Genomic DNA, 72,089 nt, shown 5'->3' with positions numbered 1-72,089 from the left:
TTTTAATTGGGTTATTTGTTTTGTTTTATTATTATTGAGTTGTGGGAGTTCCTTATATATCTTGGACATTAACCTTTTATCATATGGTTTGCAGGTATTTTCTCTTATTCTGTAGGTTGCCTTTCATTCTGTTGATTGTTCTTTCCTCTATGAAAGCTTTTTAGTTTTGTGTATAGTCCCACTTGTCAGTTTTTGCTCTTGTTGACTGCGCTATTGATGTCATATCCAAAAATCATTGCCAAGACCAGTGTCAAGAAGCTTTTCCTGTTTTCTTCTAGGAGTTTTACAGTTTAAGGTCTTACATTTAAGTCTTTATTCCATTTTCAGTTGATTTTTGCATGTGGTTTAACATAAGTGTCCAATTTCATTCTTTTGCATGTGGATATTCAGTTTTCCCTACATAATTTGTTGACGGGGTTAATCTTCCCCATTGTGTATTATTGGCACCTTTGCTGAAAAGTAATTGTATTTGCATGGGTTTATTTCTGGGCTTTCTACTCTGTTCCATTGATTTATATGTCTGTCTTTATACCAATATCATACTGGTTTAATTACTGTAGCTTTGTAATATATTTTGAAATCAGGAAGTATGATGGCTCCATCTTTGTTCTTTCTCAAGATTGCTTTGGGTCTTTGGGGACTTTTATGGTTCCAAGTGAATTTTAAGACTTTTTTTCTATTACTGTAAAAAATGTCATTGAGATTTTAATATGGATAACATTGAATCTACAGATCACTTTGGGTAGTGTGGACATTAAACAATATTAAGTCTTCCAGTCCATGAAAATAGAATGCCTTTCATTTATTCATGTCTTCTTTTTTTTTTTTTAACCAATATTCTGTAGTTTTCAGTCTGCAAGTCTTTCACCTCTGTGGTTAAGTTCATTCCTAAGTATTTAATTTTTTTGACACTATTGTAAATGGGATTGTTGTCTTAATTTCTTTTTCAAATATCTCATTGATAGTGTATAGAAATGGAACTGATTTTTGTATGCTGATTTTGTATCCTGCAACTTTCCTAAATTTATTCTAACAGTTATTTTGTGGAGTGTTTAGGATTTTCTACATATTATGTCATCTGCAAAGAGAGATAATGCTACTTCTTCATTTTCTACTTATATACTTTTTATTTCTTTTTCTTGCCTAATTGCTCTGGTTGGAACTTTCAGTACTATGTTGAATAGAAGTGGCAAGAGTTGGCATCCTTGTCTTGTTAGTGATCTTAGAGGAGAAGATTTCAATTTTTCACTGTTGAGTATGATATTAGCCATGGGTTTATCATACATGGCCTTTACTATGTTGAGGTAAGTTCCTTCATTGTTTCTTTAAATAAGCTTTCTGTCCCTTTTTTTCTCCTCTCCTTCCTATACTCTATAATGTGCATATTGGTTCATTTGATGATGTCCTGTAAGTTCCTTAGGCTTTCTTAACTCATTTTTTCTGTGTGTTTCTCTGAGTAACTTCAAATAACTTGTCTTCAAGTTCACTGATTCTTCTGCTTGATCAAGTCTGATATTGAAGTTCTCTATGGAATTTTTCAGTGTAGTTATGAAATTCTTGAGCTCCAGAATTTCTGTTTGGTTCTTTTTTATGTGTTTTTTTGCTTTGTTTTTACTGTTGTTGATATTTTCACTTTTTCATGTATTGTTTTCCTGGTTTCATTCACAGTAAGTCGCCATACAAATGAGTTCCATTCCGAGAGCAAGTTCATAAGTCCAATTTGTTTCTAAGTCCAACAAAGTTAGCCTATATACCCAATTAATACAATCAGATATATACCATTGTTTTTATGCTTTCTTCCAGACATCCTGAGCTTGAAATAAAGATACTGTACTACTGTACTCTATATAGTACTGTACAGTAAAGTACCCAAAAGTACAACCACTTGTGGAGGATGCATGCACGTGACAATGTATGCCAGACACGTGAACTAACTTATATGATTGGACATATGAATGCATGTTTCACATCTTTGAAAGTTTGTGACTTGAAGGTTCACATTTCAGGGACTTACTGTAGTTGTCTATCTGCATTATTTTGTAACTCGCTGAACTTCTTTAAGATGATTATTTTGAATTATTTGTTAAGAAATACATAGATATCCATTTCTTTAGGGTTCGTTACTGGAGATATATTTTGTTCCTTTGGTTGTGTCATATTTCCCTAAATCTTTGTGTCTCCTATATCTTTGCATTGGTATCTGCACATTTGAAGAAACAGCCACCTCTCCCAGTCTTTCAGATTGGCTTCAATAAGGAAATATCTTCACCAGTCATTCTGCCTAGAGTTTCTGGGAGATTCTCAAACCTTTTCTATGAATGTGCATACTCTACTCTTCTCCTTCCTTCCTGGGGGAAACATCTTTGGTGTTGTTTTGGTTTGTCTGTTTTCAACCTGCAAAGCTCAAAATTATTGGACTCTCAACAAACTTAGATTATAGGTTATAGACAGATAAGGCCTCTCTTGTGTTCTTCTTTCTCTGCTGTCAGATGGGCCACCTTTAGTCCCTACTTCTCTTTCTTGTATGGTTTTACCAAGGCAGCAAGAAGCAGCTGGTCCATTCTAAAATTCCTAATTTTTCCTATCATTTCCCTGGATACTATAGTTTTACTAGGCATATCTGCTCCCAAGGTAAAAGTTTTACCAACTTTTTCCCAAGCAAGGTTCTAGAACCTCTCAATGAGGAGCAATAATATCAGGGTGCTCATTGCCATTAGTCCCCTTTCTCTACTCAACAAATTCCACATCACATTTTAGAGGCTGAGACTTGTACATTTTAGTATCATGTATGAAATTCTGTATCAGATAGGATACCTCCAGCTTTAAGTAACACAAGCCCTACTTCAAATTGGCCTAAATACCAATGCCATGTATTTTATGTATTAGGAGGTCTAAAAGTAGAGTAGACTCCAGAGCCAATTGATTTGGCACCTTAGAGAGGTCATCAAGGATCCATAGTCTCTGCTGCCACAGTGTTGGCTTCCTCCTAGGACTAGTTACTCTCGTGAACATAATATGGCTGTCAGCAGCAACTAGAATAATGTACAAGTACTTCCTTGTTTATATCCAGCAAGAGAGTGAAACTAGCTCCATTTCCCAGAAACTCAAGTAGGTCCTTGAACTAAATTGTCTTAGGTCTGCCCATCTCCCAGTTAACCAGTTCCAAGGGCGATAGTCTTATCATGATTGATTTTCACTGACCTTCTGAGACAGAACATCCTCTATAGCCAAGCCTTTTTCCAGTGTGCATTCACAAGTAAATGAATGTCTTGCCTTCCAAATACCTCTTCTCTCAATGCTAGCCAAGTTTCTCCCTGTGCTCTTCTACACCAAAGATCTTGGAGTGAAGACTCTATTGCATGTATGAGTAGATACTGGCAGAAAAGTTGATTGACAAATCTTATGTATTTGTCACCTCTCTTTTGGCTTAAGTTATTGTCGACAACCAATACTTTAATAATTCATTAAAGCTAGCTAGACTTCTTGTATCATTTAGGAAAGCTTCAAGGTTGAAAGTAGCATAACCCCAATATAGTGGCTTAAAAAAGGAAGGTATTATTTGTGTCATATAAGAAATCTGGTCATATGTCCTTGCTGTATTGGCTCAGTAGCTTGACAATGTCAAGGTTAATGTCTGATTCTCAGCCTTTTTTATATACATCTGTCAACTCATGGTGACAAAGTGGTTGCTGCATTCCAGATACCAAGTTTATATTTTAAGCAGGAAGAAGAAGGAAGGGTGATCTTACTTACATATTATCAGCCAGAACTAATGACCCATGGTCCCCCCCTAACTGGTAGGTGACTGTGGAGAAGGGGTCTGGGTAAGCCAAACACAATGTCTGCTGCACACTGACCACTGGATAAAGTAAGTAAGCATATACAATTTCGTATAGAGTAATTCACTTTCTTCCAGAACCTAGAAATGAGTTTATATCTGGTGATAGGCGTAAGGATCTAGATATGCCCAATTCAGCTGCCGCATCCTATCAGAATGCTTCAGGCAGTCTACCTGTGATGGCTCTCCTGGACTTGGGAGAATGTATGCTATCCATGCCCCCCTGCTACCATGTGGTTTTTAGCTCAGCTTCTGAATTCCCATCCACAGGAGTCCAATTGGGAAATTGAATCACAATTGATACTGCAGGAAACTGTGGTGGACCTTGCTTCTTGTTACCCCATAAATAGCCTACATGATCTATTCTCATAACTCCTCCCAGTGTCCATGTGAGGAATAAGGGATTCCTTAAGCCTCCATTTCCTCCTCTGCCCTACAAAGTGGCCTTTGTTCTTTTAGGATTGGCAAGCTCTGACGGACTATGGAGAGGACTTTGCCTCCTTGCCTAAGCCTCAAGAGCTGTCCTCTTCTTAGCTTCAACTCTCTTGTTTTCTCTCATCTCTATATCTCACTGGACAGTGGGTGTGAAAAGGCTACAGTAGAGGGATCAAGGATTATAGCAGAGGGGACTTCATTTTGGCCTTCATTGAGTCCTGCTTTGTTCCCAGAGCATCTAAGAGCTGGATGCAGAATAGGGTGAGACTGGAAGGCCTACTTCCCACACCTCCACCATTCCCAAGCTAGCCTTACTCTGAACAGAGGAAAGACTGAAACCCTTCAAATGACTCAAATATAGTCAAGCCCCTTTGGACTCCTAGAGCTACTTGGAACCAAGGCAGCAAATAATAGGTAATTGTCTTCTGTTGCCTTCAGTTCTTATTCTCTTCTGTGTTAGAACAGAGCATCACTCTCTTTCATATGAACTTTCCTTCTGAGCCTGCTTCGTAAATCTTATGGAATTCCATCCCTGCCCGCCACCATCACATGAACACACTAGTGGTCCTGTTCTGAGGCAAAGAGAAGTAGAAAATTATTCTAGATTTCTGAGTCTAGGGAACTGGCTAATGGTTTTTCACAACTGGAGCTTGAGGGAAAATGGTATGTATTTTCATTTTTTGATGGAAACTGGACATTCGTACAAAGAAGTGATGTACAAGTAGAAAGTCAACATCAGAGATCCACACACAATTCTTATGAACAGATACAGCTTCCAAGGCAGTGAGAATTAAGTAGTAGGAAGTGTCTAGAACCAGAGAAGCTAAATGGTGACAGCCTTTTACATGTATCCAAGATTCCCTGTGCTCTTCTTCTCCAGACACTTCAGGTTTTGGCCAAGAGACGTAAGTTTAAAATATTCATGGATTGTTTGGAAGGGCAAAATTCTTATAAGGTTTTTTTTTTTCATCCCAGTGCTGGGCATATATCTGTTTCCTATACTCAGAAGCAACCGTGTATTTTCTGGATCCTTCAACAGCTGTTGGCATCCTAACAGTCTCTCAGTAGTGTCTAGGGTACAGGAGAGAAAATCAGGTGTCCTTAATTTTAAAACAGATTCATGATTCCCTGAGTAGGTTACTTCAGGAATGAATCTTAAAGATCCTACAAAGGGGAAAGGGAAGGAAATCTTGAAAGTCATTTGGTTTATCTTGCTATCTCTGGAAAGAGTCCAACCCAGATCTTTTCAGACAAATGCCCCCCCGAATCCCTTGTATCCAGCAGTGGAGTCTAGAGCTTTTGTTTTTAAAGTGATGGTTTTTTCCTCCTGATTAAAAAATACTGCAGGTTCATGGTAGAAATTTTGAAAAATACGAAAAGTACAGAGAAGATAAAAATTATCTGTAGTCCCATATGTCAAGAAACTATTAGTCCTAGCAATTTGATGTGTTTTTTTTTTTAATCTATTTATTGGCTGTGTTGGGTCTTTGTTGCTATGTGCAGGCTTTCTCTAGCTGCGGTGAGTGGGGGCTACTCTTCGTTGTGCTGCTTAGGCTTCTCATTGCAGAACACAGGCTCTAGGCACTCAGGCTTCAGTACTTGTGGCACGTGGGTTCAGTAGTTGTGGTGCACGGGCTTAGTTGCTCCGCGGCATGTGGGATCTTCCTGGCCCAGGGGTTGAGCCTGTGTTCCCTGCATTGGCAGGCAGATTCTTAACCACTGCACCACCAGGGAAGCCCCCTGATGCATTCTTCCAGTCTCCCATCTCTTTCTCTGTCTCTCTCAATTTATGTGTGTTCATGCCCCTTACAAAGTTGAGATGATAACCATGTACATGATTTTGTATTCTGCTTTTTTCACCCAAATATTATATGACAACTATTTTCTCAGGCAAATAAATATTTAAAACATCTTTAAAAATGATTTTAATATCAAATATTTAATATCAAATGACTATCAAATTTAATTATTTTCTTGATAATATTCCATATCTTTTCTGAACAAATTTTAATAGTATTTATAGCATTTAAATAGCAGGTATATTAAAATAAAATAAAGCATATGAAATGTTCAGTGTCCTCTGCCAAATTCTATAAAGCATATAAAGAATTATGGGGCCAGTTCTCTGATCTCAATGAGACTTTAGTTTATTATGGTGTGATTTTTAAAAATTGATTGTACCATATAGCTTAGTACTTAAACATAGAGTTTACAATTTAAAATAATTAGTACTTTTAATTAAAATACTATTTATTTTACATTCACTCTACCTTCCAAAACTCTGAGGCAACTTACCATAAAAGAATAGCTAAAATAAAAGTGAAGATCATCCTAAGTAGGTGAAAAAGATAGGAACCAAGATGTGCAGGAAGGAAGGAGAAAGAGACCAATGAAATCAGAAAACCTAATCTAAGAAAAATTACTACATGGGCTGAGAGGCACCCAGCTTTTGTTATCTAACGTTCACTCCTTCAATTATTAGTTTGTTCTTTCAGCTCACAAATATTTATTGAGCATTTCCCATGTGCCAGGCACTGAGTTAGGGGCTGGGAACAGTGATGAACAAAATAGACTTGTTCTCATAGAACCTGTATTTCACAGAGAGAGACAAATTTTGTCCTAGCTCCTAATGACAGTATCCTCGATGGAAAATTCAGATCTTCCACACTTCTTCATCTCTAATAGGTCCTCAGCAGAAGCAATGGACATTCAGTTAAGTTAAAATATTCAAGTTATATTTGCCAAGTTATAGAGCTTGGGCTTTTGGTAAAAGGAAGTCACTGAAATGCTTTAAGTGGGGAAATATAATAGCTTTTTCTAGTTCAAGTATAAAATTTAGGTTTAAAAGAGCAGAACTAGCAGCATATTAACTGGTTAGGAAGCTATCAAAATAGCCATGCAAGAGACAATGAGGGCAGTGATAGTACAGATGGGGAACAGGGTACAGATTTAAGGAATGTTTGGAAGATATAACTGGCAAAACTTGTTAACTGAAATGATATAGAGACTGAATGTCTGGAATGAATTCAGAATGACTCCAAGGTTTCTGTCCTGGGCAACCTATGAGTGGTGTCTCTTTAATTAAAGTATAAGGACTTAGGACAAAAACAGGTTTGGGGGAGGAGATGAAAGGTACATACTAAGTTCAGTTTTGGACCTTTTGAGTTTTGAGTACCCTAAGTACACACATATGGATATATGCATCCAAGTTAAAGTGTCATTTCTTCAGAGAAAGCTTCTCTGACTAGGTGTAGGGTACAGGTCTCCATCTCATAACATCCTCTGCTTTTCTGTTGTGCTAATCACAATTTAAGATAAGTAACTAATTGTGCGCTTAACCATTAATGTAATCTTCAGGAGGACAGGCTTTATTTCCCTGGCCTAGGCCAGCACCCTCTCCACAGTAGGCAGTCAGTAAATTATCTGTCTGTCTGTCTATCTATTTATTGGCTGAGTTGGGTCTTCATTGCTGCATGTGGGCTTTCTCTAGTTGCAGCAAGCGGGGGTACTCTTCATTGCAGTGTGAAGGCTTCTCATTGTGATGGTGTCTCTTGTTGTGGAGCAAGGGCTCTAGGCTCACAGACTTCAGTAGTTGTGGCATGTGGGCTCAATAGTTGTGGCTCATGGGCTCTAGAGCGCAGGCTCAATAGTTGTGTCTCATGGGCTTAGTTGCTCTGTGGCATGTGGGATGTTCCCAGACCAGGGCTCGAACCCATGTCCCCTGCTTTGGCAGGTGGATTCTTAACCACTGCGCCACCAGGGAAGTCCCAGTAAATATCTGTTGAGTGAATGCTAGGTGCATCTCAATCACCTAGGAGTTAGTTATTGTTTTCCTGCACCTTACATACACAGAGCTTGAGATTCTGAGAAAGAAAGTAGCTTGTGCATTGACACACATTGAGTTGAGTGTAGGGTAGCCAGATTTAACAAATAAAAATACAGGGTAACCAGTTAAAATTGTATTTCAGATAAACAAGTACTTATTAGTCCCAAATATTGAATCAGATAGACTTATATGGCTCAAAGTGAGTGGCATTTGACTTCGAATTATGTGACCCCAAAGTCCAACTCTTTCTACTCCACCACTGAGTGAACACCACTCCTATACTGAAACCTTTGTTGGGGATTACGCCAGCACCAGTCCTCTTCTCATGTTAATAAAAGTTTTTGTATTATTTTATGCTGTTTTGTTTTAAAATTCCTGCTTTGATGGAAAGTCAGTCAGTTTGTCCTGGATGAAAACCAGCAACCAGTGGATTCCATAAGTTTTATTAGAGTGTTTTTGGGATTTCCTCTCCAAATATAAAAGTAAACTAAAACAACTTGGACCTTCTACAGTATCAGGTGCAGGGAAATGAGTTAAAGGACTCTCCTGAGTAGAACTGCTCCCACCCACTTCTGTGGTATTTTGAGCCACTCAGGAGCTGTGGTCCCTATCAGATGATTACGTACGTCAAAGACACTGCTTTATAGTTTATGAGTTTCCTCATAGATGTTCTGAATTGTTCTGGAAACAAGATAACAGTGTGGTTCTGGCAATTTTCCTGAGCGATCTTTAGGGCTGTCCTGTGTGGTTAATTTGATCTGTGGAGCTGCTGCGTTATGGGTAATTTTGAAACACGGGGTTTGCTTATCTTTCTATCTATCCTAGGTGACAACGTTTAGGCACTGGTTCAAGGGGCAGTACCGGGCTTTTCTTGAAGGAACTAGAAAGGCTCTTGTGCGCTATCTCACCTTCTCTGTCTGTCTGTCTGTCTGTCTGTCTGTATGATTCTACATAGAGATACACATGTAAGTCATTTACTAGAACATTAATAGTGATTATCTTCTGAATAGTAAATTTTTACTTTTCCTTTACATCTATTTTTTTAATTTTTGACATAAGCAGTATTACCTATATAATAACAATAGCAATAAAGAGTATTCTCTTTTGTGAAGAAAAACAGTTTCAGCCTTCCCTTTACAGACCATTGATTAGTCCTCATATCAGATACTCTTCTGTTTCTTCTTCCTCTCCTCCACTTACAATAGAAAGATAAAAGAGAAATAAGATAAAGAAAAGGTAGGGAATCTTCTAAAAGGTTAGTCAATAAAAAGCCAAAAAAAAAAAAAAAAAACACCACCCAAGAAACCCAAACAAACAACTCTTAAAAAAGAAAAATATAATATTGGTCAAAATCATCACAAAGAGATAGTTAAATTCTTTGGTTTAATATATGCAATGAAAACATGTAAACTCAGGATTTGACGTGCAGTTCTTTTCAAGAGACATTTTCAAGCATATATTCCCAGAAGTTGACATTTCCACGTGGTAGAAAAATCTTGGAGCAGAGAGCACCTGTTAGAACCTTGAGCCTCAAGCATAAATACATATCACCATGGACCAGACAAAATGATTGTCATATTTCCATTGCTAATGGTTGGTTTTTACTCGACAATATAGGCCCATTTTCCAGATTGATTTATCCTCCCTGCAGCCCCCAAGCAGCTACTATCATTTATAAGGATTACTGTCAAATTATTTTTGAAACATTTTTATCTATAGAAAGCAAATGGAATGCAGAAGACCTGACAGGTTTCCATGGAACAAACTTTCATGCTTCAACTATATTTTAAGCTTTGTGTCCCCAGCCCAGACTGGGGTACAAGCAGAGTCATAGGAACAGTCACAAAACAGTATCTCTCTTGCTGCAGTTCTACCTACTACAAAGAAATTTCTCCCAGCAGATTCTGAAAAGCCAGGAGGGAGTTACTAGTGTTTACTCACTCTCTGCTCACATGTACCACTTTTCCATTCCTCCCCTCTTCTCCGGCTCACCATAATGGTATCATGAACCTGCCAATATTTTCAAGATCCTATTGGCTTCGACCAAAACTCTTATTTGTCCGATGATGGACAAAACTATCTTGTCTCCTGAATTTCCTCTGGAAAGCACTGCCTTGAGTATCTTAAGGTTTACAGAGTTTAGTGAAATAGCTCTTTTAGTTTTTATTCACACTTCATTGTAGCCCTTTCCACCTTGGACACAGAATTACGTCCATGGGAGCTGAATTGAAAGACAATCTAAGTAGTAAACATCTTGGTCTACTCCCTCTCTTGACTTTCTTTCCTCCTCATCGCCCACTGTGATCCATTGTTCCTGGACCAAACTTGAGGATGTGGACTCTTGTGTATGTTTGGATGAGTTCTTTCTTTCCCAGAAGGCTCCTCAGTCCTTTAGGCAAATAGAACCGTTGTGGGCCGCCCTGCCAGCCTTCTAGACATACATGCTCAAGACATACCTGAATTCCAAGATAAATGTAGCATAAGGTACCAAATCCCCTCTGCTTCCCATGAATTTAGATTTTGGATTCCAGGTGTAACAAAGTGCTTACTGGGATGGAAATGTAAGGACTCCATCCAGTACTTAAAGCTGACAGCACTTCCCTGGTGTAGGCGGGCACAGTGGGTCTTCTTTTTCAGGATAGTCATTTAAGTGATCCCAAATGGTTAGGCAAACAAAAGGTACACAGGCACTCATTGCCCCAGGAGTAGGGTGAATAGAATCTTAATATATGACCTCTCTCAAGACCCCTTGGTATGCATGGCTGGTTGCTGGAGAAAAGGTAGGTAAATGTCCATAGATGCCAGGCAACCTCCTGGGAGAAAACGAGAAAGAAAGCTTTCTAAATATCAGTTCATTAGAAATTTTCTGATGGATTGGAATGGTTCTGACAGATTTTCCTGCAGATTGAAAGGATAATTGCCTAGAAGAGAGCACAGTGTAAGGGATGAGGAGCCTGGTCGGATGGATTTACGGGGCAAGGGCGAGATCTGTACAACATAGCTAAGGCTGGAAGGCCTCTCCGAGATCCCCTCTGGCCTAGGAACACAGCCTTTGGAACAAAGGCTGTGAACATGTGGGCTGGCTGGCTCTCTCCTTAAAGCCCAATGTGGCAGTACGTCAGCCTGGGTATGGTCTGGGATAGCAAGAGCATCAGTTCACCAGGAGACAGCGTCCTTTGGCCTGTGTGGGACCCATGGCAGCAACAGAGTCTCTTCTACCTAGTGCTTGGAATCAAGACTGACTTTTTTGAACTAAGTAGGCACCTGGCTTTTTGGCAATTCATGTCAGTTGCGGGTTGAAAAAGTGGGAAGAGCTCAAGTTTGAGGTACTCAACTTGTTAGTAACTTGCAGGGGGGGGACTAAAACAGTTAACTGCTAAAATTAGCACTATGACCGCTTTTGTGCCTCTAAACTGATAAAGCCAGTCATATGGGTTATATGAGCAGAAAGGGCTCATTCACCTTCTGTTAGGTTTAAGGTCATTGTCCACTGTAATTTAGGGCTCAAATGAGGCTGCAGATTTGTACTTTTTGAAAGTAGAAGTTAATATGATTGTTTGCCCTATCCTGGTGTCTTTAATAAGCTAGATTCATTCACACAGGTCTTTGGCATTAATCCCGGTCGTCTCCTCTTTGTCTGGTTCCACTCTCTGGTTCTTGCCCTGTGATTCCTGGTTCTTGGATTTGAGTCCATCTTTAGACCTCAGCTCTCCCTCTCTGCCTGGCCCTCTTGGACTGTTCTGGGCTAGATTTTCTAGTATGGCAGAGGTACTCTTTTTCCAGCCAAGCCTTCAGCAAAGGCCTTTCTCCTGCCCTTGGTTCCCGCTACCAAGCTGCCTCCTTGTTAGTGGAGGAGGATAAGCCGCAGCACTCGGGAAACAGGCCAAAGAGTTCACTCCAATGCCCTGTCTCTCTGTGCTGTGCACTAGTCTTTTTGAGCTATTTCACACACTGCTGCTTCACCTGTGGAATGTGGGGATTAAACTAGATGGTCCCACTATGCAATATGTATTAAAAAACAAACATTATTTTTTGTGCTGGTGGTGTTTGTAATAATTTTGAGATACACATACAGAAAACAAACAAAAAAAGTTTACTTCAAATCAAATGTGAATTTTTGCCCTGGAGTATTCATGGTGCATTCATAGCTCTCAGTTTTTGACAGGATCATGATGATATGGAGTTTTTAGAAGTTAAACCCTTGAAAAAAATGAATTTTTTTTTCCAAAAGAATGTATTTCCCCTTCTGAGGAGGGAAAGATGGAGGTTGATTAGAGAGTTGATACAATGGAAAGAAATGCTGAAATCCTAGTATTAATTTTACCTTAAAAATCTGGAGTTTTTATTCACATCAGCTTGATAATTAAGCAAAAGCAATGGAGAAATTTGCCCAAGACTTGGTCATCCCACCTTTATTCAAATTACTGTCTATATTACTTTCCATATCTTAACAAGGGAAAAACTGAAAGTAAGGGAGGTGTGTGCACCACAGTGAATGCACTCATACCTTCCATCACTGAAAATGAGAATGAGCAAGCAATTTGTTTTTCCACATTCAGAATCATATTTAAAAAAAAAGAAACCTCAATTTTTAATGGCATTAAGATTAGAAGCAATCAACAAAGGCAAGGAAATTAGCTGTGGAGGAAATGAAATTCCAACTTAAATCACAAGCCCCAGAAAACATAGTTTGATTGATCATATCAGGAATCCCCTGCCCATGCTCAAAAACAATGTCTTTTCCCTGTAACAGATCTTTTTAGTCACGCAAGAAGGTGTGTCTCATGCACACAGTCATGAAGATATTTTTTAAATCAAATTCTTAATAGGCTTGTTAAGTTAGGACTGCTTGCATCTTTCTTTGAGATTCTTCTGACAAGAATTATCAACTACAAAAAACTTTCTAAGATTTCAGACCTGAAAAGATCGTGTTTAATTCTTTGGGCGGCAGGAGAGTTGGGGGAGGCTAGTCAGTAGAGACAGGTCTACTTTTTATCTTTAGTGAAATCACGATGAGTAAACTGAAAGGAAGATTGGGTTGGGGTTTATGCAAACTCAGTTTCTTCCTCTCCACCTCTCTGCTGCTCTGCCTGCAGAGAGATTTACCTTTGCCTCTCTGTATTCCAGCTCTTCACTCTCAGAGCACTGCTAGTCAGTCCTGGGCAATTCTTGCATTTCTGGCATGAAGTCTTAGATTAAATGAACAAGTTCAACATTTCTTAGGATCAGTCTGTAAAAGCAGAGTCTCCATCTGAAAAATATAACAAGACTCAGTATTCATTCAAACTGACATGAGCATGAATCATTTGGAGCTATGTGACCATAAATGTCAAGAAATATTTATTAGATGCCCATTTCTATATGAAACTGAATGAAATGAAAGGTACAGTGAATACCGTAGGCACAGTCCTAAAAGGAAGAGTTAACAACTGCGATGATAAGAGCATCTGTCACTTAGCAGATACTTATCATATGCCAGGCATTTATATTCTCATTTAATCCCTAAGCCACTCTAATAAGTAGATATTATTATGACTCTTTTACGGAGAAAGAAAATGAGGTTAGGAAACATTAAGCAATTTACCCAAGGTTGCATGACATATGCTGTTCTCGTCTCTGAAGAACACACTACTGGATCGCACTCCCCTTGAGCCTACGTGAAGGTTGAGCATGTAGGCCTGGAGATGGCCTCTTCCCCACCTGTTTGCTGGACTGTAAATATGTATGTGCAAGAGGTCCTAGGATGGAGAGGGAAATAGAGAAAAGAACAGAATTTCTTCTCAACATGGCCTGATACTGCTCTCCTGGAATGACTCTGTACAGAGAAATAAGGAGGAAGTGGATGCTAAAGGAACCATAAAATATCTATATAGGTTTTTTTGTGGGTGAGGAGGAAGTTTACAAAAGAAATATATCCTGGTTAAAAATTCAAACAATACAGAAATGTATAGAACAATCTCACCAGAAAGTATTGCTGTTAATGGTTTATGTATATTCTTCTGAATTTTTTCCCACATATAAATATATAATTATTTAAAGTAAGATTGCAGTATGCACACAAACATTTCATCTAATGATATGCTATATAATTCTTTTCATATCTTTATCTCCTTTTCCCCTAGAACTACTTACTATTTCTTTGTGTGGATATACCATAATTTCTTTATCTAATATTTGTATTTATTTGGACACTTTAAATTTGTTTACAAATATTCTACAATAAATATTTGTATGCACACATATTTGCAATGTGTGTAAAGTAAATCCCTGGAAGTAGAATTGTCAGGTCAAAGGAAAGGCATATTAAAAGTTTTAAGGACTACTGTCAAATGCCCTCCAATGAAATGGTACCATTCTATATTTCCACCATCAGCGTAGGAGAGTGCCTATTTTCCTACACTTTTGCCAGGACTGGATATTATTAATCTTTTTAACATGTGCCAGTGTGATGGGTGAAAACTGTATCTTGTTATTTTGATTTGAATTTCTTTCATTGTTAATTAAGTTTCAGCATCTTTTCATGTTTATCTACTTGTATTTTCCTTCTGTGAATTCCTAATTCTGTCTTCTTTTTCTATTGGAAATTTAATGACTTTCTCATTGATTTTGATGAGTTTCTTATACATAGGGATAGTTTAGCATTTGTCTGCTATACATATTGCAATTTTCCCCCCTATTTTGTCTTTTGTCCTCATTTTCTTCTTCTCCTTCTCTTCTTCCTTTCTCTTTCTCCCTCTCCCTACCTCTCCCCCCACCCCCCATATAGGTGTTTTAAATCTTTATGTCAAAAGTTTTTATGATCTTTGGATTTCATGTGTTTATTAGAAAGACCTTTCACAGTTCCAAGAGTATGCAGGTATCAATTTCTGTTTTCTTTTAGAACCTTAATTTTTTTCATAGTCAGATATTTGATCTAACTTTAATTCACTCAAATTTAGCTAAGAATCCAGGTTTTCAGGTAAAATAATCTGCTTTAAAATGTCTGCCTTTAAAGTGTGTATATTTTTAATATGTGAGCCAAAACAATTTCAGTGGCCAGATTTGGCTATGGACTGCCATTTTGTGACTTCTAGTTACAAAGATTTCACATAAGAAATTAAATAAGACCATAATGTTTCAGTTACATTGCTGATGGATAGAAGGAGTATATACAGCATGTAATTAAATACAGGGACGACTGTATAACTACCTGCTTGAAGGTAATGACCTTCAAGCTCTATCTCCTAAAAAAGACTACTTAACTGAGATTCTAAGTTTCTGCATCTGCAAAATGGAGATAGTAATAGATTTCAGGGAGCATTAATTGTGTTCTGGCCTTGTATGGGGTCTGGCACATGGGATAAGTCATTAAGTAGTAGTTATTATGAGGGGTTTTAGTGAATTACAAACATGGTCTCTACCACTCCCATAGCCATCTTTGTGGCATGTTCTAAGCTTGTTTCAGAAAAAACTTACTCAAGTGGAGATTCAGTTAAATTCAAGTAGTGTTTATGGTTTCCCAGGCAGTGTGTGATTTAGTGAGGACTCCATTGGATATATGGAAGAAGCATTAGACATAGTCTACTCTCAGGAAGTCTCCAGTTTGGTTAGGAAAATTAGATTTTCATTCAGAAAACAAATGAAAACACAAATAAGGATGCTATAAATAGTACCAAATTGACAGATATGTGTTACCTCAAGAAGATAAAGTTGTAGGGGCAATGGAATTGAAGGTCTTGTAGACTGCACAGTATTTGTGTGTACCAAGAAAAGGGCATTCCAGGCTTGGGAAACAGCATGAACAAAGACATAGGTATGGGATTGTATATGTCGTTGTGCTCTGCTGCAGATGTAGTGGGGAGAGAGAAAGGAGGTGTGAATGGGGACAGAGAGGAAGACTCCTGGCCAGGGCAGAATTATGGGAATATGCTGGGGCAGGCATAATGAACTTAATAAACAGAGAGGGTTACAACTGTGGACTGAGTATTTTGGATGGAGAAGCACAAGAGTCTGACAGTGCAAAGTTTGGTCACAAGGGCTGACCAGTCATTGGGAATTATGTGCGTTCACATGGAAGTTGAAGTTGTGGTTATGGATAAGAATGTAAAATTAATAATAGCATTTATTATCACTTATCTAACCAATAATATGTCACTAACATAAAACATAGTTTCAAGAATTTTTTATCATATCATTTAAGCTTATCACTTAAACATTATGACGGTAGTAAGTTGGGTGCTATTATTCTCATTTTACAGATGAAAACATGGAGATATAGAGAGGTTAAGAGACTTGCTCTGGAAGAGAGAGATGTGTTCAATAACACTAAAGGGTCTGCCTCTTTGGGATCTTCTTTAGAAAAGCCACTCATAAAATCAGTCCAGACAGAGGCCACATTTCAAAATATAGACACCAAGCTCTCACCCTCTTTGGAATGCACCATAGGTCAAGATAAGGATGGGGTCACAGTGTCTTGGCAACATCTGTAGCCTCACCATATGATGTATCCAACAACCTTTTAGAGGATTAGAAATGTGAATCAAGGGTCACAGAGCAGAAAAAAAGTCTATTCAGGTGAAAAATTGTTCATTTTTGACTCAGTGATTTCTCTGGTCATTGAGTCATGATTTCTTAATGCTGCCAGGTGCTTCAGTAATTCCCTCTTTCCTTTTTTGACTATTAGGTACTTTCTCTCACTTTTCCTTCTCAGTTTTGGGGATTTTTCAGATTGTAATTTACTACAGGGGAGAGAAAACCATTGATTTTTATAACTATATAACATTTCGGTAAATCAAGTCAAAGAATAACCAAGAATCTTGTCCAAGACAACAAAGTTAATCTCTCTTAGCTGTAGGACTAAAGTGTCTTAAAATTCCTCTTTGGATTTTTATTATCTGAGCACATTTAAAGCATCAGTTTCTGGGATATTGTGCTCACTTCCTTCCTGAGAACCAATAAATGCAACTTTTATATTCTCAAGTTCCTAAAAGCAAAGCAAGTCATTCTCTTGATATCCCTTCTCCAGTTAAATGGCCATTTGGTAAAAAAATTGAAAAGACAGGAAGTCTGACAGATAATTTGCCTGAAGTCACCTCCTCAAAAGGCAATTATGAGAAAGTTCTTTTCTAAAATGAGCAGAAATCTGTTTTCCTAGAATATTGACTCATGAATCTAAGGCTGAACCAAATCTAGAGTTTAATAATTCGAACCCAGAATGAGCCTGGGATCCACTGGTCTACTCCAAGGAGGAGAGGAGCATGACTGTTTTGGATTGCCCTTCTTTTCATTTGTGCTTTCAGAATAGATAGTGCTGGATGTTTCAAATCTGTAATGTGAATGGCCACTTTCTGCCAGTGTAAACAGAAAGCCTGCTACATATTGTTTGGTTTTGTTTTTTTTTCAAAGACAACCAAAAAATAAATTTACTTATTTATTTGATGTGCCCATGGTTTCATGAAAATACCTCTTTTGGATTTGTAAGAATTCATTTGCTGATGCATATTTTTGATAGGTAATATGTTAGCAAACTTTTGTTTGCACCCCCATAATATATATCAACTTGATCAACTTGTCTTCAACTCCACTATAGCTACCCAGGTCCAAGCCACTCACTATCATCTCTTGCCTGGACCACTATAATTGCCTCCTGGCTGAGTTTCTAGCAGCTCGAAGATTTTTTAAATCAAAAGCCACTTCTTAATTCTATCCTGCTCAAAACCCCTGATGACTTATAAGACCCTAAGTAACCTGGCCTTTGCCTACCTTTCCGGTCTTGTTTTGTTCTTCTCTTGCCCCTGCCCTCTGGCCTCTATTTGGTTTTAAAACTTAACCAAGGTCTTCCTCCCTAACACTGTTGCACAATTGGTTTCCTCTTCCTGGAAGACTGCCCCCTCACTTGGTAAGGCAGTCGCTTTCTCCTCTTTAGATCTCAACTTAACGTCATCGCCACAGAGAAACCTTCCCTCACTACCCTATCTAAGTGGGGCCCACCATTTTTACTCCATTTCTTTGTCCTGTTTGTTTCTTTTATACCAATTATATTAATTTGTCATTTGTTTTCTTTCTATTATTTTTTTTCTTTCTGAAAAAATTGAAAGCTCTTTGATCACAGGGGCTCTCTCTGCTAGTTCACTACCATCCACTTAGCACCTGGTACCATGCCAAGAACACAGTGGGTTCTTCTACATATTGATTTCCATGTGTTCCAAAAAAGGAACTAAAATGTATTTTTGCTAGTGATTTTTTTGAAAATAAAAAATAGTTTGAGATCTGATTGTCATCAACAAGCTTAGCTTTGAGAAGACAACTAAGTCTGGGTTGGTGATATAGGAAACTAAGACATGCCTATGTGTCATTTGAGACACAGGTCTCTAGGCTAAAGTGTTAAAGTGCCCTGATTACTCAGTAGATACTTGCATTGGTAATATTACAGTGATACTTCCATATTCAATTACCAACGGCTATGGCAAACTGAAGTGCATTGAGAAGAAAACAATTAAGATGAGGAAGGGTCTGGAAACCATACAGTTGTAGTAGAGGCTGTACAGAGAAGGAAGAACAGATGAGAATATTAATGTCAGTTGGGGAAAGAATTGTAAAAAAATGAAACGAGATGAACATCAGAGTGTTGTTATATGAAAAAGGTATTTGATTCATTCTAAATTGTTCCAGAAGGAGAATTAAGATCAGAAAAATGTATATCAGATCATCGTAAAGAAACACTTGCACAGTTGCCCAAAAGTAAAATAAACTTCCTTGTTAAGAACCAAGGTTTTTGTCATGACAAGTGTTCAGGCAAGACCAGTAACATCTTCAAATATATTAGTGTGAAAAGTCTTATGCATAGTGACTTGTACAAAATAAACATTCAATCCACGTTGGTAAATAGTTGCAACTATGTGAAGTGATGGACACGTTAATTAGCTTGATCATGGTCATTATGTCACAATTTACGCACATGTCAAGACATCACATCGTGTACCATAAACATACATGATTTTTATTTGCGAATTATAACTTCAGTAAAACTGGAAAAATTCATGTTTGATAGGGAAATGAGTGTAGTATTACTGTGCAAGCTTAGACCACGTGGCCACAGAGGTCTAGAAGAATGTTGATACTCCTTGGTGTGTCTAGTATACCCTCTGTACCCATGTGGGAGATACAGAGAGAGAAATCAGCCCTTGTTCTTTGCCTCAAGAGAGGATTTTAAAGGTAGTAAAAAGCCCTGAGCTGATGCACACGTTTTCTTAGAGGAGTTGCATGAGTTGGTCCTCAAAGGATAAAGAAAAACAGAGTAAAGAGGACGTGACGTTGTAGGGAATTAGTGCAAAGATCTAGGGGTGACACTGGGCGTGACATAAGGGACCGTGGGGCAAGCTGCCTAGAGTGGTGTGCATCCCACCACCCCCCCCCCCCCCCGGGGCAGGAAGCAAGGAGGCAGCCCACTCATAGGAGCCAGACTGGGGAGTGTGAGCTTGATGCAGGAAACACACGGCAGTTTTGCAAATTATTAAACAGAGGAGGGACATCATTAGAATGTGTATGAGAAGCACTTGCCTGATAGATGCTCACCAGACAAAATCAGAGCTGTGCCTTTTAAACTGGGGTGCACTCCCCTCACGTTCACACACCAAAATGTCCACTGACCATTCATTTTACGTGAAGATTTGGGGGAAAAAATAATTTAACTTGTAAGTGTTTGAAGACATTATTTTATATAAAACAATTATGATAAAATCTAAGACTTCAGAGAAATGACATTCTCTGCATGTTGCAGAATGGCTATAGGTTCTGCTCCAAGCGCCAGCTAGCTCTCTTGGGCTGTCCGTAGCAGCTGGTCCTTGGATGGGAAAGTGTGAACAGCCTACGAGAATAAGTGAAAGAGCAGAAGACAATGCCCAAATAACAAACACTGAAAATCTGCTGCTATGGGCACTATGCTAAGTGTTGAGGGTAGAGAGGTGAAGGTAGCGCTGCCCTGGAGTAACTGTTCATCTCCTAGGGGAGACAGGTACAGAAGCAGATAACTTCAATATATTTTGGAAATCAGTAAAAAAACAACTATGCACAGAATGGGGCCCTAGTTATGTTAGAGGAAACAACTAGAGAATATAGTGGCAAATGCAGAGGCTGAAAGGGGTGAAACAAAGACCAGACCAAGATTTCTGTCCTGGGAGGCCCAAAGAATGAAGCTGCTTCTAGCAGAAGAGGTAGAGATGTGATGATGTGCCCCACTGGTATCTGTTACTACACAGCTTCTGTATAGTACAATCGAGAACTTACGCCTGGGAAGAAAACAGCACATGAAAAAGACAAACACCCACTTAGAGAACTTGTTTGCACCCACACTGTCTGACCTCGCTCTGCAGCTCTCCCACCTACCTGTATTCATGAGCTCATTTCCATCAATGGTTCTAAGACCCAAGTTCTGACATTTTCCAATTTTTAACTTACGCTGCCTTTTGAGAAGAAAACCAGTTGAAAACTCCAGAGTGACCTTTTCAATAAAGAACCCAGAATCCTGCAGCTTCTGATAAGATTTAGAATAAAGATCTAATTCATAGAAATGGAATATATACATTGCCGAATATATCATATTTGAACTATATATGTGACTTAGATTTCCAGTGTTTTCAAAGAAAAAATTATAGTAAACTCAAAATACAGTTTCTACCTCTCTTATAGGGCAGTGGTTTACATTCATCGAATTGAATTGAATTGAATTGAATTGAATTGAATTGAATTGAATTGAATTGAATTGAATTGAATTGAATTGAAAACCAGTGACATACTGGTAAATGAAGTCATTTGTTATTAATAATGGTTTTCAAGTATTAATAATAATCACAAGTAACTAGCTATTGCTACTAGCTAATATTTATTGAATGTTTAGTACAAGCTAGGCACTCTTCTAAATCAGCAGGGTATAAGAGATTAATTCATTTAATTGTCACACAACCAAATTTGGTGGATATTATTATTATCTGTGTTTTATGGATGAGATAAATGAAGCAGGAGAGATGAAGATATTTGTCCAAAGTAACACAGAAAGTGGCAGAAGCTGAATTGTTTAAGAACTCCACGACTTAAATGCTGAAACACTGTACTTTACTCGCTAACAATACGAATAATCATTGCAAATGATTTATATATATTTTTTAAAAATGGTTATCCCTATGTGGCTCTCTCAGTAGACATTCCCTTGAGTAGGAGAGAGATAACAAGCAGGTTACATTGAGAAGACTAGGAGTTGCACACCATCTCAGGTAAACCCATAGGAGTATATGATGTCCAGGCACATCATCTGGGTGTACATCTCAGTAGAAAAAAACATTTCAGACTTCTGACATAGAAAACGAATTGATGCTATTAGACTCTGCTCCATGCAGCATTTGCAAAAACTCAGGGAGCAACTTTTTCTGTGTATTGCCAATAAATAGGAGCATGTGCCGCATTTTGGAGCAAATTTATCTCAAAAGATTTCAGAAACTGGGCCAACTTTAGATGGATATTTCAAGCTATGAGCAGATCACCCTCAGCAATCAGTCCTTTGGAGACTGCATCCCCTGGTTTATGTACCTGTTGTCACTGGTCTCGCTGCTTGGTCAGTGGAGTGCCCTGGCCACCACCATCACCTAATACCACCTACTGTCACTGCCTCCTCAGAGTGATTGCTGGACTATTTGTTGGACCTGTAGGGAATACAGACAGGATCTGATCAGACCTACAGAGGATCTGGTCCCTCCCATCACTCTGGTCTCAAATGAAGCATCTTACTATAAGGCATGGTATCCAGCTTCTCCAGCAGCTGCCTGGAGAAACCAGGGCTGTATAACCAAGAGCTGCAGGAGAGTTACTGTTCCATGTGGTAAACTTTGACCATTGAGGCATGGAAGATAGAAATGAGTCGACTGATAATTTCTCTTCTTGATGAACTGTTTTAAAGCACTGTGGTTCCAAAGAGCCTGTTTGAAATATATCCTATGCAACTGAGCAGTCAAAGTGTTTCCTTCGGAAACTGACCAGCTTCTTAATGCAACAACTTATATTTGCTTTCTCTCCTTTCCTGCCTCATGTTCCTTTCCCCCTCACTTTTGCTGCCCTAAGATTGTACCACCTAATAAAGCCCTTACACATAAACTTTGCCTCAGGTTTTGTTTTTTGGGGAACTTGGGCTAAGTCAAGCTAATTATCCACTATATACATTATCCACTATATGGCTGTTGATCTTATGTACACATGTGCCCTCAGATAATTCCTCTCTTCAAGAAACTTCCTGCTGCTGAAATTCTGCTGTTTCATTTTTCTATTTCAGCCATTCCCAAAGTATTGGTTGTATAGGATATACATTGTATATGTTATCATATCAGATTATCATATGATTTATTTCTTTGGTCTATGAATATGGTGACTAGTATTAATTTATTTTTTGAATGTTAAACCAACCTTGCATTCATAGGATAAATGTCACTTGGTCATGATGTATTATCATTTTTATATCTTGCTGGATTTGATTTGTAAATATTTTGTTCAGGTTTTTGCATTTATGTTCATGGGGGATATTGATCTATATTTTTTCTTGTGATGTCTGTCTGATTTTGGTATCAGAGTAATAGTGGCCTTGTAAAATGAGTTTGAAAGTGCTCCCTCCTCCTCAGTTTTCTGACAGAGATTCTATTAAATATTTAATAGAATTATCCAGTGAAGAATTTGGGTTTGAAATTTTCTTTATGGGAAAGTTTATTACTATGAATTCAGCTTTTTTTTTTAGTAGACATAGGACTACTCAGTTTCCTGTTTCTTCTTACAAAGGTTTTAGTAATTTGTGTCTTTCAAGAAACTTACCCGTTTCATCTGGTTGTCAGAATTTTTGGCATAAAGTTGTTTATAAAATTTCCTAGTTACCCTTTTAATATCTGTAGAATCTGTATTGGTGTTTCCTTTTACATTTTTTATTTTGGTGATTTGAATTTTCTCTCTTTGTCTTGATTATTATAGCTAGAAGTGTATGAATTTTGTGGATTTTTTAAAGAGCCAACTCTTGGTTTCATTGACTTTATCTATAGTTTCTTCATGTTATAGTTGAATGATTTCTCCTCTTGTATTTATTACTTTCTTCTTTGTACTTACCAGCCAGTGAGGAAGCAGTTTTCAAAAGGGAGACTAGTGGATTCATTTGCAGCTCTGAGGAAAGTCCACCAGACTATCTCTAATACCACTTGGGTTTTTATGATGACAAATGATACTGTTTTTTAAAAATAAACTAAGAAATTACTTCCTGATTATCTGAGGTACTAGCATTCTGATTACTTTAAAGGCTATATGAATGCTGTTTTCTGATCTCTCTTTTTTAATTTCTTCCAGCTTTATTGGAATATAATTGCCATATAACATTGTGTAAATTTAAAGTGTACAATTTGATTTGGTATACATATATATTGTGAAATGACTACCATAACATGCTTAGTTAACACATCTATCTCCTCACATAGTTACTCTGTGTGTGTGTGTGTGTGTGTGTGTGTGGCGAGAACATTTAAAATCTGCTCACTTCGGGTATCCATTACAGTGTTGTTAACTATAGTCACCATGCTGTACATTAGATTTAAATGTTGAAATTAGAGGAAATAAGAAAAATTAGTGTGAAAGGGAGGGAGACTTGGGCAAATAATTTTTACTGATGAAAATTAGGTCTCTAAATGAATCCTTTCTTATTTTTTTAAGTCCTTTAAAGTCCTTCCCCTAGAAGTCCTGTATCTATAAAAGGAAAGATGTAGGTCCCTTTCTCTGTTATTGTTAATTTTTAGAATAATTTAACTTGACTAAATCCCATTTAATCGAAGTACCTTTTAAATATATAGCTTGCTTCCACTCCCTACTCCTTCGCTCACAATCATTTCTGTCCAATAAGGAGAAACAGAAATTTACTAAAAAGAACATCAGGGCTAAAGGAGAAATCTACACACACCCTGCGGAATTTTAGAAAATACATGTATGGCATGTAGTCAAAGGGAGATGTTGATATCAGACTGGCTTCAAAGCCTAGCTCTAGCTAAATGGTCTTAGGCTTTGACTTCCTCTGTGCTTCAACTTCCTCAGCTATAGAAAGGAAATGATAATACCCACCTGAAGGTTATTGTGAGTTCATGTATATAAAGTGCTTAATAAAGCGATCATAGGGAATTCCTCATGAGGCCATAGGTGCAGGCTGGGAGAGAGACAGCAGTGTAGCAGGAGCAGAAGCCATAGGTATTTGGGTACTTCTTGTAACTTACCTATGCCTTCAGGACCTGCTCAGACTCGACCACACATATACCGCTTCCATTTGATTATGGAATGCTGCTGTGCATGCCCAACTTCACAATTTGGTGGTTCAGAGAAAACCCAGTTCATGAGAGGCAGCTCAGATCACGTGGCCCATGGTTAAGGCCAGGTACAGGCCAAGATCTGTTTCTCAGAAGGGGAGTAGTTCCCTGCAGAGGTTGGCAGGGCTTTTCTCCCAAATCCTAAGGGCCTGAGCTGTAATTCCCTGAGAGGGGCCTGCCAAAGGCTCCAGACAGCAGCCCAATCTGCCACTGACACGTCAAGCAACTTTGGATCATATGGCCCAAGAGGCAGGGCAGCTTTCCCAGCAGGCTGGACCTGGTGCAGAGTCTTCTCTTGTTCTGGGCCACACTCAAAACTAGCAGCTTTTGGAGTCACCTGGTAAATAGGCCAAAGTAACAAGTCCAAATGAGGAATATGTTGCCTCTAACATTCAAAGAGGCCCATCAGGGCTTGTGCCTCTCTTCCGTTGTAGGAAGAGCCAGATCCAACAACTTATCCTTTACCTCAGATGTGATATGTTGACATGTCCGGCACCATTGGACCCCTAGAAATTTCACTAAGGCCCCTGAACTTTTGTCTAATTTACTTCTCACCCTCTGGCAAGTAAATAATCTCACCAATAAGTCTATAGTAGTTGCTGCTGCTTACTCACTAGGTCCAGTCAGCATAATATCATCAATGTAATGGACCAATGTGAAATCTCGTGGGAGGGAAACATGATCAAGATCCCTGCAAACTAAATTGTGATGTAGGGCTGGAGAGTTGGTATACCTCTGAGGTAGGACAGTGAAGGTGTGCTGCTGGCCTTGCCAGCTGAAAGCAAGGTGGTCCTTATTGACAGAGCTGGAGAAAAAGGCCTTTTCCAGATCAACAGCTGCCTACCATTGTACAAGAGGATGTGTTAATTTGCTCAAGCAATGAAACCACATCCAGTACAGAACTTTCAATTGGAATCGATATCTGGCTAAGCTTACCATTAAACAAAATCATTCTCCAAAATCCTCTAAAGAGGCCAGATAAGCTAGTTGAATGGGCATATGGTGGGAATCACCACCCCTACACCTCTTAGTCCTTGATGGCACTAATCTCTGCAATACCTCCAGCAATGCAGTATTGCTTTTGGCTTACTATTTTCCTAAATAGACATAGTTCTGGTTGTTTCCAGTTGGCCTTTCCCACAATACTAGACCTCTCTTCACAGGTTAAGGAACCAATGTAGGAATTGAGTATATCTATTCCACATATGCGTTCTGGAACTAGGGAAATAACCACAAATGGTTCGGGGACCCAATGGGCTCACTGTGAGACAGACCTGAGCTAAAAACTCCATTCATCACCCAACTCTTATAGTCCCCTGGTCTGATTGGTGGACAACAATGATGTTTTGGGTCTCCTAGAATTAATAACCATGCAGAGCCAGTATGCAGTAGTCCCCAAAAGGTTTGATTATTTTCTTTTGCCCAACACACAGTTATCCTGGTAAAGGCTATTTTGGGGAAGGCTGGAAGAAAGATTGACGGTATAAGTTTTTGGCAATGTACCAGGATCCTTCCTTACAGGACCCAGCCTTCCCATCATCCAAGGAATTCTAAGTAAGTAAACTGGCTCAAGTCCAGGAATTGATTGAGGGACTATGACACTCTGTTTTTATACTTCATATTTTATTTCTGTTCACTTGACCTAAAACTTTTGTGCTTATACAGATCAAGTTAGAATTTTGTTTGTTTGCTTCTTTGTTTTATTGAAGCACGGTTGATTTACAATACTGTATTAATTTCAGGTTACAGCATAGTGATTCAGTATTTTTGCAGATTATACTTCGTTATATATTATTACAAGATAATGGGTATAATTCCCTGTGCTATACAGAATATCTTGGCTGCTTATCTATTTTATATATAGTAGTTTGTTAATTTCATACCCCTAATATGTCCTTCCCCCCGCCCTCTTCCCTTCAGTAACCAAAAATTTGTTTTCTGTATCTGTGATTCTGTTTCTGTTTTGCATATACATTCATTTGTATTATCTTTTTACATTCCACATATAAGCAGTATCATCCATTATTTGTCTTTCTCTGTCTGACTCATTTCTCTAAGCATAATATTCTCTAGGTCCATCCACGTTGCTACAAATGACTGTATTTCATTCTTTTTATGGATGAGTAATATTCCACTGTGTGTGGGGGGGGGGTGTATTACATCGTCTTAATCCCATCATCTGTTAATGGGCACTTGGTTTGCTTCTGTATCCTGGCTATAGTGCTGCTCTGAACATTGGGTTGCATGTATCTTTTTTGAATTAGTGTTTCTGTTTTTTCTGGATATATACCCAGGAGTGAGATTGTAGGATCATATGGCAACATTATTTTTAATTTTTTAAGGAAACTCCACACTATTTTGCATAGTGGCTGCACCAATTTACATTCCTACCAATAGTGTATGAGGGTTCTCTTTTTTTCCACATTCTCTCTAATATTTGTTATTTGTAGACTTTTTGATGATGGCCATTCTGACAAGTGTGAGGTGATACCTTGTGGTTTTGATTTGCATTTCTCTAATAATTAATTAGCCATATTAAGTATCTTTTCATGTTCCTGTTAGTCATCTGTATATCTTCTTTGGAAACATGTCTACTCAGGTCTTCTGCCCATTTTTTTGATTGGCTTGTTTGGTTTTGTTGTTGTTGTTGAGTTGTATGAGCTGTTTATATATTTTGGATATTAACCCCTTGTCAGTTATATCATTTGCAAATATTTTCTCCCATCCAGGAGGTTGTCTTTTCATTTTGTTGACGGTTTTCTTTGCTGTGCAAAAGCTTTTAAGTTTAGATTCCATTTGTTTCTTTTTTTTTGCCTTAGGAGACTGATCCAAGAAAATATTGCTACGATTTACATCAAAGAATGTTCCACCTGTCTTCTCTTCTAAGAGTTGTATGGTTTCAGGTCTTACATTTAGGTCTTTAATTCATTTTGAGTTTGTGAATATTGTATGCAGGAATGTTCTAATCTCATTGTTTTACATGTGGCTGTCCAGTTTTCCCAGCGCCACTTGTTGAAGAGACTGTCTTTTCTCCATTGTATATTCCTGCCGCCTTTGTCATAGAATAACTGACCATAGGTGTGTAGGTTTATTTCTGGGCTTTCTATTCTGTTCCATTAGATAAAGTAAGAATTTAGTAGGCTTTCTATCCATTTCACTTCTAGGAACACCAAGATCAACTAGCCAACCCCATAGGTCTATGCCAGTCAGACTATTCCAGTAACTGCTTTGACTTTGCTTTCCATTTACAGTAACCACACCCACCTTGCCTTTGGCTGCTGACCGCTGCCACTTGGTCCCTGCCACACCAATATCCAGTTACTTCCCATGTGTTTAGGTTTCTCAATTCAGTGACTTTAGTTCCCACTGTGAAAAGAGTGATCACAGAGTTCTTAAGGATGCTGGAGCTCTCCTCACAAATTTATCACAGTCACGAAGAAAAGTATGTCTTCTGGACTCTCCCAGTGTGGGTGAGTAGATCTTAAGTGACAAATCCACTCTGACATTTCAATCCCTCTAAGCCTAACCCTAACCCTTCCTCTACATTAAACCAAGGCAGGTTTGGTATTTCCAGCTTGCTCACCGTGGGCCACTTTTTGGTCCATGTTTTAGCCAACCAACCAAACAAACTATTAAAGCTCTTTCTGACTCTCCAAGCTGTAACATTACAGGTAGAATCTCTATTTAGTGAGCCCGTATCAATAAATTCTCCCTGATTCAATGTTATATTCCTTCCACCATTATCCACATTCTTAACATCTGTTCCTACATATGTACCCTGGATTTTTAAATTTAAAAACTCAATTATTTTAACATGTTAGCATATCTCCTCTTGGATATGCTACCCTACCTTTAGGGACTCGTTGGGAAATAAGTCTAGTTATAGGTATAAAACCGAGAATGGGTGGCAGGAGTGGTCCTGAGGAGAATCATCATTGTCTCGTATAGCAATTGCTCAAGGGAGGCCATTACAGTTTTCTCAGGCAATGCAGGGTTAGTCCCCTCAAACAGGGGTAGAGAGGCTGCTTCCGCTGGGAGTAGGGAAGCCTCTTCCACTGACAGGACTCATCAGAATTTAGGGGCTCAGTGTCCCCAGTTCACCAGGGTCTTCATACACATCTCTATTCCAACTCTCAGGATCCTACTCCTTCCCACTTTAACAGTAGACATTGTGGAGAGGCTAGGAGTTCCACTTGCGTTGTAATGGAGCCAGTCAGTCACAAGATGAGATTTTGTCCTTTATTTTCAGCAGTCTCAACCCTGTGGCTACAGGAGATAAGGATCTCCTTGTATGCACACAAAGAAACTTTCAGATCATCTATGTAGCGCACTTGAGCTGGGAATTTGAATCCCTGAACCCTTCCTTTTCTTTCCCAACTTTGACCAGCAACAACAGGAGCAACCAGCCAACCTCATGATATTCATTATTTTGCCAAAAATGTTTGAAAGTATTATATACACAGTCACCCAGATCCTTGCTTCTTCAAAGTAGTTGATTAGGAGTATCCAATTGTGATATTTATCCTATCTGTATTATAAGATCACACCATGAAGTGTCAGTACTCTCTTTATGAGTGGAAATAGAGCCATTGGCATCTTTAGTCAGAATAGGGAACCAATTTCAGAAACCCAGAAACAATTCAGAAAACTCATCCTTAACATTCGGTTCCTCTGGAACAACTCTCAGTACCAAAAACTGCATTAGAGTTCTTCAGAGAAACAGAACCAATAGGAGGATAGATAGATAGATTAGATAGATAGATATAGATAGATAGATAGATAGATAGATAGATAGATAGATAGATGATAGATATAGATAGATAGATAGATAGATAGATAGATAGATGGATGATAGATAGATAGATAGATAGATAGATAGATAGATAGATAGATAGATAGATGATAGATAGATAGATAGATAGATAGATAGATAGATGATAGATAGATAGATAATAAGAAATTGGCTCACATAATTATGTGGGCTGAGAAGTACTGAGATCTACAGTTGGCAAGCTGGAGACCCAGAAGAACCAATGTATAAGTTCTGGTCTGAAGGCCAAAAAAGACCAATGTCCCAGCTCACATGGTCAAACAAGTGGAGTTCCCGCTTCCTCAGCCTTTCTATTCTGTGTAGGACTTCAGTTGATTGGATGAGGCCATATTCATTAGGAAGGACATCTACTTTTACTCAGTCTAGTGATTCAAATGTTAATCTCATCCAGAAACATCCTCACAGACACACCCAGAATAATGTTTGAACAAATATCTGTGCACCCTGTGACCTAGTTGAGACATAATATTAATCATCACAGCCATCTTGTTATTTTCATAGATGTTGTCTATAATATTGGGTTGGCCAAAAAGTTCATTTGGGTTTTTCTATAAGATGTTACTGAAAACTGGAGTGAACCTTTTGGCCAGCCCAATATTTGTAGAGTAGATTTAATTCAGGTTCTTATTATTTCTTGCTTACACTGATGAAACAAACTTACAACTAATCTCACGATATTCAACTTCTTTTTCCTTGTATTCATCACCTAAACTACCACCCATATTACATTACTTTTTGAAAAATAAGTTTATTTATTTATCTATTTATCGTCTGCATTGGGTCTTTGTTGCTGTGCACGGGCTTTCTGTAGCTGCGGCAAGCTTAGGCTACTCTTTGTTGAGGTGCGAGGGCTTCTCATTGTGGTGGCTTCTCTTGCTGTGGAACACAGGCTCTAGGCATGCAGGCTTCAGTAGTTGTGGCACTCGGGCTCAGTGGTTGTGGCTCTGGGGCTTTAGAGGACAGGCTCAGTAGTTGGGGCACACAGGCTTAGTTGCTTCACGGCATGTGGGATCTTCCCGGACAAGAGCTTGAACCTGTGTCCCCTGAATTGGCAGACAGATTCTTTTTTTTTTTTTTCCATAAATTTATTTATTTATTTGTTTTATTGGCTGTGTTGGGTCTTTTTTGCTGTGTGCGGGCTTTCTTTTGTTGAGGTGAGTGGGGGCTACTCTTTGTTGTCATGCGTGGGCTCCTCATTGCAGTGGTTTCTCTTGTTGCGGAGCACGGGCTCTAGGCTCATGGACTTCAGTAGTTGCAGCACATGGGCTCAATAGTTGTGGCTCACGGGCTCTAGAGCACAGGCTCAATAGTTGTGGCGTACAGGCTCAGTTGCTCCGCAGCATGTGGGATCTTCCTGGAGCAGGGATCCAATCCGTGTCTCCTGCATTGGCAGGCAGATTCTTAACCACTGCACCACCTAGGAAGCCCCGGCAGACAGATTCTTAACCACTGTGCAACCAGGGAAGTCCCCCAAATTATGTTACTTTTAAATTACACAGGTAGTTTTTCACCCTGATCCCTTTGCCAGAACACTGTAGCAACCTCCGATGGTTTTCCTAGGCTGCAGGATTCAGTACGATCTCAGTAGTACAGGCAAGAGAAAGTCATCTTATCATCTTCCACTCCACTTCTCATGGGGATGCCTACTTATCCTTCTGAAGATAAATCAATGCAATACAATATACAAGGGTGAGTCAAAAATTATCTGCACTCTGGCTGTAGAATTTATTTTAATTAACTTTTAGAAAAGACAAATACATCATTTTTTGACATACTCTCCTTGCTTTTCAATACACTTTGTCCATCTATCAACAAGCTTTTATATTCCCTCATTAAAAAATGTTTTCAACTGACCTGCGAGCCACAAATGCACTGCTGTCTTCACTTCTTCATCAGAAGTGAATCCGGCTCCTTCTTGATGGCTAACACTTGTGCAACCTTCCTTGAACTTCTGTATCCATTCATACACGTTTCTTTGCGACAAAACACTTTCTCCATACTGCTCACAAAGTCTTCAGTAAATATCAGCACCAGGTACACCCTCAGACCAGAAAAGACAAATCACTGCACGCTGCTCTTCTTGCAAATCACAAGTGGGGCATCCATTTTTGCTCGCACCGCAGTTACAAATGAACTGATACAATACGTTCACACCTGCACAGCAGTGACTGGGGAGACAATAGCTTTGAATGGGAAGTGCTGATAAGACAATGTGGCCAACAGAAGTTTTAATATAACTGGAGCATGGATAATTTGTGACTCACCCTTGTAGCAGCTATTAGATTAAACCATGTGAAATTGCCAGTTTTTTAGGTTTAAAAAAAAGGTAAATTGGTAGAATATGATACAATGTAATCCAATGATTAATATGTTTACTTGACACTTCTCAAGAACAGAGCTCTGTCTCATTCAACTCAGTTTACCCAGTGGCTAGCATGATTTTTGGCACATCACTGCCTAAGTAAATGTTTACTGAATTAATGAAACATTTTTGTATTAAAGAAACACTCACAAAAACTTTGGAGTACATAGTGAATTTTTATTATTTTAGATTTTACTCTGAGTTTACACACATGACTTTGTCCCTTTCTTTATTAGAATTATGCTCAAAGATTCAAGTTATAAAAGCAATTATTCTCAGAGTAAAGAAGTATTTCTAGTTTATCTAGACTTTTTAAAATGTTCTTAGTCTGTATGGAAGGAAAAAATAGAGAATGTCTTAAACTTAACTTGAACTAAGTTTTGCTCCAAACAATCACTTGAGAAGTAGTTCACCACTTGTGGCCAAAAAACTCCCTTTTGAAAACAGTACTTTGGGGTTTGTTGGGATTTTTGCGTGACTTTTTTCTGGCTTCAGAAAAATGCTAAAAATATACCTGATAGAACTCATGGGAAAAGTGAACCATTATGATCAGAGCCTGTTCAATCCATGAATGCACTGGAAATATTTCTTAATTTGACAGGAAATAGAAAGTTTTTCAGTAGAGGATCTCTCAGGGCTAATTGTAATCACTTATAGAATTGAAGGGCTGATAGGGACTTTGGGAGATCAATTTATTTACTCTCTGTCTTCTAGTAGCCCAGTGTTTAAACCATCCCCAGCAGGTAAGAATCCATCCTATTTTTTAAAAGGTCTATTAAAAAAACTTGAAATTTAAATCCTAAATCCTCTTATAGACATAAATAGTATATCGCCTAGAGGAATTTCCAGTAGTATAATTAATCTGACACACAAAATGCATGGGACATAATAAGTGGTCAATAATTATTGGCTATAATTATTTTTACATAATTAAGGTGGTTACAAAAAAAAAAGCACCTTCCTAACACTAAGAAAATTTCCTTCTTTTAACTAAAAACAGCAAAGTGTGTCTACTTATTTACGTAATTATTTTGCAACTGGATGGTACACATGAAACACTGGAAGATATATGAGCTATAGAGCTCCTAGGAGATGTGGGTTTAAATTCTAGCTCCTCTAAATTTCATCCTTTTTAAATGGGGACAACTCTGCGAACCTAGCTTGTAGGACTGTTGTGGAGATTACATATACTATTTTTAAATGTTTTCTACAGTGCCTTCCCCTTTGGTTCTTCCACATAGGTCCTATTAGTAGTACTAGTACTCAGCTTAAGCATTATGCTTGCAGAAAGAGTGAATGATGAAGTTATGACACAGCCTGTAACGTGAGAAGCATGACTCTACAGAGAGGATCTCATTCCTTACACTGTTCCTACAAAAGCCAGATGTTCACAAGTTGTGTGTTAAAGTAGCTATTCCTCCATTTGAAAGGAGAAGGAACTGCATCACTGGATCAGACAGCTAATCCTCTGAATCACCTAGGGAAACTTCTAAAAGTACAGATTCTTGACCTCCAAGTCAGACCTAGAAAATCAGCATCTCTGGGGGTGGGGAGAAGAAGGAAGGAATCCTGTATTTTAAAAAAACAACAGGAAACAACCTAGGTGATTCCCATGATAAGTCAGTGAGATGACCTCTCTATTTCCTTCAAGATTTAAATTCTGTGCTTCTAATCACACCTTCTAAGTGAGTCAGAGCTCAGAATTATAATACACAATGAGGTAATTTGGTAACTTGTGGTTTCCTGTCTTTAGCTTATGGGAGGGGGAAGAATCACATAATGGACATTATCTGATAAATTAGTGGAGATTTGTTACAACATAGAAAAATGAAAAATTGCCTGATCAAACCCATAAGCTTTAGATCCCTAATATTCTGATGAATAAAGTGAACAAAGCAGACTGGATTTGAACGCTATAGATGTAGTCTGTGCCATAAAAAACCCTGGCAAAAATGGGAAAATACCCAGGGAATACTCGAGCAAGCCGCAGCCAAGGGAGTCACGGAGGAGTAAGCTGAAGGTAATGACAGACAGACACCTTGTTTGACCCCGTAACTGAACAACTGCAGTCTCAAGGCTGAATCAGTAAAGAAAAAGAATAAGCCTTCATTGAACCAGAGTGATATTTAATATAGAATTATGGGACGTGATTGCTGTTTGAGGCCCATTTGGTCAAGGGAAATGCTGTTAAATTAGCGTTCACAAACATACTTGATTCAATCAAAGGAAGACATCTCATACCAGTTTTGCAGTGTGTCTCAGACTAATGCAGCCGATTGTGACCCTCAGGATAAATCACTCTTCCATGGACTAAGTGCAAACTTTTGCATTTCCAGCACTGTGTCCAGCTTCTAGAAAGAAAGTAGTGTTTATCATGGCTGTCAGTTTCCAGAAAGCAGATAAAGTTCTCAGTGAAGTCTCCTCACTCTGGGAAAGAAGTGACAGGGTTACCTTTCACCCCTGAATTGATACAGACAGAACTAAGAGATGGACAATTGACACCACCCCACAGAAACATGTGCCTACTGCATTGACATGCATGGCGTCAGCTCCTCTGTGCACTAACCTTGGGAGGAAGTGGTACCCTAAAGACCTCAAGTCTTAGCAAAATGGTAGAACCACATCAGGCTTTCGACCAGATGTGTAATTTTTTAAAAATTCTCGTTAATTTACATCATAGTAGGTTTCTAGCTACAGGGGTATTAACACACTTTGGAAAAGGCAGTTACTCATGTAGCACTATCTCTGGGACCTAAATCAGAAAAGTCAATCAGTCACAAGGTGGAGAGGAATCTGATTCTTAAGTGTCTGATTCTGGCTGTAACTCGCAAGCGTTTCCCGACTTTACAACGGTACACCACCTCATAACTAGAAAACACTTTCCCATCACTTGTTCATCCACTTCATGATGACCACATGTCAGGGTTGATAACACTGAAGTCCAGAGGCTAACCTTGACTTCTCTACAGGAAGGAGTTCTCAAGCGCTCCATATCCTGTCCTGTTTTTAACTCTGAAATGTACTAACCTATTCACCCCTTGTGTAGATGACACAGAAAAGGAAACGATCAGGTTTTACAACTATTTATAACTCTGATTCAACCTTGGTCTCAGAGCTCTGTGGGTGTTTACTACTGCTTAGCAACTTTCTCTCATAAAATAATGCTCAGTAAACCTCATCTTGGACCACAGCCAGGTATAAATGGTCTCAAAGCCCTATTTTGCATCAGTGCACTTGATTGCCTTCAAAAAAGGTGAGACGCACACGAAGAGAAATTCCTCCCCCGGAGAGAACCACTAACTGGAAAGGAGTCTTGATTGCTAGTGAATTATTTTCGGTTTCAATTCCTAGATTCAGGGCTGTATTTAAAGAGGCCCACTGAATGGAAGAATTTAAGTCTCATTGTTGAGTGATTTGGGGGAAAACAATCAAAGCTATTTGCTTTCCTATGTGTCATGTCTGTGGCAACAAGGGAAGAGGGGAAAACTGGCTGGCTTAGAGCTCTGTCTTTGGAACAAGGCGCTGAGTTTTAAAATAGTCGCACAGTGCTTGAATCAGCAATTCTAGCAGTATTTCCTCTCTACGATGAAATTAAGATAGTTTGTCTTATAGGCTTTCCTCACTTTCTCTTTCTTTTTCACACTTACACTGTGTCCCCTTGCTTCGCTGCGTTTCTCTTATCTGCTTCTTACCCCGTTCCCGCTCTTCTCTCTCGTACTTTAAGAACTCAGCAGATGTGGTACAGCTAGGGATGGTAGAAAAAACATGCTCGTCTGACTTAAAAGCCAGGTGGGAAACAGTTGGGTAGATTCAGGGGTTTGGAAGAAAAACCAGTTGGAAACAATCAACTAGATTTCCCCAGCATGTGTGAGGATTTCAGTGGAGGTTGAGTCATGACATTTGGCAAATGGTACAGAAATCTTGGTTTCAGAACTAGGATCCTAAGGTGGCCTGTGACACAATTTTACTGGCTAGTAAAATTTTACTGACTAGAATAGACTAGTGTCTTTTGGTGTTTAAATTATAACAGTGCATTTGACTTATTGACCCAGGACTTACGCACTGGTGACATAGAGAACATCCTCTCCTTTTACCCCACTCCTCTCCACTCCCAGCACTAGTTTTTGCATCCCCAGAAAGGCAAGAGAATTGGGGGTGGGGAAGGAGAGAGAAGTTTTTCGGGGGCTGAGCCACAGTAGAATAAAGAAATCAAGGAAAACTGAATGAGGGTGTAGCATCTGTCCCCTGTCTGGCTCCTAGAACTGTGTTTGAGCGTGGCTAATGGAAAGGACGTGATGCTACCCTCTGTGACACTTAGCACTGAGGAATTGGGGAAAGCCAGTGGGCAAAGAGCTATGTTTTGGGTAAATTGAATGACAAAGTACTGCTCCCCTCATGGAACCCGGCATGGCTGCGGTGCCTTGAGGACTCTCAGCCTACGGAGCACCAGAGAAGCACCCGCGGCCTGGGCCTTGATGTCTCATGAGGGACTACAGTGATGCTCCTTCTGATGGCCCTCCAGACTGCGGACACTCTGGGAAAGTGTGCCAAACCCAAGACAGGCGCATGTGAAGTGCACCTTTGTACTGGTGCTCACAGGGAACTTTGGGAGAGTTCCAGGGAGAGTTGAAATCCTGCAATCAATCATCGGGACATAGTAATTTGGAAATTTCTGATTAAGCCTGATAAATGCCTGGCAAGAACATCAGAAACATCCTCTTCATGACTCTGTGTGTGTGTGTTGAAAGCAGTTGGGATTTAATATCTGGTATAATTACGTACAGTGAGGAGCATATTTATTTTATATTAGATATTCTTTCTGGCCTTCCTGTTCCTATATAGTTTTTTTTTCTTTTAACCTTCCTTAATCTTTGTGACTAAGAATGGTGGAGACTAGGTCTAACTATGACTTTGTATACTGTAGAGAATATTTTTCACCAAGATTCATTTTAGGAAAAACATTCTAGCACCAGAGATATCTCCATGTTTTTCTCCCCTAAAGTGCGTAATGAATGCACCTTTGTTTTGCTTTACTTTTTTTTTTCCTAGTGAAATAAAAGCATATGATTATAGAGCATTTAAAATTATGGAAATTTAAAAAGGAGGGAAAATATCACCAATCATGTACTGCCATAGGCCTATTTTGGAACGCATCACCAGTACTTGCAAGGTCAGAGAAACGAAGTCCAGTCTACTCATAGACGAGGACTGAAGTTGGTCCTCGGTTTATTAGTGGCAGAAACAGGATTAAAGCAAGATTCCAGCCTGCTTCCAACTATATCTTAATGGTGGCCTTCTGGACCCAACAATGACTTTGCTTTTATTACGTAGGCCTTGGAGAGCAGCTACCCTTGGGGATTTCAGACTACGTGATAGGGAGGGCAACACAGCAAACTGTTGGAGAAACACTGTAGATTCACTGAAGCCCTGCTGTGTTTTGGGCCTGCACAGCCAGCTACACTGTTACGTGTATATTCTGGACCCCCCAAACCAAACCATCTGTTTCTGCCCCTATTTCTGGCGGCAAAAGGTATTTCTCTTCTCCTCCCTATCACATTCAGTCCAAAGGAAAATATCAGAAAAATTACTCCAATCTCCCAGAGATGGCTGCAATTGTAAAGGACTGAAGGTATAAGTCCAGGGTATTCGTTTCTATTTGTGAAGTTTTCAGTATCCGTAAATAAAATGTAGAGGCATTGGCAGAGGGCCATGGTGTTGTATTACACAGAGAGGGTAGCTAATTATCTGAGAAGATACCCCACATGTTGAGTCCAGGGCAGTCTTCAGGCATTCTAAATCCTAAATGAGTCTTACTGAAGCAGTTCGGAGTACTCTTGTGGATTTTATTTCAGAGACCAGGAACAAGCCCAAGAAAGGATTGATTAGACTGAAAATATTGATTCATCCATTCGATACACATACACTGAGCACCTACTGTAAAAGTTAAAAAGGTGTTTAAATTTTATTTCTTGGTCTTAAGGAGTCTTTATTCTAGTAAAGGACACAAAACATATGCACACGTAACTTTAACACAAGGTAAAAAGGTGGTGTCATGAGAAAGTTTTGTTTTTTAAGAATGGAGGGTGCTAGAGCATATTATTGAAAGAAGAAGCTATATCAGAGAGAGGTGATGATTAAAGAGTCAAGAGAAAAATGTTTTGAGAGAACGACGTTCCTGGAGTGAAATGTGGTGGGATCAACTTTACAGAGGGGCTGGGAAACAGACATGAAGGAAGGAAGAGCTTGAGAGAGAGAGAGAGAGAGAGAGAGAGAGTGTGTGTGTGTGTGTGAGAGAGAGAGAGAGAGAGAAATACTGAGAAAATGTTATTTGAAGAGGAAGAAAGTATAGGAGGTTTATATTGAGTGGCCAGGTCCGCATTACATGCGATGGGAAGCTGTTTATTGAGTGTGAATACGGCAGCAGTGATGTTGGGGCTTGATAGAAAGGTTTAGAGTAGTGCCCTGAGATTTTATTGGTTCATCTGTTAAAAGAGAGAGACTTGTTAAGTAGTGGTGACAGCCCAAGCAGTTTGCGTGGTTTTATTGTGAATCCATTCAGCCTTGTAGCTTTATTCTACAATTGAAAGCAAGTGCAGAAAGAGTGGATGGGGACTTTAACCTAATGGGTTTTGGCAAAGAAGGCACAGATGCAGGAGAGAAAGGAATGGATCAAGAATGTCCGTAGGAACATCACTAAGAGCATGAACTGGGGGTGCTGGGGGAGGGGAGGGAGGAGGGCTTGTGGAGCTAAAAGAGCCAGAGGACCTGCGAGGGCCCGGTGCAGGCACCTCTCCCTGACACGTGTATCTAACCTCTACCCAGTAGTTTCCTCTACTCTGCCCTGTGGGTGAGTCCATTTAAATCTAAACTTCTTCGGTAGGAGAGAAAGTGGGTGAGTGTGGTGACAGGGCTCCAGAATCTTAATAACACAGTGGCTGAATTTGAATGCAGCTAGACTTCCTGTAGATACAATTCATGGGAAAAAATCCTCTCCCACTTACACTTTTTAAAATGTGAACAAACACTGCAGAGCAAAACTGTATATCTGTGTAACAATAAGTCACGTTGTTTAAAAAAATACAGAAAAGATGATTAAATAAATAGACAGGAAAAATTAGGCACTTTACAAATTATTAGCTATCGTCAATCATAATTTAATCTTACCCTGTTTTCCTTGGGCTTGTGTAGATTATTTTTTCTCTTCACCTTGAATCTTTATACTTAAAATCAAAAACCGTTACAGCATTGAAAAACCTGTACCAGGAGTCAATATCTTTGACCTTTATTTTGCTATACGCTATAACTTCCCTGAAATGGGGACTTTCAATTTTTTTTTTTACTCTTGATTGGTTCTTTCTTTGTGTTCTAAAATGAGGAAGAAACTGTTTTTCTTCACTGCCATTTCTGAAAGAGGACAGATGAAGTCACTGAGTAAAGCCCTGTCTTCTCCCCAGTCAAGGTTTCTAGTTACTTTCTTTCTTCTTGGAAAGGACATTCGTCTGTTCCCACCTCCCAGTCAACATCCATTAATAGTTATCAGGACTGCTGTAGCTTCTCCTCCATGGATGAATTCTATCATGGACTTTTGGTTGTAAAATTAGACTTACCAGAACATGACTTTGAAGGAGAGAATTCACCAAGCTCTTAAGGCAGCGCTTAAATCCCAGGTAGACTTGTCTCAGTGGGTGAATTCCTCCCCCAGCTGTGGGCCATTTAGGAATCAAAGGCCCTGCCTAGGACAGAACTTCGGGAGAGCTGCGCCTGGCCCTAGCTCCTGCTGGCTGATTTAACAGTGGTGGGCCTCCCATTGCCCAGATCCTGCCGTAACCAGCGTGCCATGCCAGGCCCTGCCATGCCGAGGTCTCCTTAATCCTCAGATTTGTTCACTGATGGTGTGGGCGATGCTTCAAGGAAGAGAGCCTTTATTTTAACAATTCATTTCACATAGTCAATAAAAAGGATAAGGATCACAACTGAAACCGTGACTTTTCCCTGGGAAGCAGCAGACAGCCCCAAGCTTAGATCCTGGTTTCCTCACTTACTCTGTGAACCTAGGCTGGGTGCCGGGCTCATGAGAAATCTCAACTCTGTCAGCAGCTTGTTTGCTTTTCCTCCCAGGGCCACCTCTGGGGAAAACTGAGCGAAGTACGGCGTGTGCCAGCTTTGTGGAGTGAAATCCCTTTGAGGGGAGGTGGGTAAAGGGCTTCGTGCCCTGCCCCTTGCTCTCCTCTTTTGGTCCCAGAGCGGGACTCACCTCACTGTGGGGGACCCTCCCAGGGCCAAGAGATTGGTATTGTGGTTAGGGCTCCTCCAGAAAGTGGCTGGGCTTCTCCAGCGCCCTGACCTTGGACCTGCAGAAGCTGGGGCAGTGGGCACTGAAGCTAAACCAAAAGCTATACCAAGGATATATTGTATATATGTTTATATAATGTGTGTGTTATAAAGCATATATGTGCTTTATAAACAAAAAGAACAAGACATTCTGCCTCTGTTGGGTGCAGTATCACCCACATTGAGAAAGCATGCCTTAGCTAAGTCCCCCCAAACATTTATGCCATTCTTTTTATTTTTAACATTTATTTATTTCACTTTTGGCTGTGTTGGGTCTTAGTTGCACAGGATCTTCGTTGTGGCATGAGGGCTCTTCATTGTGGCACAAGGGCTTTCTAGTTGAAGCACGCAGGCTCTCTAGTTGTAGTGCCCAAGCTCCAGAGCGTGTGAGCTCTGTAGTTGGCAGCATGTGGGCTCTCTAGTTGTGGCTCACGTGCTCAGTAGTTGCGGTTTAGTTGCCCCACGGCATGTGCGATCTTAGTTCCCTGACCAGGGATCAAACCCATGTGCCCTGCATTGAAAGGTGGATTCTTAACCACTGACCACCAGGGAAGTCCCCCCATTTATGCCACTCAGCCTAAGGGTAAATTGGAAGGAAAAGAAACATATGGCCATATGAGCACATTGAGAGGAGCCCTCCAGCACCCTGGAGGGGATCTGTTTAAGTGAGGAGACCCCAGGCTAAACTTCCTTTTTATTCATGGTAAACACGCCTCTGCCAACATGATGTGACTTTTGTGCCAGGACAAATAAGAAAATCACAGGGAAAAATCAGAACATGCTCTCCCTTCAGAACACCAGGCAAACGTCCTAATATCCTTCTTACCCCTCAGGAAACAGGGTCTATGCTCACTCCATGCCTGAAAAAGCAAAGAAACGGACTAATAAAAGCTCCCAGAAAAGATTGTGAGAAAAATGAAGATAAATTAGTCTCTCCTATTATTTCAAAGTCAGGTGACTTCTAGCATAGTGACAATTGATTTCATAATATAACTATGTATTTTTGGAAGATAAACTTTTATTGTAAAGTCCTCATTGATTTAGCAATGATGACTGAAAACGTTTAAGATAATTAAAATGCTTATACAGTTGTCAATATATTACTCAAATTATTGGTTTAAAAATTAACTTAAATTCAGTTTAAAAATCTTTAAGTCTTGATAAGGAGTAGGAAAGTATCCAAACTATAACTAGAATATATAAATATTAAACATTTGGTATTGTGGTACAACCAGTAGAATTCACTGATTTTTTCATTTCTTCATGCTTTGAAAGAAAAGTGAATTTGAAGAACATATATATTGATATTACTGTGATTATAAAATAATGTGTTTTGAGATAGAAGGGTCTCGTATAGCTCGTTATTTAATCTCCGCTGGGCTGTGAGATGCTGCTTGATGCTGCTGTTTGCCTGAGAATAGTGACTGCAGTGTAAAGGATCATTCAACATGTTTTTAAAGACTTAAAATAGAAAGACAGGTTTTACTTTTTTCCCATGTAGGAGAGAGTGGAACATTTTAAAATTGAGACACTTAAAAAGAATTCCAAGATAAAAGAAAGTGAGACTTGAAATTTCTAAGTAGTTCTGGGTCTTTTAGTCACAGTCACCAAGTCATTTCTCATAAGGTGCTTTTATTTTTGGTAAACTGTGCACCTGCTCATATAAGAAGAATTCTTATTTACAGTGTTTAGGAATACAAGAGTTTAATTTAGAAAATTGATAATAATTATCAAATAATGCTCAGTATAGGATATGACCCCAATGAACAGTGCCATATGCTGTTGTCACTGAAATGTAAAAGTAGTCCTTTAGAAGGGCTTAGCTTTCCTAAGCCACAGTTTCCTCTTCTGTAAAGGGTTACAATAAAATATTTTTCAAAAAGGTTGTCATATGGGCTAAACGAGATAATGCCACAACGGTTTAGAACTTTTCCTGTGCTTTGCAAATATGAAGAATTGTTGCCATTATTATTGATGTTTTGAATTGGAGTATCAGGAAAATACCCAACTTCTGGCCCACGCTTTTCTGATTACCGTGTGGTGGTCTACTTAGAGGTTATCATCCTTGTTTTTTTAATACAGAGCTTCATGGGGTTTGCTTTGACTATACTGTTCTTAGTTTTCTATTAATTGTATTGTGATTGTACTCTATTAATATGTCCTGTTTACTTGTTTGTATCTGCTACTAGACTATAAGTTAGAAAGGCAGCTGATCTATCTCATTCGTTCATCATTCTACCCCAATGTCTAGCATATGTGACAGCACTCAGTAGGTGCTCAATTATATGCTCAGTTACAGAATAAATACCAGAATAGATGGTGATAATATCCTGATAGATAGTTATATACTTAGATTCCCTCAGGTAAATGTTTTTCCCATGTGGTTTTAAAACCTGCCTCAATTGTAACCTGAGGCCTCCATGACTCATTCAGCCTCCCAACCAAAAACACCAGGAGTCCCAATTACTGTAAAAGGCAATGTCTTCAGAAAGAAAAATTGTCTACCTACAGTAACCAAACAGAAACCACCTACCACCTAATTTCATGTTGGCCCATGAGCCACCAAAGAGTGGGAATTTTCCATCCCCATCTCAGAAGATTGCTATTATCAAGTGGCCTAAATCACTTTGGAAGGTGTCTGGATTGGAGTAAAGAAAGTGATATACACATATGCATTAAAGCTGTCTTAAATGTACAGTGTAGATACAGTGTGCTAGGTTCCCTGGAGTTAGACAAGATAAATGGATGGCCCCTGCCCTCAATGAGCTTGCTACCACGTCAAGGAGATAAGTCTATCCTTCTCAAGATAAGCCTTGAGAGGGAAGGATTTGTTTAAGCGTGTCTCAAGGGACAAGAGGCATACAAATTATTAGCTCTTGTGATTTCTGGGAATATTCTCCTGGAAGAAAAACAATAACTCTGGGTTGATTTGGGTGGGGAGAAGATTTTAATCTTAGAATTAAGAATTATTTAATTCTTAATTTTATTTGTATGGACAGAACATAAAAGGGCTGGGGTGATTTCAGGAAAAAGAGCCTAGTATATTTATTATACTCCGCTTTGCACAGATTTTTGCTTCTTCTACATGGGAATGTAGCTGAGAGTAACTTGCGACCCAGGGTTCTTCCTGTTCCTCTGTGGATGTAATAGTTCATAAATATAATGCTGACTTCAGGAAGCCAATGAAAGACCTCATTCTGGCCAGAGCTTGAGGCAGGAGGAAATGGAAATGGGTCCTCTCATGTTCTCCAGTCCTGTCTTTCCCCATGATGTTATCTGAGCAGGACAGGGTAAGACAGATGGGACCAACAGACAGCAGTGTGGCCAGGCTAGAGCAGGTTGGCAAGGTAAGGGGGGCTGGGAGCTACTGAGTGGGGATACCACTAAAAGGTGAAAGGCCTGAAACAAGGTAGATTCTGGGAACAATGAGATGAGAAGGACAACATGGATGGGTGGAGACAGTGTGATGAGAGGTTCAAATTCAAGCTAGGTTTAAAACAAGGTGTTACCAGTAGGACTGTCCTAAAGCAATTGGACTGGAGCTAGGCTTGAGCATTTTCCTTGAGCTGGTCACCTTTTCATAAAGAAAACAACTTAGGTGAAGCAGAGGCTGGGGGCCTTATGCACCTCCCAGACTTAAAGGGAGCCAGTCCTGTTGGGATTTGCTTTGCCTCTATATCAGTTCAGACTGCTTTCTTCCTCATTTATCAGTTGCAACATAGAAAATGCAACTCTGAACATCACATCCATGTTCATTCAAGACAGTAAGAGAGGGGCTGGGAGAAAAGGATTAACATCAACAGATTTTCTCTAATGTCCAGTTGCCAGAATGGTATCATTGGTAATGCCTGGAGATTCTAGCAAGGAAGACTAGAGAATAAACTGTTTAAGTTTTGCATCCTTTCAAATATCATCAGTAGAGAGCTGGATCTGGGTGTGGGGGAACCAACATACAGTGTGTATCACTGGCTCTGAAACACTCCTCACCACTAGCTGCCTTACCACTCCCTCCGTCCCTCATTTCGTTATTTTTTTTTTAAGTAGAGAACACTTGAGGATGTTTCTAGTGGAAATAGTCATCAGACTCACTAAAGTCTTCATCTCGCATCCACCCAATCTGCTCAGATGCCAAGGAAACCTGCTTCTTTTATCACCTTTCAGTCTTGCAGCAGATGTGTTTCCTCTCAGCCCACCTCTGTGTAACTGCAGCTGTAGTGGACAGTTCCATGCATGCCATTAATCCTCCACCTCAGACACCCGCCATAAACCTCTCTGCTTTCCTGCCCCAGGGCTTCCAGCAAACCCAGAGTAATTCATTGGCCTAGACATATGAGCAGCCCAGAAATGTGGGAGGGTTTATTTTCCTGGATGTAACCCTCCTCCAGGGGGTAGACGGGAGTCCGTAGACCAATGCCCTGAACTTCTGCACTGAAACAATCTTGATGGGCATTCTACATGCTTCTTTAGAGGGACCCAATTAGGCGCCCACAGTAGAAACCAGCCCAGCAAGTCCCTCTTTCCTGGTTTTTCTTCCTCTGCCTGACTCTTCCTTCTCCCTTACTCCTTCTTCCTGGAGTCACCGCACAAGTATGTGATGAGACCTGCACCTATGCCTTTGTCTCAGGCCCTGCCTTGGGGGGAATCCCAGACTAAGTCAGATGTCTTCATTGGGACTCCTTGACAATTTTTACCTTTCGGCATTTCCACTATATCGTTTTGTTTTTTTTTTTTTAAGATTTTTTTGATGTGGGCCATTTTTAAAGTCTTTATTGAGTTTGTTACAATATTGCTTCTGTTTTTTGTTTTGTTTTTTTGCTGTGAGGCATGTGGGATCTTAGCTCCCTGAACAGGGATTGAACCTGCACCCCCCAGCATTGGAAGCCGAAGTCTTGACCACTGGACCGCTAGGGAAGTCCCCACCATATCCTTCTCTTGACCTACTCCCCCTTTTTCTTTAAGAATTTTATTGAGATGTAATTGACATATAATAAACTGCATATATTTAAAGTATACAATTCGATTTTTTTTCTTATTAGTAATGTATATATGGCAATTTCAATCTTCCAATTCATCCCACCCCACGCCCCCCCCCCCCCCACTTTTCTCCCTTGGTGTTCATATGTTTGTTCTCTACATCTGTGTCTCTATTTCTGCCTTGCAAACCGGTTGATCTGTACCATTTTTCTGGATTCTGCATATATGTGTTAATACACAATATTTGTTTTTCTCTTTCTGACTTACTTCACTCTGTATGACAGTCTCTAGGTCCATCCAAGTCTCTACAAATGTCTCAATTTTGTTCCTTTTAATGGCTGAGTAATATTCCATTGTATGTATGTACCACATCTTCTTTATCTATTCTTCTGTTGATGGACATTTAGGTTGCTTCCATGACCTGGCTATTGTAAATAGTGCTGCAGTGAACATTGGGGTGCATGTGTCTTTTTGAATTATGTTATTCTCTGGGTATATGCCCAGTAGTGGGATTGCTGGGTCATATGGTAATTCTATTTTTAGTTTTCTGAGGAACCTCCATACTGTTCTCCATAGTGGCTGTATCAATTTACATTCCCACCAACAATGCAAGAGAGTTCCCTTTTCTCCACACCCTCTCCAGCAATTATTGTTTGTAGATTTTCTGATGATGCTCAGTCTAAATGGTGTGAGGTGATACCTCATTGTAGTTTCTATTTACATTTCTCTAATTATTAGTGATGTTGAGCATCTTTTCATGTGCCTCTTGGCCATCTGTATGTCTTCTTTGGAGAAATGCTTATTTAGGTTTTCTGCCCAATTTTTTATTGGGTTGCTTGTTTTTTTGATATTAATCTGCGTGTACTGTTTATATATTTTGGAGATTAATCCTTTGTCTGTTGATTCATTTGCAAGTATTTTCTCCCATTCTGAGGGTTGTCTTTTCAACTTGTTTATAGTTTCCTTTGCTGTGCAAAAGCTTTTAAGTTTCATTAGGTCCCACTTGTTTATTTTTGTTTTTATTTCCATTACTCTAGGAGGTGGGTCAAAAATGATCTTGCTGTGATTTATGTCAAAGAGTGTTCTTCCTATGTTTTCCTCTAGGAATTTTATAGTGTCTGGCCTTACATTGAGGTCTTTAATCCATTTTGAATTTATTTTTGTGTATGGTGTTAGGGAGTGTTCTAATTTCATTCTTTTCCATGTAGCTTCCCAGTTTTCCCAGCACCACTTATTGAAGACACTGTCTCTTCTGCATTGTATATCCTTGCCTCCTTTGTCATAGAGTAGTTGACCATAGGTGCATGGGTTTACTTCTGGGCTTTCTATCATGTTCCATTGATCTATATTTCTGTTTTTGTTCCAGTACCATATTGTCTTGATTACTATAGCTTTGTAGTATAGTCTGAAGTTAGGGAGTCTGATTCCTCCAGCTCAGTTTTCCTTCTTTCTTTTTTTTTTTCTCAAGATTGCTTTGGCTATTTGGGGTCTTTTGTGTCTCCATACAAATTTTAGGATTTTTTTGTTCTAGTTCTGTAAAAAAATGCCTTTGGTAATTTGATAGGGATTGCATTGAATCTGTAGATTGCTTTAGGTAGTATAGTCATTTTCACAATATTGATTCTTTCAATCCAGAACATGGTACATCTCTCCAACTGTTTGTGTTATCTTTGATTTCTTTCATCAGTGTCATAGTTTTCTGAGTACAGGTCTTTTACCTCCTTAATAAGGTTTATTCCTAGGTATTTTATTCTTTTTGTTGCAATGATAAATGGGATTGTTTCCTTATTTCCCTTTCTCATCTTTCATTGTCAGTGTATAGGAATGCAAGAGATTTCAGTGTGTTAATTTTGTATCCTGCAACTTTACAAATTCATTGGTTAGCTCAAGTAGTTTTCTGGTGGCATCTTTAGGAATTTTCTACATATAGTATCACATCATCTGCAAACAGTAACAGTTTTACTTCTTCTTTTCCAATTTGGATTCCTTTTATTTCTTTTTCTTCTCTGATTGCTGTGGCAAGGACTTCCAAAACTATGTTGAATAGTGGTGGTGAGAGTTGACATCCTTGTCTTGTTCCTAATCATAGAGGGAATGCTTTCAGTTTTTCACCATTGAGAAAGATGTTTGCTGTGGGTTTGTCATATATGGCCTTTATTATATTGAGGCAGGTTCCCTCTATGCCCACTTTCTGGAGAGTTTTTATCATAAATGGGTGTTGAATTTTGTCAAAAGCTTTTTCTACATCTATTGAGATGATCACGTGGTTTTTATTTTTCATTTTGTTAATGTTGATTGATTTGCATATATTGAAGAATTCTTGCATCCTTCAGATAAATTCCACCTGATCATGGTGTATGATCCTTTTAATGTACTGTTGGATTCTGTTGCTGACCTACTCCCTTTTGAAGGGAAGGTGGGCTTGATTTTTCTACAGAAACTAAAAGTTTAAGTGTGTGATTAATAATCCATTATACAAATGTAAATGTATGTTTTTCTTTTTGGAAAAACAAATAACATCAGAGCAAGTTCTTCTCTCAGAATTCCTTTTAGGACCCAGGTATTACCTGTTTATTGTGTATGTGTATGTGCCCAGGAAAATCAGCAACATAGAAGCATTTACAAAGCAGTCAGTGTGTCAAGTACCAGGTCCAGTGATATGAGCCAAAGATCCACAATCAAGCAGAGATGGTTTCTGCTCTCAGATTACCCAAGGAGTCAGTGTGGGTATAGGGAAGGTTGGGTCAACAATGATCTGTGTGGCATGTGCCATGAGAATCCACAGATCTTGGTGGCTGATGGAATGGGGTTAGAAACAAAAAAGATGTAAGGATCTTGGATGACTCCAAGCTTCCCAGACTGGGCAACTGGGGGGATGGGACATTGTTAACCAAGACAGGAAATGTAAGGAAAATAGATTTGAAGAAAGACAACATGTTGAGTTTTAAATAACTGTGGGATATTCAGGTGGAGATATCTAGTAGACATAAATATGAGTCTAGAGTTAAAGAAGTCAGGGTTGGAATGTAGATTTGGAAGTCATCGATGTATAAAGTTAACATGATGGGAATAAATTGGATCAACAGGAAAAGAAAAGAGAAAAGAAGCAAGTGGAGGATGAATCCCAGGAAACAGTGACACTAATAAGTGGGTTAAGAAACAGGAACCAGCAATGAGAGTGAGGAGACTGACCACAGAGGTCAGAGAAGGATCAGATGGGTGTATTTCTCAATTCTTAAAAACCACAGGAGGATGTGTAAGGAGAAGCAGCAATTTATAGGGCCTGCTGCTGTGTTATGGAGAGGTCAAGTAGGATGGATTAAAGACAAGGGCCTGCAGCATTAATCACCTCGGCAATATCAATTTCAGCAGAGGGGTGGACAAAGGACATCTGGTACATTATTTTGCTTACCTCAACCTGTACCTTCTTAGCAGCTGTGAAAGTAGAGCAGTACCTTCTGGCACTCTATTTATAGTATCAGCTTCTGCTGACAACTGGAAGCAGATTTCTTCACTTTCCCTTTTCCTTCTTCCATCTCCTCCCCAAACATATTGAGATTTATCTTCCTCATATGTGAAACATTATTCTCTCCTCCTCGCACATCTTCTGTAGAAGATGCTGCTGTTTCTTGGCTTATTTGCACAGCAAATTCTGGTAAAAACAACTGTCTATTCTTATCTGAACAGAAGCTCTCTCAACAGCTTCATTTGTATTAATGAACTTTGCAAATAGCACCCCTATTGGACCATCACTCCACCATCAAGGCCATGTGGCACATGGCAGATGATCTGGTTAAAAACAATTTGATTGAAAAGACAAATTGGTAGAAACCCAGAACTGGTTGCAAACGCATACTTCCAGTTACTTGTTTTGCATCCTTTGTGTTTTGATGCTTATTTTACTTGATAATGATGAGTCCTATGAAGAGACTAGTGCTGCACATCCTGCATCTATGGGAGACTTTGCTAAGTGCAGAAAAATTACTACAACAACAACAACAACAACAAAACTGAATTTTTTTTTTTTTACAAAATGGTTATGGGAATCACATAAGATCAGAGGTAAATTGTGATATGAAGCATGATACAGGTCACAGCAAGCTGTTTAGCCCTAAGGCAGTAAACACTAAGAGAGACTGGAAAACTCTTCTTGTGATATGAGCTGGTTGTGTGAATATAGGCTTTAAGCTTCAGAGAACTATGTAGAAGCTGGTTTGGAGATTTAGCAAGATGATTATAAATTTGGTTCTAGACATATTGAATTTGAGATTCTAATCTAGAGAAAGGTCTGGCTGGAAAAGCCAACCAGGAATGTGTAAATGGGGAAGGGAAAGTTGAAGAGAAATTGAGGCTGGAAGAGATTTGAGAGTCCATCCATGAAACTGGTGCTGGTTAAGATTAGCAAGGTACAGTATAGGGTGAGATAAAACAAGTTGTGATGATACCCATTGCCCCAAATTCCTTAGCAATAGAATGCAAACTTTTACCTGAGCACATCACCTCCTGAAATGAAAGACCGCATTTCTCAGCTTACCATATAGCTGTTGACCACATGACCAAGTTCCAGCCAATTATGTGTTGTCAGAAGTGTTGTATAGGACTTCTAGGACAGAGCATACCCTCTTTCTCCTTCCCGGTGCTTGGAATGCGGAGACAGTGGCTGACTCTAGCTGTCATGTTGGCTGTGGGGTGGCCTTAAGGAAGTCGCGTACAATGGACCTAATAGTAGAAGGACATGCATTTGTATTGACTTCATGAGGCTGTTATATACACAGCTCTGGGCATTCTGTAAACTAGATTTTCTTTTATTGGAGAGAATAAACTCTTGTGTGTGGAAGCCATTGTATTGGGTCTTTGTTACTTTCAATGGAATAAAACCTAATACAAAGTCAGGGTGTAAAAAGGAATTGGTGCTAAAGAAAAAGACAAAGAAGGCAAAATCAAAGAGGTAATAAGAGGATTAGAACAGGTGTATCAGAGAACCAATGGAGAAGAAAGATGGAAGGCTATGAAGGTATTAAATAATGAAGAGAGAATGATTATATTTCTTTATAAGTACATTAAAGTTGTGGTGAGGAAAGCAAATGTATTTATTAATCATAATTGATTATGCATCATTTATTTAGTGTTTCAAAACACTTAGAGCTTACGATTTTCTATTATTCTAAAAGACTTTATAATACACTTTATAATGCATTTCTTAATTTTCTTTTGACTGAAGATAATCTGAGCCACAAACCTTCATAAGTTGTATTTCATGTTTCAATTTGACAATAATGACTATATTATAGAATGGATAGTGGTAAAGAAGCAACAAAAAATCTGTATGTGTATATATTTTGCAAACGATATGACTGATAAGGAGTTAATATCCAAAATATATAAACATACAGATTTTTTGTTGCTTCTTTTCATTTTGTCAATGGTTTCCTTTGCTGTGAAAAAGCTTTTAAGTTTAATTAGGTTCCTTTTGTTTATTTTTGCTTTTGCTTCCTTTGCCTGTTTATATTTGGTGTGAGAAAATGTTCTACTTCATTTTTTTACATGTAGCTGTCCAGTTTCCCCAGCACCATTTATTGAAGATACTGTCTTTTCCCCATTGTATGTTCCTGCCTCCTTTGTCATAGATTAATTGGTCATGAGTGTGTGGGTTATTTCTGGGCTCTCTATTCTGTTTCATTGACCTATGCATCTGTTTTTTGTGTTAATACCATACTGTTTTGGTTACTTTAGCCTTGTAATATAGTCTGAAGTCAGGGAACATGATACCTCTAGCTTGGTTCTTCTTCCTCAAGATAGCTTTAGCTATTGAGGGTCTTTTGCAGTTCCATATAAATTTTAAGATGATTCTAGTTCTGTGAAAAATGCCATGGGTATTTTGATAGGGATTGCATTAAATCTGTAGATTGCTTTGGGACAGCTCTTACAACTCAACATCAAAAAAACAAAAAACCTGATTAAAAAATGGGCAGAATATCTGAATAGACATTCTCCCGAAAAAGACCTATAGATGATCAACAGGCACATGAAAAGATGTTCAATACTGCTAATCATCAGAGAAATACAAATCAAAACCACAATGAGATATCACCTCACACCTGTCAGAATGGCTATCATCAAAAAGCCTGCAAATAACAAAAGCTGACAAGGATGAGGAGAAAAGGGAACCCTCATACACCATTGGTGGGAATGTAAATTGGTGCAGCCTCAATGGAAAACAGTATGTAGGTTCCTCAAAACTAAAAATAGAAATACCATATGATCTAGCAATTCCATTCCTGAGTATATATCCAAAGAAAACAAAAATACTCTTTGGAAAAGATACATGCAACCCAGTGTTCATAGTAGCATTAATTTACAGTAGCCAAGATATGGACAACCTAAGTGTCCATCAGCAGATGATTAGATTAAGAACATATGCCATACACACAAACACACACACACGCACACACACACACAGAGTGAAATTTCTCCATTTGCAACAGTATAGGTGGACCTAGAGGGTATTATGCTTAGTGAAATAAATGAGACAAAAAGACAAATACTGTATGTTATCACATATATGGAATCTAAAAAATGAAACAAATGAATGAATGTAACAAAACAAAAACCAACTCACAGATATAGAGTACAAACTAGTGGTTACCAGTGGGACAAGGGAAGGGGAGAGGAACAAAAGAGAGGCAGGGAATTAGGAGGTACAACTACTATGTATAAAATAAATAAGCTACAAGGATATATTGTACAGCACGGGGAATGTAGCCAATATTTTATAATTATAACTTTAAATGGAGTATAATATATAAAAATATTGAATCACTATTTTTTTTATAAATTTATTTATTTATTTATTTATTTATTTATTTTATTGGCTGTGTTGGGTCTTTTTTGCTGTGTGCGGGCTTTCTTTTAGTTGCGGTGAGTGGGGGCTACTCTTCGTTGTGGTGCGCGGGCTCCTCATTGCCATGGCTTCTCTTGTTGCAGAGCACGGGCTCTAGGCGCATGGGCTTCAGTAGTTGCAGCACATGGGCTCAATAGTTGTGGCTCACGGGCTCTAAAGCACAGGCTCAATAGTTGTGGCACATGGGCTTAGTTGCTCCGCGGCATGTGGGATCTTCCTGGAGCAGGGATCAAACCCATGTCCCTGGCATTGGCAGGCGGATTCTTAACCACTGCGCCACCTAGGAAGCCCTTGAATCACTATTTATACACCTGAAACTAATATAATATTTTAAATCAGCTATACTTCCATAAAAAATCTCTATGTGTGCAAAATGGAATTTATAAGCCTGCAAAAAAGTTAATGGTAGTGATTTCTAATGGATTCTGAATGATACAATTGTACTGGATTTTTTGTTTAGGGTTCAGTGTCTTTGTTCTGAGACAGGAAATTTATATCCATCTTATTGACAATGTTCATCTCATAAAAGGAGGATACTGACTAGAATAGAATTTTATTAAAAGAGATTTTGCAATCACTTAAAATCCAAAGTTGGATAAAAATTTCATGTAGAGACATGAAGTTTAAAAGATATTCCAAATCAGCAAGAATGTCCCACAAAAGCATAATTTCATATTATTATTTGCCTTATTCTTTTTATTGAAATATAGTTGACTTACAATATTATATTAGTTTCAGGTTTACAACATAGTGTACATTACACACATAGAAAGTTATACAATATTATTGACCATGTTTCCTCTGCTGTACATTACATGCCTATGACCTATTTATTTTATAACTGGCAGTTTGTGCCTCTTACTCCCCTTCACCTATCTTGCCCATCTGACTTATTTTTTATATTAACTTGGAGCTACCATATTTTAAATACAGTATACTAGTAATGACCTGCTTATGAAAGTATATTAAACTTAATTAATCAAAGTATCCAAGGAATAGGATATTATAATCAATTGAATTTTCTGGACAATCCAGGATTAAATAAAAGGCTTTGGTTTCAATTACTACTTTTGAGAGGGTCGGTTCACATGTATATATGCTCTCCAGTCTTTGTAGTTAGGGTAAAGTATACTGCAACTGTAGTTGCATATTTTGATGGTTAATTTTCAGTGCCTTGAGAATAACTTCTTTGGAACTGTTGCTATAGAAAGAATGGGGATCATATCCTGGGATGCAACACTTGATATTATAGATAAGGAACTGAGGCTCCGAAAAGTCAAAGGCATGTGCACATGCATGCATCCCTACATGCATTTGTTAACTCAACGTAGATTCATCCAAGTACCAAACTAAACTGTTATCTTTTACAAGATCTCAAGGAGAGTTTAAACTACCAAAACACAAGCATTTTAATTTTTAACAAACACGATCGTCATGAATTTTTCCCTGCTCACACATAAGAACAAGATTTATATTCATTCTCTTTCACATAATATAGTCAAAATTACCCATAGGTTGGTAACTGTAGAACTGGATGTTTGAACCTGTAGTATTTTGAAGTCTCTAAAGAACCTTCTAGGCAAACAGGGAAGTGACTGAATGAGCCAAAGTCAGAATTGTTTTTAATGGGCAGAGTAAGAGAAAGCAGAGAGGACAGTCATGTGGTAATAATGTTGGTGCCCTCAAAGCTGAATCATAACCTATGCGTTTGGCAGGGAGGCTTCTCTGGCAGGGGTTTATACTATCTTTGTGGCGTATTTCTGGACAAGCTCTGTTTTAGTTAAATAGCATTATCGGTAGATTGCTCTATGATTACCGATTAGTAGAATGCTAGGTCTGCAGCTTGAATTTGTTGATCTGCTATTATTTCCGCCTCAAAATATACAATGTTGTTGTATATTGGTTTATATTTATGATAAAATCGTTACTGATTCCTTTAGCAGGTGACACAGTATTCCTCTCCCATCACTGCCCCTGAACACCATACTGACTTTCCGTTCTCCACATCTGGATAATATGTGAGGCAGATTCCAATCTTTTCCAGTCATTTTGGGACATCAGAACATCCTATTTTCAGCTATAGAAGGACAACCAATCTATTATCAAAATTTAAATCTTTCACACAATTAAAGCTTCTCCATTCCTCTGCCTGCCAGCATGAAATTGACTCCTGGCTTTAAACCAGCTGTGGGGAAAAAGTGTAGGGCACTCTGCTCTCTTGCTCTCCTTTCTCTCCCCCTGCAGACGTACATCTTTGCTATCTTTGGTTCCTTCAGGGCCAGTGGCAGAGGAGAGACAAGAAGTAAAGGGTGATGCTTTAACTGGTTGGTGCTGTTGACTCTGCTGTCCTCTTTCACCGTACACACTGGTGAATTCTTCCGAGATGTCCATCCACTTGCCCTGGTTCTTGACTTAGGCGATTCATTCCCCAGATGACCTCTTGTGATACCCCATCCACGCCCGTCCCTGGTGGTAACCCCACACAGCATTGTTCTGCCAGGATTCCCTCACCCCAGTGGACAGCCTTTTGTGCTGGAGCGTTTTAGGACTGACTCTCACGTGGCCACTCCACCACCCATTCACCAGGAACTGGCCTGAGGAACATTTGGCATCCTTGCTCTGTTCCATCCTACTGCTCTCCTCTCCCCTTGCCTTGCCATCTTGGGCTACTCTGGTTTCTTCTTCAGATGTGACCCCCAGACTCATCCATGTGCATTCTAGTGGTGGAGCACATAACAAGTGATGTGGGTCAGCCCTTGTTCTAGCAGACAACCCCAGTATCTAGGAGGACTAAGTTTGGGGTCTCCCTCATGCACTTAGGGGACATGTAGCCTGGATCTTCCCCCACAGGGAGGAGAAGGGAAATACCTTCTCTACTGTGAACTCTATGCAAGGACTCCTCTTCCCAAGGAATCCTTAGTTTGCTTTTATACAGTATGTATGGGTAAAGGTCACCAGACTAAGTTGAATGCTTCCCAGCAAGTCATGACTCTTTAGAATGTAGAGGGATTACATTATTTTCAGCTTCGTGCTTTAGTTGAAACTTCAAGGCATAGAAGAAGTTCTGTTCCACAACCTGCTACAGTTGTGTTTGAGGATATGCAGTAATTTTCATGGAGTGTATATAAAATGAAGAAGTTGAATTAGTTCATTGTTCTAAGGTCTCCTCTATTAGTAAAAATATGCTAGGACTTATCCTGAATTCCTTTCTTTGGTAGTCTAGCTTCTTGAGAAAACCAAAATCAGGAAGTAACCACCTAAAGTCCTCAGAACAAGTAAAAATAGTATTTAAACTTCCCCTCTCCCCAACACACATAAGCCTGAGTACTTATTTAGCAGATTCCCTCTCCTCAGTGCCTACTTACTTTGACTTGCATATACTGCTCAGATTTAAGTCTCTGAATACCGCAAAGTTAGTGTTCTTTTGTTGCAAATGACAGAAATCACCTTAAAACTGCTTATCAGTTAGGATTCTGTTAGTTACAAGCAACCAAAAACCTAACTCAAATTGCCCTTTAAAAGTAAAGGAGGACTTCCTAGGTGGCGCAGTGGTAAAGAATCCGCCTGCCAATGCAGGGGACCCGGGTTTGAGCCCTGCCCTGGGAAGATTCCGCATGCCACGTAGCAACTAAGCCCGTGCGCCACAACTCTTGAGCCCATGTGCCACAACTGTTGAAGCCCACGCACCTGGGGTCTGTGCTCCACAACAAGAGAAGCTACTAGAGTGAGCAGCCTGCGCACTACAATGAAGAGTAGCCCCCGCTCGCAGCAACGAGAGAAAGCCCGTGTGCAGCAACAAAGACCTAATGCAGCCAATAAATAAATAAATAAATAAATTTATAAAAAAAAAAAAGAGTAAGTGCAAAAGTAAAGGAAATATATCATCCATGTAAGTGACATATCTAGAGGCTTCAGGCAAAGTTTGATCCAGATTCTCACAAAGAACCCAGTTTCTTTTCTTTTTTTTTCGTTTTTTTGTTTTTTTGTTCTGCATGGTTTTGGCTTTATCTTAAATTTGACTTCCCTTATGGTTGTAAGGTGTCTATCAGAAGCACCTGACACTTAAAATCTCCCCATTTATGTCCACTGGGCATCTTTTTTTGCTAACTCCTAAGAATGACAAAGGAAACTTTCTCATAAATTCCCAGATAAGTCTCTTATTAGCTCAATCAGGACAAACTAGGTCATGTACCAATAACCCTAATGAGGATAATGAGGTGTGCTAACTGGTTTCATTCTGGGCCCACTCTGAATCTGAGATTTAGGGTCAATTCTACTCAAAACATATGATTGGAAATTTGGGGAGCTTTTGGGAAGGAGGAAGTAAAGAATGGATGCTGGGGAAGCATCAACAAAGGCCTATTACATCACATAAACATGAGGGGTAAAGTGGGATTTATTATCAGAATATGGAGATGTCTTATAGAACCTAAGGACAGGAATGTTCTGGGCCTCAAGAAGGAATCAAATTGGTAATGAGAAGTCCATTGTGAATCCTTGCACACTTTTTATTGCCTCTTATTCTTTCTTCTTATGAAGCATCTACTTTACAAAGGACAGGCCATATGATGGGCTTAGGTGACAGCTTCTCAGTTCATGTATTACAGTTACAGATACACAGAGAACTTAACACTCACTCTAGCTCCGGAATCCATGGTACCCGGGAAAGACCCCTGGTTAACCTAATCAGATGCCCGCCCTTCATGCAATCAACTGTTACCAGGCACCAGGTCACAATAGAAAACTTGCTGCTTCTAGGAACCTGCTCCTGTGCATCAGGGAGGAGTAAGGGAACCACAGGGAGTTGGCAGCCTTCACACGATGTGTCTGCCCAAGCAGTAACCACTCGAGACAGACACATCACTGCACCCTATCTACAACGAGGGAAAGAAAAGGAATTTACAAATTAGACACAAGAATCTAAGAGTATGGTGAAGCATCAGGACGGAGAGTTCCAGGCAACACAATGGTTTGTATTCATGATGATAATTCTGGGTCATTTAATGTTACACTAGGGTCACTCTATTCTTGGTAAATTGAAATGTTGCTCTTGTGGAATAAGGTGTGGCCATTACTATACTAGTTAGTATAACCTACAGCCTCCCTATTCTGTCTTTCGTGGTTTCCTTAACCTCTATGCATGGTCCAGATTACTTGTGAAAATCCCCTTCATTATGTGTATCTGCAGTTATTTCTGATACTGATTCTGAATCCCTACAATTGTTTCTAACATGAATGCTTTCAACAAATATTCCCCTCTTACAAAACAGTATGCTTGCCTTCTCCCGAAATGTATGCAGTTTTATCTATATAATTTTGACTGAACTGATGAAGGTGTGTGTTATTTATCTTAGTTCCCAGAGGTGGACTTGCCACCAAACTGTTTATAGATTTCCTTATTCCCAAGTTTTGGTCACAAAACTCAATATATCTGCTGAATGATTTCTCTGTGCTGAAGTCTGATTCACTTGAGAAGTAATGTCATGTTTATGCTGAAGGACCCTCAAGCACACAGTACTGGAATAAAGAAACAGAGATGTATTACCAGAGAAATGAAAATAAATTATACTCATCTATCAGTGTGGCAGGATTGCTGAGAAGCTAGACCCAGGACTGCCTCCCTTGAGCCTTTATCCTGCCTTTCCTTGTTCTATTCACAGACCCTTCTGGAGAGAGGACAGCAGCGTGGTTAAGAATGTGGACCCTGGAGTCGGGAAGCATGGTAGCAGTTAAGAACATGGGCTGGGTTAGAATCCCACCTGTTTCTCTGGGTAGCACTGGGAAAATTACTTAGCTTCCCTCACGCAATTTCCTCCTTTATACAAGGGTAATAATAATAATAATAATAATAGCAATACCTACCTCCTAGGACAGTTATAGAAATCCAAGTTAAGAACATAGTGCCCATATTCAGTACACTCTCCTCTGTAAATTTCTCTTCCTTTCATATTCTTTCCTAACCTGTTTTAGAAAAAGGAAACAGTTTTGTTGTTGAATAAGCATTAAACCTGAATTTGATGCAAAAGACAGAAATCTTACTCCCATATATAGCCATGCAGATGCAACCAATTACGTACAGGTTTTCAAAATAAACAATAGCTAGTCCTGAGGTAAGACGATTTGATAGCACCATTTGTCACACATAGTTTATTCTAACTTTACCTGGTACTTAGGGTGACCGTCTGTATTAGCTGATTGACTTTATCTGGAGGGAAAAAAAATCTCACCTCTTATGACAGGAGGCAGTTTTGTAACTTGGAGTAAGCACCCATCTAAGCTAGGTTCATATCCTCCTCTAGCGACTGGGAGACGAATGCCATCTCCCTTGATCTTAACCTGTTTTCTTTGTTCTGCTTTAAATTCCCTAGCAGTTGGTCCTTTCTTTTCAGTCTATTTTTTAGGAAGTTCAACTTTTTAAAAGAAATGTGATATATAATTGGCACATAACATTATATTAGTTTCAGGTGTACAACATAATGATTCAATATTTGTATGTATTGCAAAATAATCACCACAGTAAGTCTAGTTCTTTTCAATTTTAATGAGCCTTTGTAAACCAACGTAAGACGCCTGGAAAATCTCACCATACTTGACTATCAAATCATCCTTACACTTCTCTGGGAACCACCTCTCTTAGTGAAATCCTAAGTCTCTTGGTCAGTTCAGGTTCCTTTCAAAGGAGCAAAGGCCAAATTTCTTAGCGATGACTGGTGCTTTCTTCTGATTCAGAGATGATTGCAGGCCTATTCTTCCTCTCTGTTTTCTAGAAAAATGCCAAGTAACCCTCTGGTGCTAATTAAGAAATAGTAGTCACCGTCGAATTAATGACGGAGCAGTGACTATGTGCATAATAATACTTACCCTCCTTTTGGCATTAACTTTATTTATAGTGACAAACTCTTATAATCAAAGCAGAGCAAATGCTATGTCCACATTATAAAAGCAGACACTTAGGGATAACGGGGTAAAGCAGCTGCCCCTAAGGCAGAGCCTGGGAGTCACCATACTCCACACAGCAGCTAGAGCCTGTCAGAGTTGACTTAGGGGGTCTGACTCACACTAACCAAACTCACAGTACACAGATTAAACACTCAAGAGCCTCTGTTTGTTATAAAGAGGAAAATCACTCAGCAGACTGGATATTTGTAGGTAGTAATTCTTAGCTTCCTTTCAAGTTCAGAGACCCCCTAACTCTGCAGTGCTCTCACAGCACTGTCTGAAGGGGTTTCGTTCTAAGAAATACCTCAACATCATAACTTTGTGGTTTGCAGTTTGCACCCAAAGGAGGCCCTGGTCTAAAGTAATAACTTCTGGGGTCTCTAGTTGATATACATATCACATCACCACCTGTTAAGTGGCATCTTAAAGTATAGAGGACTTTGATAGAATTCAAGACAACCAATTTATAAAAACATGGATATGAATGTAGATTTATAATATGCATCTCACCAGAATGTGAGCTTAAGAGTGGAGAAAGAAAAAAAAATCATGGAGAAAGACAAGTTTCTGAAGCACAATGTATGGCATGATTTTATGACTAAAACTTCTTAGCCTAGAGTAGCAAGACCAGTTGGATCCATAATTTCTTTTTTTGTTTTTATAAATTTATTTATTTATTTATTTATTTTATTGGCTGTGTTGGGTCTTTTTCGCTGTGCGTGGGCTTTCTTTTAGTTGCAGTGAGTGGGGGCTGCTCTTCGTTGTGGTCACCAGCTCCTCATTGACGTGGCTTCTCTTGTTGCAGAGCATGAGCTCTAGGTGCATGGGCTTCAGTAGTTGCAGCACATGGGCTCAGTAGTTGTAGCTCACAGGCTCTACAGCGCAGGCTCAATAGTTGTGGCGCACGGGTTTAGTTGCTCCGCGGCATGTGGGATCTTCCTGGAGCAGGGATCGAACCCCTGTCCCCGGTATTGGCAGACGGATTCTTAACCACTGCGCCACCTAGGAAGCCCCAGGATCCATAATTTCTTTGACTGCACTGCCCCCTTGTGGTAAAGTGGCTTAGGTCGTTGGCGGAAAGAGGCCGGTTGAAAGAGGAGATATGAGAGGCTAGAACAAAGCAAGGGCAATAGGTCAGATAATTAATAAAACAGAAAATAAGTTTCCTGGAAGAGTGGTCAGGAGATTCTGCCACTGAGAGTGTTGGGGAGAGCTCCTGGCCTCTGTAGGGGCTGCTTTTATTGCCTATGATGGTTACCTCTCTTGAATTCCTTAGGACAGAGAAGGTTTTGCTTTGGTTTTTGTTTGTTTGTTTGTTTGTTTGTTTTTGCTTTGCTTTGAAGCCCTGTGTAGTGTGGCTATCGTAATTCTGAGTCACATTGCTCACCTACCACCATCCCCAACACTCCTCATCATCTCGGAGAAATGTAGCCTAGGAAATTAAATGATACTAGTCCACAAGCACACACTTGGCAGAGGAGATGACAGAGTAGCTCAGTGGCCCAGAGGAAGAACCTATGCAGGGCATTTTACCCCTTTTCGCTGTCTTGGAGGCTCACAGCCAAAGGAGGTGCTTGGTGCTTGTTTATAATTTATGCCCATCTAATTCTAGTGAGGTGAGGAGGCCTACAATGAATACAACATTAAGAGAGCTGTTTGCAAAATAAAGAGGAAGACTAGAGGCAACGTTGAGGAAAGAACAGGAAGTGCAGGGACTGTGGCACCAGGTGACCGCCACACTGAGCATTACATTTAGTTCTAAATTTGCTTGTAGCCAAGGGAAAACTGGAAATACAGAGGCTTATACAGTTTTCGTTGCCTGGAAGGAGAAAATATAAATATAACCCTCCTTCAGAGATACACAATTTCTGTGACGGGATAGAGGTGTTAGCTAAGGCTGTGATGGTAATCATTTGATTTATATAAACATATAAAATCAAGATGCTGTACACCTTAAACTTATACAATGTTATGTATCGATTATAGCTCAATGAAGCTGGACAAAAATTTTTAAATAATTTTAAAGAGAAAGAGAGAGAGAAGTATTTAGTTTCTGGCATTACATTTCAAGAGGAATTTATCCTAGTAACTCAAAAGCCCGTAAATAAACACTGAATTGAAAGACATCCGAATGCCTAGTTGATTCTCCTCCAGGGAAGCTTGCAGACCTGTTAAGTATTAAACGTGATGAGTAGCTCTTATGTGTCAGTGGTTCCTAACCTCTGGTGTGACCTCTAGTGGGTCATGCGGTTATTGCAAAGTATCCGTGAATCTAGATTCTAGGTGCATTTCAGGAGTGAAAAAATAATGTTTTGTGCAAACGTACCAATATTTCTCATAAATATGAGGATAACCAGAACTGGGAAAATATAAATTTATATAAAAACTACTGAACTCACACTAGCTTTTGGTTATTGTATATTTTCTTAATTAGGTCTACTAACAATACAATTATTAAAAAGTTGATATTACAAGTATGTCCTTGTGCTTAAAGAGCCTGTGACCCGTTACTGTACAGACTAGTGCAGACTATCTAGATGGTGTTACTGCTCTGAGCAGATAAGGCAGACCTCCCCAACTCCCCCCTGCACACACCTCCCTAGTCACTACTCTCAGCAACTGTTTTTCATATTCTGAGACGAGCTCCAACGAAGGCACTCCTGTGCTCGGATGCTCCGGGGCTTTGTTCGGTAATCAACTTTGTGGTTTCAGGAGGCCCGAAAGTACTTCAGGGCTTTCCACTCCGAGCACTTTGTTCAGGAAGCTTGAGAGACTTGTTGTGGTTTCAGAAATGACACGCTTGAAGTTCTGGAGTTGGCATAAACTACTGCTCCTGCTCAAGCGAAGGTAGGAAGAGAGGCAGCCATCGGGGCTGGTGGCCTGAAAACCGAAGCTGTGGTTGTCTCCACAGACAACTGCTCTTCAGCAAGTTTGCAATTGCTCCACACCCCTTTCATGTGGGCAAAGAAAGAACTTTATCAGACAGAAAGTCTCTATTCTCTTGAAACGTTGGGGTGAGAGGGGAGGAAGTTGGGCAGTAAATCGGGGCAGAATTGACAACAGTGAAAATCACGTTTTGGGCGCGTTCTCCCCTTTCACACAGGTGACTCCACACTGCTCTAGATGTCCCGTAGATGCTTGTGTGCTGGCTGAGGCTCAGACTACAACATGAGGCCCCCAGAGTGGGGCAGGCAGGGCTCCCTGCAGCATGCCTGGAGTTTTAAACCTCTGTGCTCTGGATTCCCTGGCTTAGCTTGGCTGTTTGAGGACAGAGGCCAATGGCAACAAGCTTCCAAAGCTAAAATGGTTAGCAATAGTTTGTTTTTAGTTGTAACTCTAAGGGTACATATAGACACATGTGAATTTGACTGCCCAGCCAAAGATGTCAATCCCACCATCTATCATGGCTCCTTTGTACCACTGGAAATTTATTTCCTTGAGTCGAGAGTCTTTGCGATCTCTCTCAGAATGCAGACATTCTGGTGGGTGTATCTGGTAGAAACAGGAGAAATGGCAGGTGTCTGGAGGTGGGCCAGGATGCTGGGAGTAATAAAAGAGAATAAAAAGTCAAGACATTTTGCTTACAGCTTGGAATGTTTGGAGTAGAATCTGGCATCCATGGTCATAAACAAGGTGGCCAAAGGCAAAATTACAACCCCAGCAGAGTCTGTGACCCAGACTCCTTCCCTGCCAAGCCCTCCTCCCCTCTGGCTGACTTGACCTCAAACTTCAAACTCTTTCTTATCCACTTTGCTCTAGCAAACTTGTCACATAAAGAGAACTGAACCAAGGAAATATGCGTTCACACCTTGATTCTTCGGGTAAGGCATTTCTTTCTGTTTTCTCAGCTAAAATGGGGCCATCGTGGTTCCCTGATGCTAAAAAAAATTTTTCTTGCATTTCTGAAATCTGGAGACATTTTTAAATGCATGCATTTAAGATGGTAGTTTTTTTTTCCTTTAATTCTCAAAAGCTATTACTAAATAAATGATGTATCTTTTGATAGAACTAAAAAAATTCATATTTTTTGCTCTTTCTCACAAGGTTTCTCATTCTTGTGAAACTTTGGCAGTGTATAAAGGTAGATGGCAAAATTCCATGGATTTTTCCTGGAGGGGCTGATATCTACTGAACGATGGTTCAAATGATTCCCAATGACATCCCAATAGGTTCCCACACAGCAGACCCATAAGACCCTTTTCCTGGAGGCACAACATTATAATGTTATTGGAAAACTATTTGATAGCATTAAAATGCCTTGATCATTGAAATAAAAAAGAGAGAAAATGAAAATATGTTTTTACAAACATTAAAAGTAAACACAATATAAATTATGTTACATATACTATATATATATATAATATTATATATACTATATATATATTAAAAGGAAACATTACAAATGTTCCTTTAGGGATTTTTCTGCATAGTCTGCATTGATCAAGGCTGCTTAAAATATGAATCCAATGAGATTTCGATAGAAAAATATTTTTCTTTTCCTAAATATCACATAGAAAACAAGAGTTCTTGATTACTCAAAGATTTGTTAAGGTATAAGATGGCTAGAAAGTGGATTTGGGGCTTCTGGAAGACCAAGAAAGAGGGAGGTTTGGAGACAGGTCAGCCATGTGGCACTTCTCAGTGATACCAGGTAAATGACCCCTGCTCTCCACTCTGATCTATTCTTCAGCAAATTTTTATATAGGAGCTATTCTCTCTAAAGTATTGGACTGGGGAATATATGACATCAAGCCTACTGGGGGTCTGACTGTGGTCGGCATTTTCAAATTCCAAGAATTTGACTTTCCACAGTTAGATAGTACATTCTTGGTAGTCAGGATTGAAACTTAGAACCCCTGGCCTTGTGTCCTATGGGAATAAACATATCTTTGCTGTCAGTGAATGAGGATTCAACAAACTTATTGAGTGACTGCTGTGTGTTAGGTTCTATACTAGGCATCAGATTTCCTAAGATGAATACATGTTCTTGCAACTGATAACAAAATGTGCTAAGGACATGAACTAGGAATTCACAAAAAATTTCAGATGGTCAATAAACACTTAAATGTATGTAATTCACTAGCAGTTAAAAATAAGTTAAAAGGAGAAGTCTTTTTGTTTGTTTGCTCTGTTTGACAAAGGTTAAAAACAATGGCTAACCCCAGTATTAGAGTACATGGGTGACTTTTCTATATTATTGATGGAATACCACCTTTCTAGGGGAGGTTGGCAATATGTATCAAAATAAAAATGCCCATGTTTAACCTGGAAATTCCCATTTTAGGAGTTTAAACAGAAGAAATAATAGAAAAGGGGCTCAAAGATATACGTACAGAGATTTTTACTGAAGTATTTTTCTTAATAATGGTTTCATATAAATGTCACTTAACAGTATTGTTAAATAATTTATGTAATATTCTTTCAGTGGATTGCTGTGCAGTTGATGTGTTAGTATGGCTATCCACAATATATCATCAAGGAAAAATAACAGAATACTGTATATGCTTTAATTCTATTTGTCTTTTTAAAAAAGTATGCATATGTATATACATAGAAAGAAATTAAGAATGATCTTCCAAGATGATTAACATGGAATGATCTTTCATTTCTTTTCTTATATGTACTTCTCGGTGTTTCTTTAACTTTTTTGTAATGAGCTTTAGTTACTTTTATTATTTAAGAAACAGAATTAAAGTATAAATATTAAGCACTCTGTCCTTAAGGATATCAGAGTTTGTATAATGAGCATATTTTTCCAAGCTGACATGTGAGTTGCCTACTAATTCTAGAATTTAAGGAATTGGCAGAGCTGAGAAAACTGTGAGTCCACCTTTCTTTTCCATGCCCAAAGCCTGGTCCCAGGAAAAGGGCAAGTAAGTCCTACCTCCCTGCCCTCCAGTGAGCCAGTCACTCCAGTTCTTTCCTCAGATTTTCCTGCTTGTGTTAAATCAGATCCAGGTGATGTCATCTCTCCTGAGCAGGGAAGGAACCACAGTTTCTCAGAAGGTCCCTAAGTTCCAGGTGCTCTGCTGGATGCACAAATATCCTCCACTGATGAGGTGGGTATTATTAGACAGAGTAACTGGCCTCACATGGGCAGGGCCATGAGTCAAATCTAGTCCCCTGATTTCAAAACCCATGCTATTTCCATGGGTTCCTTCGTGTCTGCTTTTGTGCGTTTGTGTGTTCCTGTTTTAGTGTGAAATAGTTTGTGCCCCCAAACTGGCACTTAATTGGGTCTTCCTTATAAGAGGCCTACAGTGGGCACATTTTTCTCATGCCTTAGCCTTCTTTAACCAGCTAGAGACCTACACACTCATCCATCCTTCCATCCATCCATCCTTACCTAGGGTACCTCCATTCATTCATCCTTTCATCTAGTATTTGTTAAGAGCAACATAGTTTAGTTGAGGAACATGACCCATAGAACCAAACTGGCCGGATGTAAACGCTGGCTCCACTGCTTACCAACTATGAGAACTCGGACAGCTTACATAAATAGCTTGTGCCTGCGTTTCCTGTCAAATGGGGATAATAACAGCACTTACCTCGTGATGCTGTGAACATTAAATGAATGAATCAATGTGAAGTACTTAGAGTAGTGCCTGGAGTGTGGTAAGTACATCTCTATCGTCATTAATGCCTTGTGCCAGGCCCTGGACGAGATGCTGACATTTCAAAGTGGAACAAAACAGGGTTTCTGCCTTCAAGGAGCTTATAGTCTAGAGGAAGAGACAGACACAGCCATGACCGTGAGCACAGAGTGCTGTGGGGACAGCGCTGGAGAGGATGAGGGTCAAGGAGGCTTCCCAGGGAAGAGATTGTCTGATCTGAATTGAACCAGCTGACGGTGGGAAGGGCAGGGACGGAGACCTAGAGGCAGGAGTGTGTGGCAAGTTTGAGGCACCAAATGGTTGTGAATGACTGGGATGCGAGTGCCAGAGGGTTACAGGGGAGATGGAACTGGAGAGGCGAGGTCAGCTGCCTCTTGTTCTTCGGCAACTTTTATGAAAGGCCCCTAAATTCAGCGGATTACACCCCTCCCCCTTTACTTGCATTTAAACCTTTTTCCCTATAGTTGCCCTTAATTAATAACAGCACATCAGACCTAAAAGATAAGGTTGAAGGTCGTGGTAAAAACTCTCTTTTCATCATGCTTGTTGTTTCTGGGATATAATGACTGAGAGTTCCAGCTGTGTCTGTGTCTGGAAACTTCACCATATTTAGACTCTCAGACTGTGCACATGGCATCCAAAGTGTCCCCAGCTTTGGGGAAGACTGACTCTCCCAGCCACCTGGGTTTGGCAGGTTGTGAGCTGGGAGGCCGTTGGCTGGACCAACGGCCTCCCAGCTCACAGAGCCGGGTGTACACTGCGGCCCACACCCCTGCCTTCGGAGGAAATCACAGCATGCCTGTGGGACAGGCTGACCAACCTAGGCGGGCAGATTTATTTTACAGTTCTTGCATTGTCCTTCTCAAAAGTAATTCTGTTCCAAGGACGGAATTTGAGTGCAGCAACCCCCACGGACTAGGAGTTTTACGACTGTCTTGACTATTCTCAAGAACTACTCTACCTCTATTTCTTTGTTTGCCTTTAAAGTATCAAGTATTAAAGTGTTTTCTGAGTAGTCAGCTTTAAACTAATGCCTCATTCATCACAAAAATCATGTATTCTTATTTTTTGTCTTCAATCAGTGCATTCCATAAGTTTTCTCTATGAAATATATATATCTTAGAACCAAAAGATTCTTACTCTATTTTGAGATTCCCTTTGAGAGTAAAGGAAGGATGCTACCTGAACTGGTTGCTATTTTCCAGAGGAGGTTCAAACCCTGTTACCTATATTTATCTTCAAAAGGATTTTTGTAGGTCTGTCATAACACCCTCCGTGTCTCTCTGCTGGCTTCTGCTTACTTTCTGTTTTTTGGTGTAACATCCTCCATAGGGTATTTTTGGCAACAGAGCTTACCTGAATCAGTCTGCTTTTTCATTTCTGAGGCAAACCAGTGATTCATCTTTAGTACAGGAGGACCTTCACAAACACGGCTGTAATGTTTTGTATCATTGGGGTTTGAGTCAGGGAGACAGACCAAGGAAAGTTGTCTCATCGGGTATTCAACTTTCCAATTAGTTCTTCACAGTTGCTCCTATCAACAGCACCAGGAAGAATGTGAGTACAGGTTAAGGTCTCCTGGGACTGCTTTTGACACCATCCCTGCTGGGGAAGTGAGTGGATGGGTGGAGGGAGAAAGGCTGGAAGTTGAAGCTGTAGGTGCATTAAAGAGTAATCAAATCACGTGTCTCCTGATGTGCTCTAGGAGAAGGGCTCAATGTCACCTATATGGTGTTAAAAACATTTAATCTGAATCTAACAGTGAGAAAACAATTAGGTACATGCAAATTGCGAGATGTTTTGCAATACAGTCAGCTTGGGCTCTTCAAAAAATATCAGTGTAATTTAAAAAAACAAAGCAAAAGATTGGGGAATTACTCTAGATTAGTTCTCAAAGCATTGTCCCAAGGCCAGCAGCATCAGCCTCACCTAGGAGCTTATTGGAAATGCAGAACCTTGGGCTCATCCCAGACTCAGAATCAGCATCTGCATTTTAATAGGTTCCCTGGGTGATTCCTGTGCACATTCAATTCTGAGTTCTGATTTAGTGTACAATTCACACTCAAATTTCCTCAGCTGTCCCAGTAAGGCCCCATGTGGCTGTTCCCCCTCCCATCTCCACCCCAAATTTAAATCTAGTCAGATATCACACACAGCATTTAGTTGTCATGTCTCTTAAGACTCTCTTAATCTGGAACCATGGCTCTCAAACTTTGGCAGGAATAAGAATCACTTTGAGGGTTTGTTATAACCCAGATTTCTGCCCCCCAGCTCCCGCCCCCACCCCTGTCCCCGTGCACACACCTGGTCCCTAGAGGTGCAATCAGATGCTGCTGGCCCTTGGACCACACTTTGAGTCGCATGGTATTAAATAATAACGTTAGTTCAGTGTTAAGTTTCTGAACGTTGTTTGTATAGGAAAAAGCCTTTGTTTTTGGAGAGTCTTAATGAACTATTTAGAGATGAAGTGTCATGATATCTACAAGTAACTCTCAAATGATTCCGTAAAATAAATAAATGGCTAGATGGATAGATGAATAATGCATGATGGATGGAAAGATGAATGGCTAGAGCAAACCATGGTAAATGATGACTGTAGCAAAACAAAGGAGAAGGGTTTTGGGCTTTCCCATGTGGAAAACTATGGGAAGATAAATATATGGGGGAAACCAACAGAAGATAAGGGCTGTCGTAGCAAGCTTTGTTTGTGCAGGTCCATCTCAATACCGACTTTCTATCTTCTTCATGGCCGTAAAACTTCTCTGGGATAGGGGATTTATGGCAGTCATTTCTCAGGAGTTTCTGCTTTTAGTCCAATAAGGAAGATCTGGGATAGCTTCTTTCTACAGCTGTTGAATCTCAAACGTTTCCAGCTCACAATAATCTTTATGCCAAAGTGGAAAAAGAGTTCAGGACACACAACCCCAAAATATGGCACCTTGGAATGGTGAATATTTTAAGATGAAGGATTTGAGAAATGGCAGGTGCAGGAAGGACTCTCTCACCTCCCCTTTCTCCCCTGAAACAGGTTTTAAGACCCTCATGTGAGAGCTGCCCTCCCTAAATCTGGAGGAAAGGAGTATCCTTATTTCTGAGGACAGAGGAATGCCAAGAGGAATACAAACCAACAGGCCTCGCTAAGTTTACTGCCTTTAGCTCATATACATTTTGTCCTATCACACTTTCCCATGACTTTCCACACCTCCTCAAATCTAGTATGAAAACGCTCAGGCTTAACTCCTTCTTCGGATTTTCGTTTCCTTATGAAGGCTCCCACGTTACATAAAACTTATACAGCATAAGTTTGTGTAATAAGCTTTTCTCTTGTGAAGCCGTCTTTTGTCAGTCTAATTTACAGGGTCTTAACTAGTAAACCTAAAAAGGTAGCGGGAAAAGCACATTTTTTTTCCTCTCGTGCAGTGGCATATCCTGGGGTGGCACACTCTGATCTCCTTCAAGACAAAAAAAGTGTCTACCTAGAGATTGCAGTTTTTATTGTCAGTGTTAACAGGCCCCTACAGGGCCATCCTGCGACAGAGTCCCCCCTTCCATGTCCTCTGCCTGCCTCTTGTTTGCGGAGAAACGTTAGCCTCCTAGGCCTGTCCGCTGCACAGTCCCCACTGTCCAGATGCTTTCTTAGCAGTGCTCCTGCCACAGTGAACTGTCCTACCAGCCAGGCGCAGGTCCGCAGGCTGCCTCCCTGTCACAGCACACGCTAGTGATGCTAGCTAATGTTTATTGGGGTCAGCATCTGCCCACGCCAAACACATGCATGCACAGTTACTGGCGAATTATTGGTTACAAAGCATAGGTCTTAGACTATTCCTTTGAAAAACGAAAATAGACACCAGATTCCCTATTGTTTTGGGTTTACTTCAGCAGTTAGTTCTAGTTTTGCTACTCCAGGCTTAGGAAATAAACCCTTAACATGTTTGACTCGCAGTCTCAAATGCTGCAGTAGACAAGAGCTTGGTATTAGTTTTCTTTAAAAAGCACAAAAACAGTCATATTAAAGATTTCTTCTGGATTTGCATTTACTCCCACTCCTCCCACTGTTGCACTTGCTTCTGGTTACACTGACCAGCTCACAGTCTAGCGTAAGTCACTGAGCCTTCCTGAGCCTTAGTTTCTATTTATAAGCGTATATGGCAGGCTGTAGCTGCCAAAGTGGCCATGCTGCCTTTAGCCAGATTCCGTGCTGTGACCTCTGCCTAGAAGTCCATACCCACTCTCTAGACCAACTGGGGGGTGATTTTGCCCCTCAGGAGACATGTGGCAATATGGAGACTTCTTTGGTTGTCACATCTTGAGGTTAGGGGTGCAAGTAGCATCTAAGTGGTAGAGGCCAGAGGTGCTACTAAATACCCTATAATGCACAAGACAAGTCTGCACAACAAATTATTATCTGTCCCCAAATGTCAGTAGTGCCAGGTTCAAAACTCTCTTCTACACCTAGTAATTCCTATGCGTCATTAGCCTGCAATCTATTTATTTATTTGTTTATTTTGCTTTGTTAGCTTTTATTGTCTTGTTATTTATTTTTTTAAGCTCTTTATTGGAATATAATTGCTTTACACTCGTACCAGCTTTTGAGATACACCAAAGTGAATCAGCTGTATTTATACATATATCCCCATATCCCCTCCCTCCCGCGACTCCCTCCCACCCTCCCTGTCCTGGCCCTCTAAGGCATCACCCGTCATCAAGTTGATCTCCCTTTGTTATACAGCAACTTCCCACTGGCTATCTATTTTACAGTTGGTAGTATATATATGTCTATGCTACTCTCTCACTTCGTCCCAGCTTCCCCTTCGCCCCCCGCCCCCCCAACCCCGTGTCCTCCAGACCATTCTCTGCATCTGCATCTTTATTCTTGTCTTGTCACTGGGTTCATCAGTACCATTTTTTTTTAAGACTCCGTATATATGAGCTAGCATACAATATTTGTTTTTCTCTTTCTGGCTTACTTCACTCTGTATGATAGACTCTAGGTCTATCCACCTCATTACATATAGCTCCAGTTCATTCCTTTTTATAGCTGAGTAATATTCCATTGTATATATATGCCACATCTTCTTTACACATTCATTTATCTGTTGATGGGCATTTAGGTTGCTTTCATGTCCTGGCTATTGTAAATAGTGCTGCAATAAATATTACGGTACATGTTTCTTTTTGGGTTACGGTTTTCTCTGGGTATATGTCCAGTAGTGGGATTACTGGATCATATGGTAGTTCTATTTTTAGTTTTTTAAGGGACCTCCAAACTGTTTTCCATAGTGGCTGTACCAACTTACATTCCCACTAACAGTGCAGGAGAGTTCCCTTTTCTCCACACCCTCTCCAACATTTGTTTTTTCTAGATTTTGTGATGATGGCCATTCTGACTGGTGTAGCCTGCAATTTAAATGTCACTTCCCCAGGACACCTTGTCTAATGCCTTAAACCAAACATAAAGGTATCAGAACATTTATCCCTATGTGCTGCATGTTATAGTTGTCCTTTACCCATTTTTCTCTTCAGGTGATAAGGAACTATTTCTTGTTGAGTATTTTATGTATCTGTTGAGCTTAGCATATATTGTAGAACGAAGGGATGGATGGATGGATGGATGGATGGATGGATGGATGGATGGATGGGTTGATAGATGGATGGGATGACCAGTTTGCTAGAGATGCCATAGCAAAGGACCACAGACTGGATGACTTAAACAACAGAAACTTATTTTCTCAAAGTTCTTGAGGCTGGAAGTCCAAGATCAGGGTGTGAGCAGATTTAGTGTCTTCTGAGGCCTCTCTCCTTAGCTTGCAAATTACTTAACTCTTCTTATTAGGACACCAGTCAGTTCGGATTAAGGCCCACCTTAACCTTAAACTTATCACCTCTTTTAACTTAATCACATCTTTCAAAGCCCTATCTCCAAATATAGTCACATCCTGAGGTACTAGGGGTTAGGGCTTCAACATATGAATTTGGCTGGGGGCCTGGGGGAGGACGCATTTTAGACTTTAACAGACAGATTTTTTGTTATCTCTAACAATCTGAAGTTCGACTCCAGAGGAGTATGTTTCATTTGGAAAAGAACAATTCTCCTGATCCCTTCCCAATTCTGGCTTCTCTTTAACCATCTTTCTACCTTCCACCTCCAAATCACTGAGGGCTGTAAGATCAGAAATCAAAATTGCCTGATGTACCCTTGGTGCTAACAACCTTACTCAGGTGACCAGAGGCAGATATCTGTGCATCCTTGGATCCTGCCTCCACCACTAGAGAGCTGAGTGGTCCTAGGCAATCTCAGTTCCTGCTCTGAAAAATGGGACCATGATTATATCAACCTCCTAGGATTGGTGCCGAGATTTATCAAGATGATGCATAAGATGTGCCTAACATTGTGCTTGGCACATAGTAAGTACTCAATAAATGTTAGCTTTATTCGACCTTTTTTCTTCCCGTAAATTAGCCTTCTTTTTTTTTTTCTTTTTTTTTCCCGTAAATTAGCCTTCTTTTTTTTTTTTTCAGTCACAGTAAAGTTTTTCTTTCACCTTAGTAAAAACTTTGAACTTTGCAAGGCAAAACATATTTTGCTCTCTAAGTCTTTCCTCTTAGTTGACATTATAGATAAATTGAGAAACCCCCTTGTCATCCAGTTTTTACTCACAATTCCTACCCTGGTACCCTGTGTGCCACCAACT

The 72,089-nt window shown here is 39.6% G+C and overlaps 1 pseudogene; it reads right to left on the bottom strand.

Annotated features, from left to right (window-relative positions):
- Positions 1 to 24,213: 24,213 nt before the first annotated feature.
- LOC130834472 (uncharacterized) lies at positions 24,214 to 65,420 on the bottom strand (annotated as a pseudogene).
- Positions 65,421 to 72,089: the final 6,669 nt, after the last annotated feature.

The sequence above is a fragment of the Hippopotamus amphibius genome, chromosome 13 (assembly GCF_030028045.1).
Source record: "Hippopotamus amphibius kiboko isolate mHipAmp2 chromosome 13, mHipAmp2.hap2, whole genome shotgun sequence".
Classification (NCBI taxonomy): Eukaryota; Metazoa; Chordata; class Mammalia; order Artiodactyla; family Hippopotamidae; genus Hippopotamus; species Hippopotamus amphibius.
The sequence above is the reverse complement of the archived record's forward strand: the minus strand, read 5'-3'. Positions and strand labels throughout refer to the sequence as shown.